Source organism: Liolophura sinensis, chromosome 1 (assembly GCF_032854445.1).
Source record: "Liolophura sinensis isolate JHLJ2023 chromosome 1, CUHK_Ljap_v2, whole genome shotgun sequence".
Lineage (NCBI taxonomy): Eukaryota > Metazoa > Mollusca > Polyplacophora > Chitonida > Chitonidae > Liolophura > Liolophura sinensis.
The window spans coordinates 4581820-4648141 of record NC_088295.1 but is presented as its reverse complement, the minus strand read 5'-3'; the positions used below and the strand labels follow the sequence as shown (position 1 = coordinate 4648141).

General features: G+C 39.9%; 4 protein-coding genes across 6 annotated transcripts; 2 read left to right on the top strand and 2 right to left on the bottom strand.

The window, feature by feature from the left end:
- The first annotated feature begins 6844 nt into the window (after positions 1-6844).
- Positions 6845-26534, top strand: LOC135461538 (ADP-ribosylation factor-binding protein GGA1-like). 2 transcript variants are annotated; one of them, XM_064738679.1, is made up of 17 exons: positions 6845-6885; positions 8178-8338; positions 8987-9085; positions 9359-9517; positions 12961-13026; positions 13976-14056; positions 15924-16058; positions 16853-16937; positions 18747-18839; positions 19256-19327; positions 20283-20401; positions 20853-20928; positions 21340-21505; positions 21840-22099; positions 22521-22684; positions 23322-23432; positions 24314-26534. In XM_064738679.1, exons 1-17 carry the CDS (start codon positions 6846-6848, stop codon positions 24404-24406), a joined length of 1980 nt encoding a protein of 659 aa, XP_064594749.1. In that variant the 5' UTR covers position 6845; the 3' UTR covers positions 24407-26534. The 2 variants fall into 2 exon arrangements, with proteins under 2 accessions (XP_064594749.1, XP_064594748.1); XM_064738678.1 differs by having other exon boundaries at positions 19256-19381.
- Positions 26535-26668: 134 nt separating this feature from the next.
- Positions 26669-43701, bottom strand: LOC135461537 (AP-5 complex subunit zeta-1-like). 2 transcript variants are annotated; one of them, XM_064738676.1, is made up of 19 exons: positions 43643-43701; positions 42631-42768; positions 41611-41809; positions 39914-39960; positions 39581-39678; positions 39194-39361; positions 38312-38515; positions 37421-37458; positions 36460-36622; positions 35781-35959; positions 34720-34803; positions 34362-34567; positions 34082-34168; positions 31265-31387; positions 30721-30853; positions 29169-29360; positions 28390-28541; positions 27738-27785; positions 26669-27556 (listed from the first exon to the last, which is right to left on the bottom strand). In XM_064738676.1, the coding sequence occupies exons 1-19, from the start codon at positions 43681-43683 to the stop codon at positions 27484-27486; spliced, it is 2373 nt and encodes a 790-aa protein (XP_064594746.1). In that variant the 5' UTR covers positions 43684-43701; the 3' UTR covers positions 26669-27483. The 2 variants fall into 2 exon arrangements, with proteins under 2 accessions (XP_064594746.1, XP_064594747.1); XM_064738677.1 differs by lacking the exon at positions 34720-34803.
- A 62-nt stretch (positions 43702-43763) lies between these two features.
- On the top strand, positions 43764-52301 carry LOC135478334 (dynein intermediate chain 3, ciliary-like). Its single transcript, XM_064758614.1, has 15 exons — positions 43764-43923; positions 45816-46070; positions 46245-46406; positions 46577-46695; positions 46810-46952; positions 47348-47461; positions 47581-47843; positions 48005-48184; positions 48464-48507; positions 48745-48880; positions 49068-49214; positions 49573-49668; positions 50860-51000; positions 51502-51564; positions 51739-52301. Exons 2-15 carry the CDS (start codon positions 45888-45890, stop codon positions 51760-51762), a joined length of 1815 nt encoding a protein of 604 aa, XP_064614684.1. The 5' UTR covers positions 43764-43923; positions 45816-45887; the 3' UTR covers positions 51763-52301.
- A 7340-nt stretch (positions 52302-59641) lies between these two features.
- On the bottom strand, positions 59642-61264 carry LOC135461855 (uncharacterized). Its single transcript, XM_064739116.1, has 2 exons — positions 60745-61264; positions 59642-60483 (listed from the first exon to the last, which is right to left on the bottom strand). The coding sequence occupies exons 1-2, from the start codon at positions 61262-61264 to the stop codon at positions 59642-59644; spliced, it is 1362 nt and encodes a 453-aa protein (XP_064595186.1).
- Between the last annotated feature and the right edge of the window lie 5058 nt (positions 61265-66322).

Genomic DNA, 66322 nt, shown 5'->3' with positions numbered 1-66322 from the left:
CAAGATGTGTATCCTGTGTGACTAGCACATGTGTATTCTGTGTGACAGTGTCACTACAACATGTGTATCCTGTGTGACAGTGTCACAGATCCAGAATTCTGTGTGAAAGTGTCAAAAATTCAGAATCCTGTGTGAGGGTGTCACAAAAAGATTAGGCATCAATTCTACAAAGCCAGATTTAACTGAAGTCAGACTTTAAATGTGATTTGGCCACTGATTTCATTAAACTAAGATTTTATCACAAGGAAGATTTATCACAATTTAAAAGCTGAGGGCCATAAGCTAAACCAGAGTGTTAGTGTTATTAGGGATTATATTTCTGGATATGTCACAGATTCTAATTATGGAAAACCACTCGGGGTTTTGAACCAGCAACCTCAGGCATGTGGCATTTAATCACCAGTAATAAATATCAACAATCTAGACTAATCAATAAACTGGCCTCCCACAAACACAGGGGAAAGCTGACCAGTGGACTTTACAGCACATATACAGTACAGATGATCAGGAATGACCCACCTGCCTCAACTGAAGACATCAGAATGGCAGATGTTAAGTGATAATGGCAGTATCATTATACAGATATATCATACATATATATTATACAGATTCATGTACCAACAATTGGTCTGTGATCACTGATGCCTATTGATAAACGTACATGTATCTGATAAATGTATCTGATCATGTTGGAGACTATTAATATAAAGTGGATGGTAGTTATTTTTGTTGAATTTATATTTTTTATCTGATGTTGATCATCTGATATGTGAATTGTCCATTTATTATTTAGCAAAATGTCCCAAAGATGCCAGATGGATTCCATTGTCTGTATATTCTTCATCCATTGTAGTCATATGGGCGATTTATTTATAAAATTTTCATTCTTAAATGGGTGGTTGATAAAGGGATATTTCCCTTTGACTTGGATATAAATTATTTATTGAGTATGATGAGGAGCAATGGTAGACAGGGGCAGTGGAAGAATCCACGAACAGATGGATTGTGAGTTCAACTCACACTCCAGAGACTGGCGTTATTTTAGCATCCTGTTAAGTTAGGCAATAGATATGCCAGCACTTAAAAAGGAATAGATTGAAGTATATGGTTAGTAATCTGTCTAAACTACAGCATTTCACGGAGCGGTTTGATGCTTCTTGTGGGACATTTCCAGATTATACCAGTTGGGCAACATATGCATGCTTAGAGATACACACCAAAGCAATCAGTAAAAGGGCATATTTATGGAATTCATTCTTAAGGTTTTAAATTCTTTTGTTAGTTAATGTTTAGTTATGTATGACGTCACTATTAGTATGTAATCATGTTTTATTGTGTAATTATTGTTTTTCAAATATTTTTGTGTTAGAGATGGAATTATATGGCTACCTTTACGTACTTATTTACCAGTCATAATTTTGCCTGTTCATTTTTTTCTTTAGTTTTGTATATAGGCAATGATCTTAAGGTTATTTGTTGGCTTTATTATGGAAAGTGATTTGTTCTGTTAGACTCTGCATGACGCAGTAGTAGTGTTAGTTGTATTTCCATGCATTTGTAGAAGAGAGGAATTTAGTAAGTCTCATTTCCTTGTAAAGATCAGTGTCTTCAGCATGATACTTCAGTGGCAGCAGCATTTGGCATCGACTTGCCCTGCCACAAGAAAACACTTTATATGTACACACACGTAATGATTTTCCATCGTGATATGACATGTAATATGGTTAAGTATGACGTAAAACCCCAAGCATTCATACATTCATTCCATATCTGAAAATACCTTTAAAAGATCAACATGACTCTTACTCATGTTCAACCAACACTTGTGGTGTTGTTATGATCTCTTTTAGAATTATCTTTAGGTGGGGAAAGTGACCTGGTTTTGTTCACACAGGTTAGGACATAGTTTTCATCATTTATTGGCATTGCTTTTTTAATTTCACTTTAAATCATAATAATCATATTAAAAGCTGATTTTCATGTATCCTTTAAACCCCAATGGCTTCTGTGTTTTTTGTACTTTTCTGACTTTTGATTAGGTCGACACTAATGTAGTATGTACACTTCTGACTTGTGGTTAGGCTGACACTAATGTAGTATGTACACTCCTGACTTGTGATTAGGCCGACGCTAATGTACTATGTACACTTCTGACTTGTGATTAGGCCGACGCTAATGTACTATGTACACTTCTGACTTTTGATTAGGCTGACACTAATGTACTATGTACACTTCTGACTTGTGATTAGGCCGACACTAATGTACTATGTGACTATTCGATACCATGCTTGTATATGAGAGTCTGGTAATGGACCAGATGCACTGGGTTTATATTAAACTATACACTTTTAAAGCCCAGCAGTAGCTTATTAACGTTGTTATCTTATTTCTTCCCGATCCGCACTTGACACATGTCGAGCTTCTGCTATAATGTTCTCGCTTTTATTTATTTATTTATTTATTTTGATTGTTGTTAAACACCAGACTGAAATCAGAGTGCCGCGGGGTAAACCACCACTGACCATTGCTGACGAGAATATGATCACGAAACTGACTCCTTGTACAGGTGACAGGTCTGTCGACGTGACTGTGTAGCCCTATACAGCCTGGCATCTATCAAGTTCATTCCTTACTTAATATTTCCTTCAGCAGAGGCCAACAGGAACTGACTTCAGTTGGATGGCTGATTGCACTGAACAATATATACTGAACAAAACTGAACAAATGCATACTTCGATCGGTGTCGCCATCAGATCCGTGTGTAACTATTAAAGTTGATTTGTAGAAAGCTAATTGTCTATACATGCGTGAGGGAACGTTATAAATTGCCAGCGCATAATTCACATTCTTTATTCCATTCCTTCTTGCATTCCTTAAAGGAGACAACTAAGGCTAAAAGCTTATGTGTGCACATGCTGTTTGGGATTCATACATAGGCCTCTAAATATCCACACATGATGAGAACGGGACCGACACGTGCCTTATAAAGTAGAGAAGACACCATAAATCCCAGCTCATCTCGACTTGTCCTCATACATAGGCCTATATGTACATATCCGGTGAAGGATTATAAAATATATGTCCTAAAACCCCTCGCATATAATGTTAAGAAGGCGACACGCTGTAGAAGATGTAACTGTACCTTACCAGCTTTCGATTTGGACTTTTTTTTTACATCACAGGTCCCGATTTGGACTTTTTTTTTACATCACAGGTCCCGATTTGGACTTTCTTTTTTACATCCACGTCCCGATTTGGACTTTCTTTTTTACATCACAGGTCCCGATTTGGACTTTCTTTTTTACATCCACGTCCCGATTTGGACTTTCTTTTTTACATCACAGGTCCCGATTTGGACTTTCTTTTTTACATCCACGTCCCGATTTGGACTTTCTTTTTTATATCCACGTCCCGATTTGGACTTTCTTTTTTACATCCACGTCCCGATTTGGACTTTCTTTTTTACATCACAGGTCCCGATTTGGACTTTCTTTTTTACATCCACGTCCCGATTTGGAATTTCTTTTTTACATCACAGGTCCCGATTTGGACTTTCTTTTTTACATCACAGGTCCCGATTTGGACTTTTTTTTTACATCACAGGTCCCGATTTTGACTTTTGTTTTACGTCCACGTCCCGATTCAAATTCATGGGATCCGTCGTCAGGTATCGACATATGTCGGATTGAGGAAAAGCTTAAGTGTGCCTAAAAATAGTTAACGACATGTTTATTAATATAATTTATTTGAATGGTGTTTATGCAAGAATATTTCACATATATGACAGCGACCTGAATGTTAATTGTGGTGGGAGGAAACAGAGTCCAGCCTTTAGGTAAGCTACAACATACAGATCCATGGGTTATTTAAGAGCAGTATAGCGAATAACCTATGCTTGTATGTGTATAGTGAGGAGAAGGGACACCTGTACTAGTTCATGCACAGATTTTCTCTCCAATACAGTGTAACGTACTTGACTGTTGTGTCACACCACACTCAAGAATTTTCCACTTTACGTGGCACCGGGTAAAACCACCAACCGGAGTGATATAAACCGGGTAAAGCCACCAACTTCAGGCAAGCAATATACATGTATAGGCCTGCTTCCCCACATGTATGTGTAGTGTAATGTACAAATATATATATATATATATTGATGGAAGGCAAGTGGTCTTCAACGAACGTTAGACTGCGTGCCGTAATGACATGCACGAGCGTTGTCGACTGATTACTTTCAGCAAGGGCACGAAACAGTGGCGAGCAGTAAGCGAAAGGGTCACAAAATCTCCTTCAATGGCCTGAATTGAATTCAGACCAATCATTAATAATTCACCTGTGTGATTGAACTTACAATGTGACTAACTCACCAATACCATTGCAGTTACAATGTGTCTAACTCACCTATACCATTCAAGTTACAATGTGTCTAATCCACTTGTGCGATTGAAGTCACAATGTGGCTAATGCACCTGTACGATTGACGTTACAATGTGTTTAATCCAACTGTACGATTGAAGTTAAAATGTGTCTAATCCACTTGTACGACTGAAGTTACAATGTATCTAATGCACCTATACCATTGAAGTAACAGTTTGTCTAATCCACCTGTACGATTTAAGTTATAATGTGCTTAATCCAACTGTACGCGACTAAAGTTACAATGTGTCTAATCCATCTGTACCATTGAAGTTACAATGTGTCCATTCCGCCTATCCTCGTCGGAAACATGTTACAATGTGTCTAAACTACCTATACATTTGAAGTTACATGTGTCTAGCCCACCTACGACTGGAGTTACAAATTCTGTGGTCTTACTGTAATCAGTTTGTTTCTTCAACGTAGTAATTAGCGTACGTTCACTGAAGCGTTAGACTGAAACTACAGACTGATCCTCAGAGTACAAATCCGTTCCAATTTCACTTCATTTCATCATATATCTCATAAACATTCGTTGTCGGACGCTCTGAAGGTAGTAGACGAAATTCGATTGTCTTTAGTGTAAATCCGCACGGTAGGATATGTTACAAATTTCGAATGGCACTTCCAGGCCTCCATACTCATATGTTCGGCTCAGTGTACCCTCCTTATGCAGACGGTTTGTAGTTGTACAACCGCGGTAGGTTAGTATTGTCTGTAATGGAAAGAGTAGTCTTAGTGCTCCTTTCTGGGATGACAACTCAGAGTAGGAATCAGGGAAAACAACTCGGTCAGTAGACGTTGATGTCATTGTCTGTGTACTAATAACATACAAGCTGTGTGGGTTCGAGATCAGATTATCATAAATGACACATACACTCATATTTGGGATTTATACCAGAAGATTTCATTTTCTTCCCTTGTTGCGCGATTTCTTCACTAACAAAAACAGTATTGTATTACGTGGAACATGAAACGATGTTAAGATACCTTTGACGGACCACGCACTAGGCCTAGGCCTATAGATCTTATATAAGCAGATTATATAATGATCGGAAGACTAAAATTCAAGGATCATATCCTATTTTTTATGATTAATTTTCTCTATCCTGTACATCAGTAAACATATATACTAAAATATTTATGTCCGAATACTTAACCTACATGCACCTGTGATAGCTTGCATACATTGTATGCATGATATAGGGCCCACTAGAAATATCTTATCGACTAGAGACAAACGAACGTTAGTTACTGCATACCGGTACAACGTAATCAAACAAATATGCAATTTTAATTAGGGCCTACCAGAATTTGAAAAAAAAAAAAACCCAGTGTAAATTCTACCGTGAATATGTAAGCATCCAGGTTCCTCGCAAGGACAAAGTAACATGGAGCTAAATGGGCGAAATACTGATTTTTATCGATTTCTACAGTTTAAAGAGTTACAGAACAATGGAACTACCATGTCTGTAGGCTAGGCACACTCAGATTACCGGTACCTTTCCAGAAAAAAATTCTGACCTAAAGCTATATTTTTCATTATTAATGCTAAAATCTTGTTCAAGACCCATCTCGCCTGCGTTAACTTCGGTGTGTTTAGTCACGTGACTAAAGTGTGCTGATGATTGGCTCAGTTATGGCATCACTTCAAAACTATGAATATGTAATACCTCAATCAAATAACTACAATAAACAAATGCCGGTAAATAATGATATTTGACTGAAATTATATGCAGCCTAAATAGGCCTACAGATCATCGTCAGTCAGCAATAATAGACAGGAGTCTGATCTGCGTTCCTGAATGCCCATGTCTGGATAAGGCTTGAAACTTAATGTAATTTTTTTGCTCCAGAACGTGAAGGGTAGGGGTTGGTAAATAGGCCTAACTGATCGACTCGACACTTGACAGCGCTAGGACTGTTCTGCTGCAAGTATAGTCACCACATAATGGAAATACATGTACCTGTGCTGCTGAAGAGGACGTTATGAAACAACAAAGAAGCAGTTGTTAAAATATTGTAATTTATTTTTAATATTACATGTATTACTATTGGGGGTATTGTAATTGTCATTTCAATTTATTTGAATTCGGGTTTTGTCTTTATTTTATTTTGCTTTTTTTAATTTTAATTATTTGTCTTCCCTTTCTCTTGTAATTTTTTTGTTTTGCCTTTTTATTTTATTTTTTGGGGGGTTTATTCTATTTATTTACTTTTTCCTTAAGATAAAACTAGCCAATGTTTATAATAACTGCACCCATGCCGTTCAATACTGTTGAAAGAGTATAATTAATATCGTGTATTTTGAATTTGACACAGACTATAATACATTTCCCTATTCTTCGTCGCAGGTATGGCTGAGTCCTAAAGAAGCGTGATTGACAGCGCTGTGCGGAGCTCGTCTGATCTCGTGATATGTGTCCAAAATGGCGGACGTTGGGGAGGAGAGCCTGGAATCTCTGCTAAGTATGTAAAAATACTCATATCTTCCCGTATGTATGTAGCTGACTCATCATTCATCGTTAAAATAACAGCTAAGACATAACAAAGGCTATGCCGTTCGCCATGTGTTATGGACTAGTTTAGAAACATCTTACTTCGCTATCACTGACACTTGCTGCCGGTTTCACGCCACACTTCATGACAATCAGTGATCTGATCAATTCTTCATCTCAACTGAAGCTGTATCATTTCAAAAGCCGGTTAACTGGTTTCAACCCTTGTAAAATTTGTGGTCGTATGCCTCTATGAGTTTGTTAAATGCGTATCATGTGCAATAATTAATACGATTAACGCATTTATGAAATAAACGGCTTTTTTTTTAAAAACACCCTACCCGAAAAATTCGCACACCAGAGTCAGAGTGAATGAGTTTCAACCTGGAGTACATCTGCGTTGCCCTCTTTAAAGTTACCACCTATTTTTATGTTCTGATTGCTAAAAGTATCTATTAAAGTAAAGTAGTCAGGTGTAACACCGAAGATTTCTGAAGAATATGCATATTATATGACAATAGACTAAGTGAGGGATAACTCATTTTGAGGAGAGTCATTTAATGTAGAGAACTACAAATTTATTACAAAACTGATGGAATGCATTCGGTTTAAAATAATAGACATTAAGCTTGCAGAAGTAGTAGACTGACTGTCAGAAGCAAATGTAATGTAACTTTTTAATAACCAGAATAGATACATGTATTCCAGGGCTTCTCCCATAGATTCGCAGTGATGCATTTGCAATTGATAGTTGCATGCGCACATCATTTTGTGAATTTGCACTTTAAAATGGTAATATATCTCACATATATTATTAAAGCACTTGCTTTCGGTCAGCCAATTGCACTGTAAAATAGTAGTGTAAATGGTGGGACCAGAAAATATTCATTGGGCTACATGTTTGTTCTCCATCAAGGCAAACAGGTCATTATAAATGTACTTGATCTGCACATCTACACTGCTACAGGTACTTGTATCTAGAGACATGGATCTACACATATATAGTATTCAATATTCTGTATTAAACCTACTGGTCAAATGGTGAGCAGTACACATGAGATAGCGATCAAGTGATGTACATGTATTTTGTAAGGGATACCAATAAGTTAACTCCACATGGTGAAGGGTGCTGATATCCCCTTACCAGCCTCCATTGTATTTCCTCCAGCCACAGACCTTCATCATATATGTGAGCTATTCATTAGTAGAGTAGAAATAGCTGGGTGATAGTTGATTATCTGTTTGTTGTTTTCTGTGGGACAGATAAAGCCACAAACCCTGCCAATCGGGAGGAAGACTGGGAGTTCATCATCAGTTTCTGTGACCAGGTCAACAAAGAGCTGGAAGGACCACAGATAGCCATCCGTTTACTGGCTCACAAAATCCAGTCCCCTCAGGAGCGAGAGGCTCTGTATGCCCTATCAGTGAGTCTCCTTTAACTTGAGTTTAATGATGTAAATTTCTGCAGCAAAATTGAACATATTTCCAGTAGAATATCATTCTACATTACCTCCAGAAAACCCCAAACTGTGAATTGAATAGAACTCTCCTCATCAGACCAAATGAGGAACTTAGTGGTGAATGACAATTTAGGTCATTTACAGCATATATGTTCTGTAGAGCATCGGCCAGCTAATGTAAGAATAGGCCACGCTCACTAGCTGAGTGATCTGCACTAGGGAACATTGGCCAGGGAGTACTGGGCATCCAGGACTGCTGTGTTCGTAGATTATTTGTGAAGACTGGGTGTATAGGCTGGGAAGAGGAAAGGTCTCGAAGATCTTCCAGTCCATTCATGTAAATATCTGAAAATAATCTGAGTATGAAACATGGCCATAGCTAAAGACATCCTTCAATTGTCTTGTTTAAATAGCAACAATCAGAAGATTCCCTATTTCAGTTCTGAATTGCTAGATATGATGTACTTTAAACAGGTTTTTGACAGTTTTCTGCTTCTGCTCAGCCTTTGATATTCTTTATGTAGGTGTTGTCCATTGTTTTACAAACTTTGATGTGCTGTGAGTGACTAGATTTTTGCCCATGCTTTCACAGTTTTTCTGTGTCTGTTTTAGACAGTAGAATCATGTGTGAAGAATTGTGGTCGTAGATTTCATCAGGAAGTTGGGAAGTTCAGATTTCTAAATGAAATGATCAAAGTTGTATCACCAAAGGTAAGTTAATGTTTATACATATCTGTATGTAAGCAGCTGTTTTAAATCAGCTGGTTGGTAAGGTTCTTGGCAAAGGGCAGTGCTTTTCTGCAGCCTCCGCCTGATTTCCTTCACTCTTAAACTATAAACAGATGACTGTTGTATAAATGGCCTACAACCCCACAAAAAATAAAGAAATACATAAAACATGATGGTGTTGGAAAATGTTTACTATGATAAGATATGTATACTTTTATACCATTTACAGAGTTGACATCATTTGTCTATGTTTAGTATTTAGCTGACCGAACAACAGAAAAGGTGAAGAAGAGATGCATAGAATTAATTTACAGCTGGACAAAAGGTTTGCCGCATGAAACCAAGATACTGGAGGCATACCAGATGTTGAAGAACCAGGGAATTGTCAAGGTGGACCCTACACATGTAGACAAGGTATGGCGGCTCGCAGGGTAGGTGTGAGAATGGGAGGGGCTTGAAGTGAGTCTGTGCAGGAAAGTTGGGTGTTGGTACATGTGATTGTCACTTGAGGAAACAAAGCCTCTCTCTGTCTGAGATGTTAAGTTCATTTACTACCTCAACAAAATTTGTTAAAAGTCACGTGGTTGTATGATTACCAGTTCTTGATAAGGTACATAGTTGTACTTGAAAGTAAATGGGCTGTTAACAAGTATTGAAATATTAAGCTAATATATTGTGCCGAATGAAAATATGGTAGTTGTGTGATACTATAGGTCAGTGCATTGATTGTTGAGAACGTTAAATTTCATTTGCACTATTTTTGTTCCCTTTTCTGCACTTTGGGCCACAGTACTTCCAGGTAAAGCTTTGCATAAATGGATATATCTTTATTGGTTTTGCATGCTGTTATGTTCATTAACTTATTGTTTTGAGCACTTGTTCTTTCCTGCTTGTACATGTCTACTGTCATCACTTTTATAGTGAATATTTGACATACAAGGCAGTACGTGTACATGTCTAGTGTGTCAACACTTTTATAGAGAAGGTTTGCTGTACTCGGTAGTACATGTTTAGTGTGTCTACACTTTTATAGGAAATATGCCTATAATACCAGAGATTTGTCAATGCTTATAGGGAAAATTTGTCTCACCAGGTTTTACATGTTGTCAACAGTTGTAGAGAAGATTTGTCTTACCCGAGTAAAAGTGTACTACCATATGTCAACACTGGGGAGGGTTTGTCTTTGCACTAGCTACATTTGTAGTAAATGGAATGTTTTAGTACTTTTATAGAGAAGATCTGTCTTACAAAGGTAGCAATGTGCTGGGTCACCTAAATCTGGCATGAACTTGGAATCTAGGTTAATACTGCTCTGTCTGTTTACATGTTCTTAGAGTAAAATGCATGCACATGTACTTTCACAACAATGATCGTAAACTTCTTCCTGATGATTTGTTATCATTCACCTCATTCTGCAGTTTAATTGAATTATGGATGTGACTGATGTTTATGGATGTGACTGATGTTTATGGGTGTGACTGATGTTTATGGGTGTGAATGTGTTTCATTGTCTGTTGTTTTATGTTACATGTCGGTCGCTGTGAGTTCAAGTCCAGCTCATGCTGGCTTCCTCTCCAGCCGTAAGTAGGAAGGTCTGGCAGCAACCTACGGACGGTTGTGGGTTTCCCCCGGGCTCTGCCCGGTTTCCACCCACTATATACGCCGTCGTATAAGTGAAATATTCTCAAGTACGGCGTAAAACACCAATCAAATAAATAAATAAATAAATAAATAAATAAATGTTACATGTAATTTAAGCCAGTACAAACATGTTTTATGTATGGAATGGTAAAAATCTCATTTTGCATGCCATGTACAAATGTACTACTCTAACTTCTCAACCTTTTCACATATGAAAGAGCATCTTTTCTGTTCAATTGATGCATTAAATTACATTGGGTGGAGTTGCCAGTTTCAGGGTTTCACAGAAAGTATAGTTTTATCAGTGTACACAGAATAATGCTTTCAGAATATGCTTGAATAAACACCTTGCAAACATGCAAACAGGTTGACAGGGTGCAAACAGTCCATGAAATTCCTTGAAAGTGCTTGAAAAATACAATTTCATTTACAAATACTTGAAAGTCCTTAAGAAAGACAAATACTCCTGGAAACTCCTTGAAAATTGTAGTTTGTCCTGAACTTAAATATTGTCTGCAGACCACCCAGTCTGTATATTGGGGGCTCGCAGATAATTTTCCCATAATCAGGGCTTCCGCTGGCACTTGCCATTGTCGCAAATTTAGAACAATTTTTTGAAATGGAGATAAAATTTGAAAAAATGCGAATGTTTGTGGCGACAAATTTATTTACTCAAGAAAAAATGCAAAAATTTTACAAAATCTACCATGGGAGTTTTCTGGGGTTTATAGCAGATTTCGCAATTTTTCTAATTAAAATAATCCACTTACTTTCATTTCAAACGGCCTCATCTCAGCAAAACAACAACAACACAGTCATATAGCGATTACTTGACAGAAATCTACAAAGGGGGTTCAGCATTGTTGCAAGTTGACTTACATTAAATAACACTTGAAATCATTTTTGTTATATAACGAATGAGAATCATGGCATTTTGGGGGATGCCTTTCAGCGCCAATTGTAAAAAAAAAAAAAAAAAAAATTCAATGGAAATAAATCAGGGTAAAGTTACACCTGTAAATGAAGTTACCTCCCATGAAAAATTTAAACTTTTCCACTCAATAAACTATTTTTTTTGGATCCGAAGTAAATTAAATGTTCCAGAATATGTGCCGTCATATAAATGTGTATGCTGCCTGGTTTTCTCCTGTCAGACTGTGTTACTCCAATGTATTGATCATATTGTTGCATTTAAATATCTGAATTTACAAATTTTTTAACAAATTTTTCTGATAGAGGAAATTACATTTTACTAGGATCTTACAAATAGGTTGAAAAAAAGGATTGATTTTTTTTTTTTTAAATAAAAACATGCTGCCAAGCATTGGTCTATTATTTTGAGGGCAGTTGTTCTAAATGTAACGTTTCATAAACTCCAGGTATAGCTGGAAGAGACCAAACTGATTCTAGCAGCTACACCAAGGCAGATAAAAACAAATTACAGAAGGAGACCTACAAAAGTCATGGCCGCTAAGGAAGTATGGCTAAAGAAAATTAGTGTTTACTACAAAATCTGATGAGTGGCTAAAGTGACTGGCTAAAAAAATACTCACCCAGAGGAAGTCCTGCATAATGATATATGGTGTTCATTTTTTGACTGAGCCAAGGCAGAGAAGGTGTCGCATTACAGAAGTGAAGGGCAGATATCTCTTGCAAAAGCAAGCGTACTATTCAATATACATGCATGCAAATTAAAGCATCTATAATTCAGACTTAAAATATAGTCTATAATTTGCACCTTGGTATGTTTAAACTAGCCTTGAAAATCACAAAAAACTCCTGGAAAACTCCTTGAAACTCATTGAATTTCATTTCATATACCTGTATGAACCCTGGTTGAAGAATAGCAGCATGTATGTATAGTGTATTCTATCTGTTTTGGAAGCAATTAAGGAGAGGGTACATGTAATCTGTTCCACCCTGTCTCTGCTATGTGTGTTGAAATGTTTAGATGCACATGTGACAATTCCAAAACTAACATTAAGGAATGTTTGTCCTAGACCTGCATTATTATATCTCTGCAACCCTGATCTTCAAATTTAAAAGTACTGTTGTCCAGTTGAGCTTTTCTTGATTTTTTCTGTTGGATATACTCTCATGATTTTTTTCGGTTGGATATACTCTCATGATTTTTTCTGTTGGATATACTCTCATTGGAAGTCAACAAATAAACAGAATATTCCCATGTGTAAGTATTACAGTGTTGGCTGTTTCAGACAATAGATCCACCTCCACCCCCAAGGCCCAGGAATGCTCTTTTTGAGGATGAGGAAAAATCAAAGGTGAGACAACTCTTCCTGTTCCACTGACTGTTTATGCAAGACACTCACTTACACTGGATCTACAATTGGAATTGGATCTACAAGTTCCTTCCAGATACAGTGATATAGAGATAGCTGAGATCTTGATTGGCCAGTGGAAATGACCGCACAATCTATTGGCAGTAGGCGATAAGAGATTGTTGTTTTATCAGCTGTGCCAGTGCCTGCTAGTACACTCATTTCTTTGATTTTGGGCACACAAAAGTATCTCATCTATGAAGAATGTGATGTAAACATGTAGTCTTTAATATGTGTAGATCTGTCTGATCCTGAATATCGCACTAAATTTCTCAACTAAAATGTGAGCTTTCGTGCAGATATGTTTTCATTGGCACCTAGCTTCTGTGTTACTCATGAATATTAATGAAGATATAGCACCCCCCCCCCCCCCCCAAACAAGTGCGCTCTTTTACTGTAATGGCCTCCGTGGCTCAGTTGGTTAACGCTTGTGCAACGTAATAACCCAGAAGCCTCTGACCAATGCGGTCGCTGTGAGTTCAAGTCCAACTCATGCTGCCTTCAGGTCTGGCAGCAACCTGTGAATGGTTGTGGGTTTCGTCCCACCATGATGCTGGCTGCCGTCGTATATGTGAAATATTCTTGAGATCGGTGTAAAACACCAATCAAATAAGTAAATAAATCTTTTAGTATAAAGCTTTTAGGTTTACTCCTGCAGAAGTGACACATTTGGGGCGACCAGTGTCGTGTCAAGGTCATGAGATCTGTGTGTTTTGCAATGTTATGAAAGGGAATACAGACCTCATGTGTGAGGAAATCTGGTTATAGGTGACTATATTTAACTTGGTAAAATGTATATGTCAGATATATTCCAACTGGGGCAGTGCATTTCTTCTTCACTGCATTTTGTGTTTGTTGATATTAACCCAGATTGTTTTTGACTTGTTGGCAGTTGCTGGCCAGGCTGTTGAAGAGTAAGCACCCTGAAGACTTGCAAGCAGCAAACAGGCTAATAAAAAACATGGTGAAACAGGTAACTGTACCCCCCATTTCCATTCCCTTAGTGCATATATGTATTGGTGTAGAACTTCCTGTGATGGTCAGCTGTGATTTGATCTGATGAATACATCTCTGCACATTAAACAGAAACTCTGATACATGTACACACCTCCGTTCTACAAATATAGCATTTTATTACAGGCTGTTCAAAGAGGTTCTGGTCTAGGATATGTTGGTTGTATGAAAGTGTGACATGTTAATCAGACCAGTGTTGTTCACCTTGGGAATGTTGGTTGTATGAATGTGTGACATGTTAATCACATCAGGGTTGTTCATGTTGGGAGTGTTGGTTGTATAAATGTGTGACTTGTTAATCTGATCAGTGTTGTTCACTTTGGGATTGTTAGTCGTGTGAATGTGTGATTTGATAATCAGATCAGGGTTATTCACCTTGGGAATGTTGGTTGTATAAATGTGGGACATGTTAATCTGACCGATGTTGTCACCTTGGGAATGTTGTCTGTATAAATGTGTGACATGTTTATCCGACCAGTGTTGTTCACCTTGGGAGTGTGGGTTGTATGAATCAGACCATTGTTGTTTACCTTGGGAATGTGGGTTGTATGAATGTGTGACATGTTTATCTGACCAGTATTGTTCACCTTGGGAATGTGGGTTGCATGAATCAGACCAGTGTTGTTCACCTTGGGAATGTGCGTTGTATGAATGTAGGTTGTATGAATGTAGGTTGTATGAATGTGCGACATGTTAATCAGACCAGGGTTGTTCACCTTGAGAATGTGGGCTGTATGAATGTGTGACATGTTTATTTTATTCAGTGTTGTTCACCTTGGGAATGTGGGTTGTATGAATCAGACCAGTTGTTCACCTTGGGAATGTTGGTTGTATGAATGTGGGACATGGTAATCAGACCAGGAGATTGTTCACTTTGGGAATGTGGGTGGTATGAATGTGTGACATGTTTATCTGACCAGTGTTGTTCACTTGGGAATGTGAGCTGTATGAATCAGACCACTGAATGTTGGTTATGTGAATGTGTGACTTGTTTATCTGACCAGTGCTGTTCACTTTGGGAATGTGGGCTGTATGAGTCAGACCACTGTTGTTCACCTTGGAAATGTTGGTCGTATGAATGTGTGACATGATAATCAGAGCAGGGTTTTTCATCTTGGAAATGTTGGTTGTATGAATATGTGACATGTTTATCTGACCAGTGTTGTTCATCTTGGGAATGTGGGCTGTATGAATCAGATCAGTGTTTTCATCTTGGGAATGTTGGTCGTATGAATGTGTGACATGATAATCAGAGCAGGGTTGTTCACATTGGAAATGTTGGTTGTGTGAATGTGTGACATGTTTGTCTGACCAGTGTTGTTCACTTGGGAATGTGAGCTGTATGAATCAGACCACTGAATGTTGGTTATGTGAATGTGTGACTTGTTTATCTGACCATTGTTGTTCATCTTGGGAATGTGGGCTGTATGAGTCAGACCACTGTTGTTCACCTTGGAAATGTTGGTCGTATGAATGTGTGACATGATAATCAGAGCAGGGTTTTTCATCTTGGAAATGTTGGTTGTATGAATATGTGACATGTTTATCTGACCAGTGTTGTTCATCTTGGGAATGTGGGCTGTATGAATCAGAACAGTGTTTTCATCTTGGGAATGTTGGTCGTATGAATGTGTGACATGATAATCAGAGCAGGGTTGTTCACATTGGAAATGTTGGTTGTGTGAATGTGTGACACGTTTTTCTGACCGGTGTTGTTCACTTGGGAATGTGGGCTGTATGAATCAGACCACTGTTGTTCACTTTGGGAATGTTGGTCCTGTGAATGTGTGACATGTTAAGCTGACCAGGGTTCTTTTCCTTTTCAGGATGCAGAGAAAATGGAAAAAGCCGCAAAGAGAATCAACGAGTTAGAAACAATAAATAACAACGTGAAGGTGTTAGAAGACATGCTGAAGGTGTATAATGCTGAGACATCTCAATCAGACAAGGATATGATGAAGGTTGGTATCTGGTAGGCTACCAGATGTTGACTAAAGTATGTATTATCAAACTGAGGGGATGTTCACAAGAGCACAAGGCTGCCAAAATGTTGATTATAGTAAAAACCAACAGGTGCATAGCTAGTGAGTTGTTCTAACAACAATGTCTGTACCCATGGTTGTTGTAGGCACCACAAGTTGGTGTTCTGCCGACATTAGATCTAAAGCGTTTGATGCCAGTTCTATGCCATGTACAGTTCACCTGCACACTTCTGACCTCAAATTGATAGAAGTTCCCATCCAAGAAATGGCCTTGATGGAAATTGCCATCTGAGGTATTTGTCCTCTGACCTTGATGGAAGTTGCCATCTCAGATATTTGTTCTCTGACCTTGATCGAAGTTGCCATCTCAGATATTTGTCCTCTTACTTTGATGGAAGCTACCATCTCAGATATTTGTTCTCTGACCTTGATGGAAGTTGCCGTCTCAGATATTTGTCCTCTTACTTTGATGGAAGTTACCATCTCAGATATTTGTTCTCTGACCTTGATGGAAGTTGCCGTCTCAGATATTTGTCCTCTGACCTTGATCGAAGTTACCATCTCAGATATTTGTTCTCTGACCTTGATGGAAGTTGCCATCTCAGATATTTGTCCTCTTACTTTGATGGAAGTTACCATCTCAGATATTTGTCCTCTGACCTTGATGAAAGTTACCATCTCAGATATTTGTCCTCTGACCTTGATGGAAGTTACCATCTCAGATATTTTGCGGAGGATTCTTCTCATTTTCTTTATCTTATTCTTTTTGTCAGGAACTTTACGATACTCTGGAGAAACACAGACCAAATTTATTTCGTTTGGCGAGTGATGCAGATGAAAAGGATAGTGGTGGAATCAGTAAGTAGATCTTCAGCCAGATCTTAAGCTGAATTAGTGGTGGAATCAGTAAATAAATCTTCAGCCAGATCTTAAGCTGAATTAGTGGTGGAATCAGTAAGTAGATCTTCAGCCAGATCTTAAGCTGAATTAGTGGTGGAATCAGTAAATAAATCTTCAGCCAGATCTTAAGCTGAATTAGTGGTGGAATCAGTAAATAAATCTTCAGCCAGATCTTAAGCTGAATTAGTGGTGGAATCAGTAAGTAGATCTTCAGCCAGATCTTAAGCTGAATTAGTGGTGGAATCAGTAAGTAGATCTTCAGCCAGATCTTAAGCTGAATAGTGCTGTTATTCTCGTACATTTGGACAAAGTCAAGAGCTTTCCATTTTCTTTTACAACAAAAACATTTAATTTTAAAAATTGTTGTGTTACACAGAACCTCTAATTATGTTCAAGTATTTAGCTACTTTCATTTTGTGTGCCTTCTTGGAGTTTTAATTCAATAAGACAAAGTCCGTTTGTTTTAAGTCATTATTCGTCTTTTATTATTTCCTTTTAACAGACATCATATTAAGATGTTCTCCTATCATAATCAGGGTCTATTTATATCCTCTTTTATTGTACAACTGGGTGTGAGCGGTTTGAGACATGATGTCGGTACTTTACTTGTGACAACTATCTGGCTGGAAATTATCTTGGTGATAGGAATGGAAGACTGACTGCAAGATTAAAACAAACAAAATCAGAAACCAAATCATATGCATTAGTCGGTATACGTTTAAAGGGACACAACTCTTCCTGGAATGTTGTTCTCGATGTACATGCATTACATACATATGAGCGAATGCAATTGCACTCTTAATACCTATGTGTATGATAGAACGAGCCTTATAGCTGTAAAACTTACACAAAAAAGACTTCTGATATGACAAACAACACAGTTCTAAAAAGTCTTGTTACCCATATGCATATGTACAGGGGTCTACAGATAACACAGATTGCTTCACAGTGAGTTTACTACGCAAACAACAACAACATGTTCAGTTTATTTCAATCCAGATTAGCTGATAAGCCAAATTACAGCTGTATTTAATGTGACCACATGATTCTACATAAATGTACCATTTTGTAGGGCTCATTATTTCTTCATGACAATTTAAGTTGTGTGATTCTTGGACAGGAAAATTTAGAGATGAATTATGCATCACCCGTGCTCTTCTTGTCAAAATGTGTTGCGTGTCAAAAACTTCAATGGTATCATGATAAGCGACACACAGACTTTCATTACAATAAATAATATACAAACAAAAATAAAGCTCACAACTAAACACAAAAATATTTACAAGACCTTTACATTCTGGAAATCTGGAAATGATGAGAAAATAGCTCAGGTGAATGGAGTTTGAAGCCATCATTTCAGTATGTTGTCTCCCAGTTAACATAAAAACTTACAAGTATATCTGGTCGGAGTAGAGTTTATTAAAATTAATAAACTGAAAATGGATTTCTTATGTTACAATGCACAAAATAATGAATTATCACTTTTCAATGAAACACTTTTTGTATGAGAGCTGTAGTTTCCATAAGATTCGCCCACTAAGTGTTTTACAAATGAAATAAGCCAATGTATGATGTACACTATAAATGATATAGTACACTATATATGGTAAAAATACATTGCTTACCTTGTCATTTCTTCACAAGGAGCCTTCACTGTGGCCATTTTGTTCTGTCTATCAAATTAGATTTTTATTTCAAAGATATATGTTTTTTTTTTTAATTCTTGTTTATTACTGAAATACAAAAATAAATTTTGCATTTGTTCAGGTGATATATTGAAGTCTAATGACAATGTGATGAAGGTGATGGGCCAGTACAAGCGTCAGGTTGAAGGACTTCCCGCTGAGAATGGAGCTAATGGTATGAGGCACGTCCACATGTTCTCTCCACATGCAGGTCTGCTAGCAGCTAATTATGGTTTGTCTATGGGAACTTTCCATGTAACATGTTACATCTGCCATACTCAGACTCTAAGCTTCTAAACACTTTAATACATGTAAACATAAAATATCTCGGAGCCTCTGAAGCCAGCATTGTCACAGTGAAGTTTGATTTGGTTTAGTTTCTTAGATCATCCCTGCAAATGGACATGTCAACCTTTTCTGAGATCAGTGGTGTGGTATTGGTGTTCTTTTAGTATGGCAAGGTTACTGTCATATGCTAAAGCCTGCTAAAGAGCACCTATAGTTTGTCAGCTGAAAGGTATATACATGGCTGTAATGAACAATTCTGCATTTTAGTAATTTGTTTTGTAATGGTGATTTTAATCTGAGCAGATTCAGCAGCTGACACTTTGCTGGACCTTACCTTTGACCCCTCATCTCCCAGAAAATCTAACCAATCAGAAGGTAACATGAGTGATACTAGTAGTGCCATCTTGAGTCAACAGCTGACTGCAATGGGTAGGTCCCCCAGCCCCTTAGCACCATACACTGCTGGGGAATCATACATGTTCTGTACACCAATCAACTGTTTGACTATCATTGCTCTGTTTTGTGCTAATTTGCTCTGTTATGTACTAATCCATCTACATTGTTTTATGTCCTGAAGATTTACATGTATACATTTTCTTTCCGCACGTGGTAATGGGGTAATGGCTGCCGTTGTGTTGGAATGGGCACCTGCAAATTGCATGTTGTTGTTGCACTCACTCTTGGTATGTTTTCATCTTTCCTTTCTGCCTACAGTATTAACATGATCAGTGTTGAATATGTGCGTACTGTAGCAGTTTTGTTTCTTTCCGAACAAATACAGCCTCAAATTTCTGCCCTTTACTGTCCTTTATATCCCTTTTATTATGATTTCATGTGTTTTCCTGGTCCCCCAAAATCTCTACCATTTGCCCATCAGAAGTGGAACCATCCGATTTTCCTTACCATGAAATATCGTAATGTATGTTAGTGGAAAAGTTTGAAATCACTTTTGTGTCCAAACTGTTAACTGTATGCTACTCCAGTTTATACTCACATATTAATACTGATAACCTGACGAGTTCATATCAGTTGTGTGTGTAACCTTTCCACTGATACATGTATCAGCACTGCTGACAGACACTACTGCATGTATGTTTATAGGCAAAGAAAACACTAATATTCCTCATTCCACTTGTAAAAATTGAATTTTTAAAAATTTTACAATTATTTTAACAGTTATCATGTGTTTTGTTTGTCAGAATATTGTTGATAAAATGTCAGATTGTAACTCTTCTATCAGATATAAATGTTACCTGATCTCCAGATCTCCTTTCTTACATGTCTGATATTTGTAAGTGTACATGATAGTGTACTGTGTTTGATGTTGCAGGTTTAGATAGTACCTCTGGGGCCTCTGCTAGTGCACCAGTAACAACGAACAACCAGAAAAACACTCTGACAGAGTTGTCAGATTTGTTCGGGGGAGGAATGCCCGGCCCAGCACAAGGTGTACGTATAACATAGATGATAGAGTCAGTTAAATTATACTTGTATGAATGACAAGATATTTGTCAGTAGACCCAAGTAAATAAAAAGATACATGAAATAAACTAAAAGTATTAAAAAACCTTTCATGTGCAATATTTGATGTATTTTGTATGATGTAACTTATAGTGGAAGACATTGTTGTCTTGAATATATTGTATGTGTGGTTTCACAAGTGTTCTTAAAAATGGGATAATCTTTCAGGCATGAAAAATTATTTTAATATATATATGTACATATATGAGAAAATTTTGTTATGTTCCTCTGAATCCTAAATGAGTTCAGACAAAGTTCATCATAAATATTGAGACAAATATGCACAAGAACATTCCCTCTGTGTATTCACTGATTTTTGAACCGCATCGTTTATAAGAGTGGACTAATGATTTGAGCCAGCATGTTGTTGTTGTTACAGAGCCAGTCTATGGCCCAAGGAGGTATGGCACCTCAGGTTCCTGGTCCATTCTCCCACCATCCGCAGATCAGTGCTGGTATGTGTGACAGGTTACCCCCAGCAATATTTTTCTTATAAAACAATATTGTTTTCATCACTACTAGCTTCATGTCTAGTCTGTACATGTAGATGCCATACTGAGACAGGGGACACCTTTTGTGACATACATGTATATGGTAGATCAATTTTCTTTAGTTCACAAATGAGGTATGCCATAGACCCCACCAAACATGTTGCTTAATGCTCAGCTCGTACAGCTTGGAACCCAGATGGATCAGTGTGTTGTCATGGTGCTGTGACTGGGCAGGATGTCATGTCTCGGGTGATGCGGTTGGATGTCATGTTCAGTGAGGCAGTACTATGCCAACTTGTATGACTAGAGTAGAGTATGAGTATTATCTCATTGTACTATTCCCCTAGTACTCACACCAGTTGTTCTCTGTTCTAGGCTTGTTCAGCCAGGCAGCTGTTCCCTCAGTATTACCCCAGCCTGGTTCCACCCTGGGGGCTGCAGCAGCAGCTCCTCTGCAGAGGAGACCCATGGAAGACCTGGATGTTTTAGGGCAGGCTCTCTTGCAGCAGAACCTTCCCAAAGAACCACCCATAATCTCTTGGTAATTATTACTCCCACGGTTTACAAGATTTGAAATGATTTAATGGAGTTTTGAAATGGAGTATATATGGTTATATATAGTTAGTAGACTAACTGAAGTCCTTTAAATCGGTAAGAGCTGATTGATTTGAAACTTAGAAATACCTGTGCATGTCAGATTTTCTGGTGTTTAAATGTTAGGCTCGTGTCTTTTGATTTGGGATTTGTTATAGTGTGTCATGTGGTCTAAATTGAATAATTCATAAAATTCGATACGAATACATCTGTCAGTTAGGAACCTTTTCAACTGACTGTATGTGGGTGCTCCACAACAATAAGTTTTACCCTTGTTTCAGCCCCGCCCCGCAGAAGTTAACACTAAATCAGATCCAAGCAAAATCTCAGGGGCAGCCCCAGCAGGCATCACCATGGGGAGTGCCATTAGCTGCTCAGCCGACAAACCCCATGGGTCACAACCCTTCTGCCCCAGCCCCAGCCCCTTTACCATTCCAGCAAACAAACGCCACATCAGGCAGTCCTAGTCACACAGTAAACTCAAGACCAGAGGTGGCTCCATTAACCGACATCATGGTGCCTCTAGAAACCATACAACCAAGTGAGTTCACACTGATCAGCTACAGCTTTGTATGTGGGTTGTATACACTGTTTAGCACGAGTCAACTATTGTCATTTGTTAAGTGAAGACAGGCAAAGTGAGATCTTGTTTTAAGTTGTTTGTTTTGTTTTGGGTATAAAGGTTATTTAGATTGATGTTAAATTGTGTTGAAATGTTAAGTATTGTGAATGTGATACACTCGTGGGTTTTAATCTGGTAATGTTCATAGAGACAGATGAGATTAAACTGTCTTCAGTTGTAAACTATGAAATTCTTAAACTTAAATATTTTCATTTGTTTCTGGTAGGAAATTGTTCTATTTTTCTTTCTTTTTTTTTTGTTATTCAAGAACTTGGTTATAACAGTGAAACGATTGCAATATTGTATTTGTTTTCTACATGTATATCCATTTTATTTTCAGGTGAGGTCCCCTCTCTAAATGCATATGATAAAAATGGCATAAAAATAGTGTTTCACTTTGCAAAAGGTCGTCCGCGTGAGGATGTGACTGTTGTAGTTGTGTCTGTCATGAGCACGGCAGCAAGCCCCATCAAAACATTGACCTTCCAGGCAGCTGTGCCTAAGGTAAGACAGCAAGTCCTATCAAAACATTGACCTTCCAGGCAACTGTCCCCAAGGTAAGGCAGCAAGCCCCATAAAAACATTGGCCTTGGAGGCAGGTGTGCCAAAAAATAAGACAGCAAGCCAAATATGACTTCTAACCTTCCAGACAGCTAGACAGCAAGCCCCATCAAAACATTGACCTTCCAGGTAGCTGTACCAAAGGTAAGACAGCAAGCCCCATCAAAACATTGGCATTCCAGGCAGCTGCACCCAAGGTAAGACAGCAAGCCCCATCAAAACTGAAACCTTCCAGGCAGTTGTGCCCAAGGTAAGACAGCAAGCCCCATCAAAATTGACTCCCACCAATGTGGTCGTTGTGAGTTTAAGTCTAGCTCATGCTGGCTTCCTCTCAAGATATACATGGGAAGGTCTGGCAGCAACCTGCATATGGTAGTGGGTTTCCCTCCGGACTCGGCCTGGTTTCTTTCCACAGTAATGTTGGTCGCCGTCATATAAGTGAAATTTTCTTGAGTATGGCGTAAAACACCAATCAAATAAATAAGTAAATGTATTGATTCTAATCTAATGCTAGTAACTTTGAAGCGACATTTACCTCAAGCAAACAAAGAAAATGTAGTGGCATGATTTGTTGTTACAGACGATGAAGGTGAAGCTGCAGCCCCCCTCAGCCACGGACCTCCCAGCATACAACCCCATTCTCCCGCCTGCAGCCATCACACAAGTCATGCTGTTAGCCAACCCACAAAAGGTAAGGTCTCCCACAAGGTGCATGTACCTATACTCACATTTATTATAAAGCCTTAATATTCATTGTTACAAGTACAAAACTGGATGATTAAAAATACTGGTAAGAAAAACCTGCATAGAAATTCCTCAGTCTCCATTGTGCGAATGCATATTGTGCAGCTGTATTTAAAAGAAAAGACAACACCAGACCAAATGTATACATGCATCGATAAAGTATTAAACATGAAGTTTAAAATCCAACTCTTTTTTTATTGTTTATTTTCATGATGTTGCGTAATCAAGATAATAAGACCATTGTCCACATCTAGGAAATTGAAAGTGCTGCCATGTTACTTAACCAATCAGGCTTGAGATATTTCAATAACCCGAGATGGAAGCTGTTTATACTGACATGGCCCCTCTAACAATATGACTCGGGGGTGGGGGGGTATGGGGGGTGTACACGCAATGCAATGTTAGAATTTGTAAGAATTCCCCATTAAAAGTTGATTCATACAGTAACCACGCACATCAGAAAACAAAAACGTGGCCATTGCATCTGTTTAAGCCCATCCTCTGAAATAATTAAGGTAAAATTGTTTGTTGTCTCTCAGTATGTGATTGGCAGGATTGTGCAACATTGTAACTGTGACTGCTGTTTTTCTGGTGTTTTTCACATGACATTTCAGGAAGACAGCACTATACGTGTACATGGAAATGTATTTGCCTTTGAACCTGCTACAAGACATCACCATCTTGATGTGGCTGTAAAAATGTTGAAGACAATGCCCAACCGCAAACAAACAGCTGAATGTTAGTAAACTCAAAGTTTAAGAACTAGTTAGAAATTTGACAGCCTTTATTTTTACCCTAACAACTTGCTTCTTGTTTTATTGTTAACAGGAAAAAGTGCGATTAAAATTCAAGCTGACCTATTCTCAGAATGATGAGAATCTATCAGATATAGGTGATGTAGAAAATTTCCCAACTCTGTGAACAGATATTTACTAGAGCATCTGTGATGGAAGGCCTGAGCTTGATGGAAGGCCTGAGCTTGATGGATTACTCATCTCATCAACGTGATATGTGAACAGTGACAAGACCTTTTTGTTTCATGTGTGAACAGGGACAATACTTTCTTGTTTCATGTGGGAAGGGGACAAACATCGTTGTCATTGCTGTGATGTATGAACGGCAAGGTTTTCTGGTATTAACATCATTTCATCACCACAATGTGTGAATGATAAGACTTCATTGTATGAACCATACTGGGTGAATGTTACGTTTGGAATCTTTGAACAAGGACAAAAACTGTGAACATATGGTCTGTACAATTACAAGTATTTGTAATGGGAACATGATGGCAATGATGTGTGATTGAAAGGCTTTTTTGTACAAACATCAGCATGATGTGTATACAGTGACAAGACCTTGCTGAGCAAACATAAGATTTTAGAATGTTTGAACAATGACAAATAGTTTGTTTCACGCTCGGAGACCATGGTTTGTGAACGTGAATACATTGTGGAAACATGGGAGAACAAGGTTTGAACTTATCATGGACTGTGGGCATATTCTAGTGCTTGTGTGAGATGTAATAAGCTAGCTGTCAATTCTTTTTATACGAGTGTAAGAGAGATTGATACAGTATGGATGTTGCCTCGTTGCTTTGTGAGTGTGGGGCATTTTTTTTGTTCTCCCATTATTTTCTTCCACTAATCTATTTAAACCAAATGAATTAGAAAATGCTCTAAGTGATAGCTCCTGACCAGTTGTTATGGGAGTTATTTGTTGGCTTGGTTTTGGCACAGTGGGGCTAATTTTTGGCACAATCAATACTCAAAGTGGAACAGGATGCTTGATGAAGCCGTGAATGTGGAGGGATGGTGAAAAGGAGCTGTGTGGTGTACAATCTGATAACATTCAGAGGCATGCTGACAATATGTAGTTATGTTCTTCAGTGGGATAAATTCCTCACCCGGTCACTTGGAAAGCTTTGTCTGCTTACTGACCCCTAATATTGCCATATACTGTCAATGTTTAACAAACACCTAATTTTGTGCCTGTGGTAAATAGCCCTGTATTTATACACATTCGGCGAATCTCTGTTAGTGACACGATTATATGTGTATATCTGTACCTCTGGGTAACTGGTCATTGATCATTTAATGTATTTGTTACACCTGTCCATCGGGTGACGACAGTATATCTACATCCACGGTACCTCCGTAACTACTCACTGATCATTCAGTGAATTTGTCACCCCTGTCCGTCGGGTGACGACAGTACGTGTACTTCCATACTGGTCACTGATCATTTAGTGTATTTGTCACACCTGTCCTTCAGGTGACGACAGTACATGTACCTCCATACTGGTCACTGATCATTCAGTGTATTTGTCACACCTGTCCGTCAGGTGACGACAGTACATGTACCTCCATACCGGTCACTGATCATTCAGTGTATTTGTCACACCTTGTCCATCAGGTGACGACAGTACATGTACCTCCATACCGGTCACTGATCATTCAGTGTATTTGTCACACCTTGTCCATCAGGTGACGACAGTACATGTACCTCCATGGTTCTCAGTGTCTCAGATGTACGCTGACACATGTAATGCATGGAGCTACAAGTACATGTAAGACCACCATCTCTCCTGCTGCATTTACCCACAACTATGTGACCTTCGGGCCATGAAGACGACTACCTTAGCGTAGATATCAGACTTGTCCAGGGAACGGCCTGTAATCTGGAGGCCTGAAATCCTATCCCACATGTACCTGTATTTCAGTATGTGTACTATGTATTGCCCAGAGGTTTCCTTCCCCCGTATGATTCTATGATACTCATTTGCTGAAAGGAGAAATGTCATACTGCTCCACATTCTTGTCACACAGTATACTTAAATAATAAACTGAGACAGTGATAAAGTCTTCTTCTGTACAGTTCTACTGTAAAATAGGTATTTATACCTGATTAGAGAGAAGTTGAAAGTAGTCATAATTCTTGATGATCTGTGTACGTAGCTGTAAATATACAGGGATGTATAACTGACAGAATCTAATGTTATTAAAGGTACAGTAGTGCTGTTCTGATTGGTAATAAATGTTGATGTAAATACTGTATTGTGTACTATTCATTCTGTTAAATTCCTGATAGTCATACTTAAATTAAATACCTTGATACAAATGCGTCACAAATCAAGGAACATACATAGGTTGAGCTCTATATGACATTGTTCCACAAAGGAATGTCTATTTATTGTAACCACTATGGTTGAAGACTTGCTGTCGTGGTAGTTACAATCAGCTTAGCCGTTCAACTTGTTGCTTCCATAAAAACAATTTCCGCTTGCGCTAACTAACAGTGATAGCCTTAGGACAGAAAGGCAGCACAGATTTAACATGTCTTAAACGATATGGCACCGACTCCCCCAATCATATCCTATCCATTAGGGAAGTCGTATAGATAAATGGGATGTAACAGTAAAACTGGAGAACAGTCTCTGAGAGGTGAATTTACAAACTGCATTTTGGGAGACCAGATTGGCATATGTACATTAAAAACTAATGCGTCTGGTATCTTGAAGGCCACACTTTCTTACAAATACCATAAATAGCACCATTTTCAGAATACACTGAATTGAATACATTTAGCTGGAAATCTGACAGCGCTAGGTCAGAACACAAAGGTTCATGAAACAAGCTGGATGTGTGTTCTACATGAAAGAAATATCTCCTGTTTCGTTATCTATGCTGTATTTGAGCATGATCAGGAGCAGATGATGTTCTCTTTCCATACCGCGGAATATGAAGTCCTCCCTTGTGGATCCCAACCACAGATAACATGTCGGAGCTCTGATCCAAGAATCCTCTGCAGTCCTCAAGCTTACTGACTCGGAGGTGTGTGATCTCCATTAGATGTCAGAAAATCCTGTGTGTTATCAAGCATTATGATCACACAATCAGAAGTGTGATCTCTGTCAAAAGTCAGAGATGTCTCTGTCAAATGTTAGACTCAGAAAGATCAGATGGCAGATCTCTGTCAATGTCACTCAGAAAGATCAGGTGTCACAGATCTGGTCTGAGAATCCTGTGGGTGGTCCTCAAAATGACAGCCTCAGAGGTGTGATCTTTATGTGAACTGTCAACAGAAAAAAACCCATTTCTTAACTTGTTTGGATAATATTGATCTTTAATCACTACAACACAACAATATTTGCAGCATTTGAAACTTTTTGGGTGTTAATACATGTACACATTGCAAAACAATGACCAAAAAGTGTTTGTGGAATTTGGTTATTCTGGTAAAGCATGTTACTAACCTGCCAGATTCAATGTCTGCCGAGGGATTCAGTATTACCGATGCAAAGCTGGAAAGTAAGAAAACAGATTTAAGTAGTTCATCCTTGGTTTCATATTATTTTTATAAATAGAAAACCAGACTTTGCAAGTTTCAAAATGTACTCAGACTAACCTATAAAGCTTTAGTAGGTTGTCCATTAATTGGGAAGTCTGATCAGGCTGTTCAGACCTATTTGAGAAGTTTTAGCAGGTTTTCCAGACTGACTTGGCAAGTTTTAGCAGCTTTCCCAACTTGGGAAGTTTTAGCAGGTTGTCTAGACTTTCTTGAGAAGATTTATCAGGTTGTCCAGACCTTATCGAGAAGTTTTAGCAGGTTTTCCCAACCTCAGAAGTTTGAGCAGGTTGACCAGACATACTTGGGAAGTTTAAGCAGGTAGTCCAGACTTTCTTGAGAGGATTTAGCAGGTTGTCCATACTTACTTGGGAAGTTTGCGCAGGTTGACCAGACATACTTGGGAAGTTTAAGCAGGTTGTCCAGACTTTCTTGAGAGGATTTAGCAGGTTGTCCATACTTACTTGGGAAGTTTGCGCAGGTCGACCAGACTTACTTGGGAAGTTTGAGCAGGTCGACCAGACTTACTTGGGAAGTTTGAGCAGGTCGACCAGACTTACTTGGGAAGTTTGAGCAGGTTGATGAGCTCCTGGGCTCTGTCCACCAGGCTCTCCTTGGTTTCAGGCTCCAGGTTACTGTTCAGTTGTTGTTGGCTGACCTTTGTCAGACAGAGGATGACCCGGGGAATCAAGTCCTGACATCTTGTGGCCAGCTACAAAACAATTCATTTTACTTTCACGTGCACAGTGCATGTCATTATGGATGGAGGTAACCAGAGTGTCTGGAGTACACCACTGCCATTTGGCCTCCTGACTTACAGCCATAGCTGAACCAGCAAGAACTGAATTCCAGACTGTCATCTCTGTGTACAGTGCAAGTCATTATGGATGGAGGAAACCAGAGTGCTCGGAGTACACCACTGCCCTGAGCCTCCTGACTTAAAGCCACAGCTGAACCAGCAAGAACTGGATTCCAGACTGTCATCTCTGTGTACAGTGATTTTTTGCAGGTTGCTGGTAAATGATGGAAGCACTAAAACAACAACTGAGAAATTATGGAAGCTTTATAATGTTTGTTATCATGCCTCAAGATATCAAATGACCATCTGGGGAAAAATCGGTGGCTTTACATTCAATGGAATCATAAGATTGTGTAGCTGGCTGGGAAGACATAAAGGCTTTACACAGATTAATTGTTACATATACTTAGTTCAGCGAAATTACACATGCACTGCAGAAGCCTGACTAATGAGTAATGCAAATCATTAGAGAATTTAATTCCAATAACTTTGTCCAGAAATTTAAAGTTGAGCTGTTCAAAAATAACATTATATACATACCTTAGCCAGTGCTGATAACAAGATGGTGACGAGTCTGGGTGAGAAAGAGCTGAGCTCCTCGCTGGGTGCTGACTGAACCATCCCTGAAATCTCGTATGTCAGTGCCTCCAGAGCCTCGTAATACTTGCAAATCATCTCAGGGGTACATCTCTTATCATGGCTGTTAGAGCAGTATTCACCTATACCCCACACCTGTCCAAACAGAGAGGCATGCACAGGTGTAAACCATTGACTCGGGTGTAACAGATCATCTCAGGGGTACATCTCTTATCATGGCTGTTAGAGCTGTATTCACCTATACCCCACACCTGTCCAAACAGAGAGGCATACACAGGTGTAAACCATTGACACAGGTATATACAGATCATCTCAGGGGTATATCTCTTATTGTGACTGTTAGAACAGTATTCACCTATACCCCACACATGTCCAAACACAGGTATATACAGATCATCTCAGGGATACATCTCGCATCATGGATGTTGGATCAGTATTCACCTATACCCCACACCTGTCCAAACAGAGAGGCATACACAGGTGTAAACCACTGACACAGGTATATACAGATCATCTCAGGGTCACATCTCTTATCATGGCTGTTAGAGCAGTATTCACCTATACCCCACATCTGTCCAAACAGAGAGGCATACACAGGTGTAAACCATTGACACAGGTATATACAGATCATCTCAGAGGTACATCTCTTATCATGGCTGTTAGAACAGTATTCACCTATACCCCACACATGTCCAAACAGAGAGGCATACACAGGTGTAAACCACTGACACAGGTATATACAGATCATCTCAGGGGAACATCTCTTATTATGGCTGTTAGAGCAGTATTCACCTATACCCCACACCTGTCCAAACAGAGAGGCAAACACAGGTGTAAACCATTGACACAGGTATGTACAGATCATCTCAGGGTCACATCTCTTATCATGGCTGTTGGAGCAGTATTCACCTATACCCCACACCTGTCCAAACACAGGTATATACAGATCATCTCAGAGGTACATCTCTTATCATGGCTGTTAGAACAGTATTCACCTATACCCCACACATGTCCAAACAGAGAGGCATACACAGGTGTAAACCACTGACACAGGTATATACAGATCATCTCAGGGGTACATCTCTTATCATGGCTGTTAGAGCAGTATTCACCTATACCTCACACCTGTCCAAACAGAGAGGCAAACACAGGTGTAAACCATTGACACAGGTATGTACAGATCATCTCAGGGTCACATCTCTTATCATGGCTGTTGGAGCAGTATTCACCTATACCCCACACCTGTCCAAACAGAGAGGCATACACAGGTGTAAACCATTGACACAGGTATATAGAGATCATCTCAGGGGAACATCTCTTATCATGGCATACCCCTCTTGTGAGTGGGTGTGTGTAATTCTACCTGTGCTGAGTCATGTATTTACCAGGTGAGAGAAGAGACGCTCCTTGTGTGTGATGTTCCTTGTACTCCATGATCTCTGTACTCTTGTGTGTGGGTGTTTGTAATTCTACCTGTGCCGAGTCATGTATTTACCAGGTGAGAGAAGAGACGCTCCTTGTGTGTGATGTTCCTCGTAGACATGATATACTCCATGATCTCGGTGTACTGGTCAACCACCAGACTAGGGTAGGCTCTGAACAGTTGATACACACTTTCAGCCAAGAGTCTGAAAACCACACCAACAAAAACAGAGTTTGAATCAGAAATCTGACATCAATCCGAAATCCACACTGCATTTGCAAACAAAGTAAGACGTCATTATACATATTCTTACATGTATATACACCAAAAGAGGTTGGCTCATATTGCTGTGTACCCACAATGTATACGGTACTCCTATTCCTACCGAAACAGTAATGTATATCAGGAACAAAACATACTTTTACCTGTCTGTACAAACAAGTTTATACTCTGCAATATACATGTTTTACTATGCATACAGTATATCACTTTGAAACTGACACTAAATATGATACCTTCTCTTTAATGTATTTTACAGAAGCACAAGTGTTCAATATAGTCTTGTTCAAGATAATGCATGGCAGATAAGTGGAGATGGAAGACAGTGCAGTTTTACCTTCTGACATCTATCTGGTACTCTGGAATCTCGTACAACAGTCCTGTTCTCTCCAGTATCACAGGGAACATCTGATTGGCTAATTTCTCATCCCCCTCCTCACCAATAACTGTGAAAAATACCCTGGTGAAAACAAGAACAAACAGCAAAAACATCATAAGCAGTGAGCAAACCATGAACAGATTAGAATAAGCAAAGAGTATTAAATCTGAAGTTGAGATATCTTTTCTGGATGTAAACACAAAACCACAAGAGGGCTGCAACACCTGTCACACAGGATGTCATGTAAGTTCACACCTTAGCAATACAAGAACCACCTGTCCACAAACAACCACACGTGGGCTGTTACACCTGTCACACAGGATGTCATGTAAGTTCACACCTTAGCAATACAAGAACCACCTGTCCACAAACAACCACACGTGGGCTGTTACACCTGTCACACAGGATGTCATGTAAGTAGTCACCTGAGCAGTTCAGGAACTACAGGTCCTGTCAAAACCACACAGAGGCTGTTACACCTGTCATAAAGAATGTCATGTACACATAAGTCCTCACCTGAGCAGTACAGGAACTACCTGTTCATACATAACCACACAGAGGCTGTTACACCTGTCACACAGGATGTCATGTACACATAAGTCCTCACCTGAGCAGCACAGGAACTACCTGTCCACACACAACTACACAGAGTCTGTTACACCTGTCACACAGGATGTCATGTACATGTAAGTCCTCACCTGAGCAGTACGGGAACTACCTGTCCACACACAACCACACAGAGTCTGTTACACCTGTCATGAAGAATGTCATGTAAGTCCTCACTTGAGCAGTACGGGAACCACCTGTCCACACACAACCACACAGAGTCTGTTACACCTGTCATGAAGAATGTCATGTTAGTCCTCACCATGAGCAGTACGGGAACCACCTGTCCACACACAACCACACAGAGTCTGTTACACTTGTCATGAAGAATGTCATGTAAGTCCTCACTTGAGCAGCACAGGAACTACCTGTCCACACACAACCACACAGAGTCTGTTACACCTGTCATGAAGAATGTCATGTTAGTCCTCACCTGAGCAGTACGGGAACCACCTGTCCACACACAACCACACAGAGTCTGTTACACTTGTCATGAAGAATGTCATGTAAGTCCTCACTTGAGCAGTACGGGAACCACCTGTCCACACACAACCACACAGAGTCTGTTACACCTGTCATGAAGAATGTCATGTAAGTCCTCACCTGAGCAGTACGGGAACCACCTGTCCACACACAATCACACAGAGTCTGTTACACCTGTCATGAAGAATGTCATGTAAGTCCTCACTTGAGCAGCACAGGAACTACCTGTCCACACACAACCACACAGAGTGTGTTACACCTGTCATGAAGAATGTCATGTAAGTCCTCACTTGAGCAGTACAGGAACCACCTGTCCACACACAACCACACAGAGTCTGTTACACCTGTCATGAAGAATGTCATGTAAGTCCTCACTTGAGCTGTACGGGAACCACCTGTCCACACACAACCACACAGAGTCTGTTACACCTGTCATGAAGAATGTCATGTAAGTCCTCACTTGAGCAGCACAGGAACTACTTGTCCACACACAACCACACAGATTCTGTTACACCTGTCATGAAGAATGTCATGTAAGTCCTCACCTGAGCAGTACGGGAACTACCTGTCCACACACAATCATGCAGAGTCTGTTACACCTGTCACACAGGATGTCATGTAAGTCCTCACCTGAGCAGCACAGGAACCACCTGTCCACACACAACCACACAGAGTCTGTTACACCTGTCACACAGGATGTCATGTACATGTAAGTCCTCACCTGAGCAGTACGGGAACCACCTGTCCACACACAACCACACAGAGGCTGTTACACCTGTCACACAGGATGTCATGTACATGTAAGTCCTCACCTGAGCAGTACAAGAACCACCTGTCCACACACAACCACACAGAGGCTGTTACACCTGTCACACAGGATGTCATGTACATGTAAGTCCTCACTTGAGCAGTACAGGAACTACCTGTCCACACACAACCACACAGAGGCTGTTACACCTGTCACACAGGATGTCATGTACATGTAAGTCCTCACCTGAGCAGTACGGGAACCACCTGTCCACACACAACCACACGTGGGCTGTTACACCTGTCACACAGAATGTCATGTAAGTCCTCACTTGAGCTGTACGGGAACCACCTGTCCACACACAATCACACAGAGTCTGTTACACCTGTCATGAAGAATGTCATGTAAGTCCTCACTTGAGCAGCACAGGAACTACCTGTCCACACACAACCACACCGAGTCTGTTACACCTGTCATGAAGAATGTCATGTAAGTCCTCACCTGAGCAGTACGGGAACCACCTGTCCACACACAACCTCACAGAGTCTGTTACACCTGTCACACAGGATGTCATGTACATGTAAGTCCTCACCTGAGCAGTACGGGAACCACCTGTCCACACACAACCACACAGAGTGTGTTACACCTGTCACACAGAATGTCATGTACACGTAAGTCCTCACCTGAGCAGTACGGGAACCACCTGTCCACACACAACCACACAGAGTCTGTTACACCTGTCACACAGGATGTCATGTAAGTCCTCACCTGAGCAGCACAGGAACTACCTGTCCACACACAACCACACAGAGTCTGTTACACCTGTCACACAGGATGTCATGTAAGTCCTCACCTGAGCAGCACAGGAACTACCTGTCCACACACAACCACACAGAGTCTGTTACACCTGTCACACAGGATGTCATGTAAGTCCTCACCTGAGCAGCACAGGAACTACCTGTCCACACACAACCACACGTGGGCTGTTACACATGTCATGAAGGATGTCATGTAAGTCCTTCAACCTGCAATAATAATTGAAACACAACAGTCAGTTGGCATTATAACCTGGGAAAATAATATAGGGATATATATTATGAATGTAGGGTGTTAGTGTTAACTCAATGGCTGTAAACGTATGTAAACCAATTGACAGTCATGATGATAAATGGCAATTGAGCACAAAGATTTTGTTCATTAATAACATAATGTTTCCACCTGCTGATTGTATCCCCACAACCACCTTCCACCCTCATCACGAACTTGAACATCAAATTGTAGAGGGGGTCTCTGTATGCTTCCAATGAGGTCAGCTCACCACCTTGCGCTGGAGTCTGAGCTGGAGTGCTCTCCCCTTTCAGAGCTCTCTCAGATACCTCCAAGGCAGCGCAGATACATGGCAGATCCAGCAAAGCATGAAACACCTGGAAATGAACAAATTTGACGGTGATCTGTTCCTTTTAGCCACTCTCCAGTGTATTTTAGCGCATACTGTACATGCAGTTTGGCATAAAAGTATTGAATGGTAAAGAAAAGTACTTTCTGAAGTTTATCATAATTGTAATACAGACTTTACCTCAATAGTTGATGCCGGTGACATGACAGCTGGTAAAATCTCCATCATCTCACAGATGAAAGACCGTGGATTCCAAGCTAGGATCTTGAAGATACATATACATGATATATAACAACAAGCCAACAGCACAAGGTCAGTGTGTATCCAAGACAAGGTCAATGTGTATCCAAGACAAGGTCAGAGTGTATCTGAGACAAGTCACAGGCTCACAACACAAGGTCAGTGTGTATCCTAGACAAGGTCAGTGTGTATCCAAAACAAGGTCAGAGTGTATCCGAGACAAGTCACAGGCTAACAACACAAGGTCATTGTGTATCCAAGACAAGGTCAGTGTGTATCCAAGACAAGGTCAGGGTGTATCCAAGACAAGTCACAGGCTAACAACACAAGGTCAGTGTGTATCCAAAACAAGGTCAGTGTGCATCCAAGACAAGGTCAGTGTGTTTCCAAGACAAGGTCAGTGTGCATCCAAGACAAGGTCAGTGTGTTTCCAAGACAAGGTCAGTGTGTATCCAAGACAAGGTCAGCGTGTATCCAAGACAAGTTAGTCTTACAAGAAATGTCACAGGCTAACAACACAAGGTCAGTGTGTATCCAAGACAAGTCAGTCTAACAAGAAAGGTCACAAGCTAATAAGACAAGGTCAGTGTGTATTCAAGACAAATCAGTCTAACAAGAAAGGTCACAGGTTAACAAGACAAGGTCACAGGCTAACAAGACAAGGTCAGAGGATAAGAAGAAAACTGACAGGAGAAGACTAGAAAATAACAATAAATAACTAAACAATAGCAAGATTAAATCAAATGTCATGAAGTCACATGTCAGACTTTGTGCTAACACCTTGAGTGATGTCTGTTTTTTGTTTCTACCTGCATATCAAAAACAATGGGATAGCAACTAGTAAGGCATGTTATTACAAAAGAATACCCACCATGGAAATACCTAACCACAACACAAGATTATACAGAAATCATGTGAGCTGTCTTTCTACTTTTCCGTGAAAATTTGACGCATGAAATAAATAATACCAGAGAGTAACAGATTTCTGCAGCAACACTCACCTTAAATATATTGGGAAAGTATTTGCTAAGGACATTTGTCTTATAACACAGAGTTTCCAAGTTATCTGTTATAAACTGTAGAGTTTCATAGGCCACAGACGCGTTCCCACAATGTAGTGAAATTAGGTGACCGAAGTACATGTCATAGGCCTGCTGAGGGTCATAGACAACTTCTTCACCTGTAAAAGACAGGGGCAACAAGGGAGGAAAGAATAAACATCATCATGAACAGACTCTGTGATATCACCAATGTCATCATGGACAGGCCATTCAAAGCTAACTACATGTCCTGAAGATACTCTGTGATATCACCAATGTCATCATGGACAGACCATACAAAGCCAATAACATGTCCTGAACATACTCTGCAATATCACCAGTGTCATCAAGGACAGGCCATACAAAGCTAATTACATGTCCTGAACAGACTACATGATATCACCACTGTCATCATGGACAGACAATACAAAGCTAAGTACATGTCCTGAGCAGACTACGTGATATCGTGACATGGCCATGCCTTGAGGTCATATTTCATTCTTAAATTTTTGTCCATGACAAAGTTTCACACTTGCCTGATTCTTAGAGTTTTGATGATCTTAAAAAGATGTTACGAGGTTTGTTTGCTAGGTAAAATGATATCCCTCTGGAAAAACATTGTCACAGAAGTAGAACTTACTGTGGTTTAAGAAGAACTGAAGAATCTGCAGCAGTATGCGTGGAGGAGTGTCCTTCTGTGTCAGTCGGGAAAACAAGCGTTTGATTTCCTGGAACACCTTAGACAGCTGTCCATGATCAATCTTACAGACAAGGTCCAAAATTTTCACCACTTCCAACAGACACTGTCAACAACATACAGACAAGGATCAAAATCTTCACCACTGGAAATAGACACTGAAAACAAACAAGGATCAGCATATTCACACTTCCAGAGATAATGTCCACAAACATACAAACATACAAACAAGGATAGACAAGTGTTCACCACTTCCACCACACACTGTCAACAACATACAGACAAGGATTAAAATCTTCACCACTGGAAATAGACACTGAAAACAAACAAATATCAACATATTCACACTTCCAGAGATAATGTCCACAAACATACAAACATACAAACAAGGATAGACAAGTGTTCACCACTTCCACCACACACTGTCAACAACATACAGACAAGGATTAAAATCTTCACCACTGGAAATAGACACTGAAAACAAACAAATATCAACATATTCACACTTCCAGAGATAATGTCCACAAACATACAAACAAGGACAAACAAGTCTTCACCACTTCCACCACACACTGTCAACAGATATACAGACAAGGGTCACAGTCTTCACCACTTTAACAGACATTCAGACAAGGATAAATTCTTAACCACTTCCAACACAAATTGTCAACAGACATTCAGACAAGGAATAAAATCTTCACCACTTTCAACACACAGTGTCAACAGATTTACAGACAAAGATCAAAATCAAAACATTACACGCTTTAGACAATTTGAACAGGTACAAAATACTTGGTGTAGCTTTGGCAGTGACCCTATATTGTGTATTTGCACAAGACAGGTAGATTTATATGTGTGTGTGTGTGTGCTACTTTACTACTTGTGTGTGTGTAACTTCACTTACTGCATCCTGAAGATCACAATCCTGTGGTACTTTAGGTTCTGAAAAGACAAAAGTCAAATCATTATTTATGAAATGGAATATGAATCTACTCTTATTCCACACCAACTAACTTACTCACAGAGTTCAACTAGATTTATAGTTTCCACAATCAACTAACTTACCCAGAGAGTTAAACTAGATTTACAGTATCCACAACCAACTAACTTACCCACAGAGTTAAACTAGATTTATAGTTTCCACAACCAACTAACTTACTCACAGAGTTAAACTAGATTTATAGTTTCCACAATCAACTAACTTACCCACAGAGTTAAACTAGATTTATACTTTCCACAATCAACTAACTTACCCTAACAGTTAAACTAGATTTATAGTTTTCACAACCAACTAACTTACCCAGAGAGTTTAACTAGATTTATACTTTCCACAATCAACTAACTTACCCTAACAGTTAAACTAGATTTATAGTTTTCACAACCAACTAACTTACCCACAGAGTTAAACTAGATTTATACTTTCCACAATCAACTAAATTACCCTAACAGTTAAACTAGATTTATAGTTTTCACAACCAACTAACTTACCCACAGAGTTAAACTAGATTTATAGTTTCCACAATCAACTAACTTACCCACAGAGTTAAACTAGATTTATACTTTCCACAATCAACTAAATTACCCTAACAGTTAAACTAGATTTATAGTTTCCACAATCAACTAACTTACCCACAGAGTTAAACTAGATTTATAGTTTCCACAACCACTGTCTTCGTCAGATATCTGACAAGGAGTGGCAGTTTCCCCAGACTTTAGCCTAAATAGGCCTGAATAACCAATTAAATGAATAAATAATTCCTTTAGCCCAAAAGTGACAAAATCCTCAGTGACTTACTCCTTTCACACTGGTCCAGAATTCGAAAGCAGTAATCCACTGTTTTGGGCACCAAGGTGGTGAAGATAGTGGAAGTGTGGGTTGTCTCCCCTGTTGGGGTTACAGTCCGGGACTGCTGTTTGCCAGTGTTTGGATGACTTAGCCACTTGTACAGCAGTGAAAAGGTGAAGATATTTAATACTTGATCCTCGGTGTAATACTGGCCTGTCAAAATATGATTAAACAGAAATAAGAGTTCTAAACGTTTTCAACTGTAAGCTAATAAAACTAAAGCAAAACATTCATGTGATTGTCGAGCCTAGAGATTTCAAGACCACTCCCATCCATCTTTATATGTAACTACAAGTAGATATGTAGCCTAGAGATTTCAAGACCACTCCCATCCATCTTTATATGTAACTACAAGTAGATATGTAGCCTAGAGGTTTCAAGACCACTCCCATCCATCTTTATATGTAACTACAAGTAGATATGTAGCCTAGAGCTTTCAAGACCAACCCCATCCATCTTTATATGTAACTACAAGTAGATATGTAGCCTAGAGCTTTCAAGACCACTCCCATCCATCTTTATATGTAACTACAAGTAGATATGTAGCCTAGAGGTTTCAAGACCACTCCCATCCATCTTTATATGTAACTACAAGTAGATATGTAGCCTAGAGCTTTCAAGACCACTGCCATCCATCTTTATATGTAACTACAAGTAGATATGTAGCCTAGAGATTTCAAGACCACTCCCATCCATCTTTATATGTAACTACAAGTAGATATGTAGTTTAAGATGTAGCTTTAGAAAGCGTTACTTATAATAATCATAAAATATCATTACAGTAGATTACTTTTAGTCTAATCATTTAACAATATCTAGTTGACAACTCACCGACGTTAAGAACAGAGAAGAAGTTTCTAGAAGGAGTACCATCAATTTCATTCACCGGCAGACTATGATCTTTCTTGAATGGGTTATATGTGTAGGGGTTCGGGGCTTGGTACAAACTAGCATTCATTAACCAATCAGATGCTTTCTTACTGATGCTTGTGACATCAACTGGAATAAAGGAGAACTATTATGTATACCATTTTGTGTTAATTTACCTACTAAAAATGAAGTGTTTTTATTCTCTTAGTCTACATTCTTCATGATTGATAAACCCTGGAAGGTGGTTATGTCACCATGCAGGTATCAACATCCAACTGAAATACGTAAATACATAAATCTGATTCTCACCTTTTTTCAAAAGTTAAATTGAGGTGCAAGTAAACATACCTTCTGACAGCATATGTCTGTGTAGAGTTTCCACACCAACCAGAAAAGTGAACAATTTTTTCTGTACATCACAATCCAGCTTTTCCTCAGTCAACCATCTAAAATTATTAATTAAAATTAACTGATAAGTAATTATTACTTGTGTAAATGGGATACCCTGTGAGTCCTAAAGCAGTAGAATAAAGTTTTCTGAAAACAATAAGTTAAAATCAAATAATTTGTTTAAGTTATTTTCTGAATCTTCTCAAAATTGCAATTTTTTGGAAATCATGTTTTTCTTGCTTAAAAGGAAAATATATTTCAGAGCTACATGTGAATGGCTGTCTGACTTACCGTAAAGCAAAAGGAACTATCTTGTCAAGGCAACCCTCAGCATGACCCTGTAAACCCAACAAGGCACACTGGTTACACACTGTAAGTTCAACAAACTACTTCTCACAAGAAATACATATAGCATTATCATGGAAACTTACTCAGCACTCTATCTTACGTAAATGCCATGTTGTGATTTTATGAATTTAGTTCTGCTTGCACTCGTTGATTTGAGGTGGATTTTTGTGCAAGTATCGAGAACCAACAGTTAATCATGATCCTCTATGACATCTGCAGACAGGTAAATGTGAATGGCTAACATCAGTACAATTTACGTGACAGTGACAACAACCGGTATGATGTGTAGTGATGTAACAGTGACAAATGCCTGTATGATGTACACTGATGCGACAGTGACAGTTACCTGTATCATAAACACTGATGCAACAGTGACAGTTACCTGTACGATGTACACTGATGCAACAGTGACAGTTACCTGTATGATGTACACTGATGCAACAGTGACACTTACCTGTATGATATACAGTGATGTGACAGTGACAGTTACCTGTATGATGTACACTGATGCAACAGTGACAGTTACCTGTATGATGTACACTGATGCGACAGTGACAGTAACCTGTATGATATACACTGATGTGACAGTGACAGTTACCTGTATGATGTACACTGATGCGACAGTGACACTTACCTGTATGATATACAGTGATGCAACAGTGACAGTTACCTGTATGATGTGAAGTGATGTAACAGTGACAGTTACCTGTATGATGTACACTGATGAGACAGTGACAGTTACCTGTATGATGTACACTGATGTGGATGTTACCTGTATGATGTACAATGTTGTGACAGTTACCTGTATGATGTACAGTGTGGTGACAGTTACCTGTATGATGTACAGTGTTGTGACAGTTACGTGTATGGTGTACAGTGTGGTGACAGTAAGCCGTACGATATAGAGACAGGTACTCCACACTTTTGTCCAAGGTGAGATGTGCTTGAGCATCATGTAGGGATAGCTCATCTGTTACCTGTGACAGTTACCTGTATGATGTAGAATGTTGTGATTGTTACCTGTATGATGCAGAGTGTGCTGACAGTTACCTGTATGATGTATGATGTAGAGTGTGCTGACAGTTACCTGTACGGTGTACAGTGTGCTGACAGTTACCTGTATGATGCAGAGTGTGCTGACAGTTACCTGTATGATGTATGATGTAGAGTGTGCTGACAGTTACCTGTATGGTGTACAGTGTGCTGACAGTTACCTGTATGATGTAGAGTGTGCTGACAGTTACCTGTATGATGTAGAGTGTGCTGACAGTTACCTGTATGATGTAGAGTGTGCTGACAGTTACCTGTATGATGTAGAGTGTGCTGACAGTTACCTGTATGGTGTACAGTGTGTTGACAGTTACCTGTATGATGTATGATGTAGAGTGTGCTGACAGTTACAGTGTGTTGACAGTAACCTATACGATATACAGAGACAGGTACTCCACACTTTTGTTCGAGGTGAGAGGGATAGCTCATCTGTTACCTGTGACAGTTACCTGTATGGTGTACAGTGTGTTGACAGTAACCTATACGATATACAGAGACAGGTACTCCACACTTTTGTTCGAGGTGAGAGGGATAGCTCATCTGTTACCTGTGACAGTTACCTGTATTATGCACAGTGTGGTGACAGTTACCTGTATGATATACAGAGGCAAGTACTCCACACTTTTGTTCGGGGTGAGAGGTGCTTGACCATCCTGTAGAGATAGCTCATCCGAAGGGAGCACTTCCCGCAGGAGGTCAGAACACAACACACACTGCTTCCTCTTGCTCACGCCTGACCTCCCGGACCCCAGGGACTGCAGCATTAAGCCAATTAGCTTCTTAGGAAGGCTGTCAAAACAAACACCTATACCATGTAAGTATTGGCTGAATTTTAGCCATATCATGTATGTCTTACATGTGCTACACCTCATATAGAAAGTTGGGGCCTCCATGGCTCAGTTGGTTAGCGCACTAGCTCAGCGTAATGACCCAGGAGCCTCAGACCAATGCGGTCGCTGTGAGTTCAAGTCCAGCTCATGCTGGCTTCCTCTCCGGCTGTACGTGGGAAGGTCTGGCAGCAACCTGCGGATGGTCGTGGGTTTCCCCCAGGCTCTGCCTGGTTTCCTCCCACCATAATGATGGCCGTCGTCGCATAAGTGAAATATTCTTGAGTACGGTGTAAAACACCAATCAAATAAATAAATAAATCATATAGACAGTCTTTATGACAGACTTTTAACATTCCAAACTGAACAAAAGTAGATTTTCAGTTCTTACATTAGCCATGCACATAATGAGATTTTTCAATTACCAGGTAGATGATAGGGTGCTGGTCTTAGAACAAAAACATTTATTCACATTACAGAGTGGCCTAGAAAGTAAACATTTTGATCACAAAAAAGGTGTTGGGAGCAGACAGGTGCTGTGACCAAATAGGTATCTGAGAAGAGACTGAATCTGGGCATGTCTTGGGAGAGGTTAAGGTTTGGGCATAGTACACAATTTTTCATTGTTTACTTCAACATGTTTAACACAATCAAATTTAAGCCTGCAAAAATTGTAGCGTGCAAAATGCCTTAAGTATGTGAGACAGTTGTTACAGTTGGGAAAAGCATATGTAGCTAATTGGGCCATGTACATATATATTCTAGCACTCCACCTATACAGACCTTGGTTCTGTGGTTGAAGCTTGCAGAATAAATACTAACTGTCTCAGTGCAAAGCTACAATCTGCTGATTTATCAGACTGATGGAAGGTGTCAAAGGCAACATTACACAACTTGTCAATCTCATCTTGTGGCATAGACCTGGAAAAAAATATATATATATATATAGCCTACATGCACAGTAATTCATAGGTATCAAGTCTTTTGCCTATTCAACCATCTCTGATTGTTACTTATCTGACTGGTGTCTCACGCTGTAATCAAGAATATTGCACTTATATGACCGTGGCCTGGATTGTGGAGGGAGGAAACCGGGATAAGTTCGGGGGAAACTCACGAACATTTGCAGCTTGCAGCAGACCTTCCCACAGATGGCCAGATCTCTGATTGTTAAAATGTATAAATAAATTTTACCAAAACCTACATATGCACTTCCTTCCTTTCAGTTTCTCTGTGACTGTTATACTGTTGATCTTGCATTAATTCCGCCACATACATGCATAACATTTATTCATTATTTCTTCCTCTTAAACTTTAATACATCCATCGATCTTTAGGCAAGGCATATTAATTAGCTTCCTATATATTTTGTGCCCTTTCAGTCATGTTTAAATTTTTTTAGTATGACTTCAGTCGTTAGTGAATGAATTAATAAGAACCATTTTGATACACATCAAATTACTGCTTCCCTAACAATAACATGTACCGGTACCGGAACTGATTTCTCGTCAGAATTAAACTCGATATGTGTAAAGAACGCCTTTGTCAAAAAGAAATCTGTACAGAGGGAATAAGCATTCTTTACGCTGAAAATAAAACCGAATTAAATTCATCCTCATAAGCACCATAAGGATGGAGGAAGTGGGCGTAAACTTATAAATGATTGTGATAAACATAGGCCGAGTAACTTTAGTGTCAAATGTCATTGTTTTGGTTTCGCAAATTTTCTGTTTATTCCTTTCTGTCCCTCACTCTTAGTGAATCGTAATACCACGTCCAAGCGTGCTGAAGTCACCTTGCTTGAAGAATTAAATGCTCAATCGTCGACAAAGCCATGCTTGTTCTTTCGTTGGGCTGTTGACAACCGGAAGGAAGTTCTAAATGCGCATGCTCAAACAGCTGTTTCTATTGACAACGGGAAAGCCATAGTTTACCGGGCACTGCTCAACGAGATCAAACCATCCAACATTCTTCTACTTTGTTACTCGTTTTCTTACGTTCACACATTAGAGGCTTCATTACGTGACCCGCACTATGTATTTTGGCAGTTTGTTGTGAATATTGGAAGTCAAACAGGTATGTAGTGGAGGTTGCAAAGTGTTCAGACGTCATGTTCTTGTACTTTGAGAGACGCCGCTCGCTGTTAGCTTTCTGTTTTCCTCATATCAGCTATTGTAACAGCGGCATTATGGCTAAGAATCCCCCCATCCTACCACCTTGGCCTCTCAAGGAAGTAATTAATGGGTTTTTTTTTATAAAGCACCGCTGAAGTTGTATGTTTCTTTACGTAAGTTGATTTGCTTTTAGGGACATTATCACATACATCGTGACTAACGAGGGCAAGCGCCTTTACATGTTCCAGTGTTACGAGTCAACACTAAAAGTGTGCACCACATGATCTGACACATCGCAAGGCTATAGTCGTTATTATTGAAATTATAATTACGATTATAATTATGACTATAATTTGATAATAATTTAATTATAAATAACGTGCAAACATTACTGTCTACCATAAAGAAAATCAATTCATTGTTGTAATTTACATGGAACATTTTGGAGGGATGTGAATTTACAATGAGGAGATCCTGTGCAAGTTTAAGGTCATGTAAATACTAATGTCGTACATGTATGTAGCGGTATTTAGTTTTGATATACGAATTAAGATCACATATGAATATGATTGGTATCTGGTCGTTTCGTACCTAAACCAGTTTGTACTTTGTCATAATTTATATCCCAGTTATTTTGTACAAATGGTTTAGATCATAAAACTTCAAGTTTGTGAGAGACTTTATTGTTGCCATCTGAAAGTAAATTAAAACAGAAACTGTAAATTTAAAAATTTTTAGTGTAAATTTATTCATCTGTGGCGCTGTATTTGGACATTAAAACATATCTCCATGTTTTGATTTTTCTTGAAACTTTAAACATGGATTGAAGCAATCCAACTAAGTGCAATTGCATTTGTGATTCCTCGACACAAATGTTACAGTGTTTCTTGGCCTGTGTATTGACCTCTACTCCTGAATCTACCCCAGCAAAAAATCCCCATCCAAAGCGATAAAATTGGGACATTTTTCTGCTCTGCATTAATGCATGCTTTAAACAATTCCCCTTTCACAAGAACAATCAGATGAGTTATCGCAAACAAAATCATAATATGTATATACAAAGTTCTTGAATCTGGTTAAATGAGCAGAATGACAGTTTAAAATGTCTTGCTTTACATAGATCAGACTAGTGAAATACAAAGTCTGCCATCTTTTATCGAACCATTTACCCTGATGTGGAGATTTCAATGTACCGTCTGATGTTAAGTCTTTATGAACTTTCTGTTTGAAAACAGTATTAAGTACATCATGTATAAAGATCATTGGTACAAAATTACAAAACATTTTGCCATAAAATGACTAGAAACCACACGTGAATTGTAAGTTAAAGGGTAATGCTTAAAGATGCTCAAATCTTTACCAGATGACAAAAGTTTTTCTTTTGCTTTTTTTTTTCTCGTAAGGCCACACCAATTTGAATTTTTGTTTTATGGACAGAATGAATATTTTTTCATGTCAGAGGAGGATGTAAAAGTACAACCAAAAAATACATCTGTTTGTGGGAAATTAATAATGTCTCAGTAATTGTTTCTCTTAAAGACCTATTTACGTGATCGGAAAGCCTTAAAACAGTAAAGTGATAAAAAAAATCATCAAGGCCAGACAAACTAAAAATTTGGATTTTTAATTTTATTTTCATTACATTCTTGGATTTTTTTTGGTGTGGGCTCATCCATAAAGTACAACATAAAATTGATGTCACCTAAGATAGTGTTTTTAATATTTTTATCACACCTCAAGGTTTCTTAATTAAGTGTAATGAAATTAATTTTTATGATTATTTCATGATTTAATCATGCATACTGTATTTATTATAGTTTATGTTTCTGCATTCCTATCCATCTGATTTTGTAGAATTAGAGCACACTCTCAAGAAAAGTGACAAGCCATAGATCTTGGAATAACTGATTCCTAAATCTTTCCAAGATGGAGATTGTCTACGTGTACACAAAGAAGAGGTCAGAGTTTGGCCGTCAGTGTAACTTCTCTGACAGACAGGCTGAGCTTCATGTGGATATTATCCCTGACCCTAGCCTGGCAGAGAACTTCATTGTGAGGAACCCAGTTGACACAGGCATACAATGTGTCCAGGAGATGTCAGAACATGAGGTAATCTACATTAATTAGTCTTATTACTTGTGTCCTTCATTGGTACTGTTCACCTGGAAAACAAATGCCTGAAAAATCAAAAAAAACATGAGAAACCATTTTGAATGTATAATATTATAAATTTTTGTTTATCCAATGCCATTTGATGTATTTGTTTTCCCTCGCAAACAACAGGTGAACACCGAGAGATTTGAGACAGATTCCAGAGGGATAAATCACACAGAAGGTGGCTGGCCTAAAGACATCAATCCTCAGGAAGTGGAACAGGTGATGAGGTTCAGGAAGAAGGTGGAGAAAGATGAGATGTACATCAACACTATTCAGCAGCTGGGCACAGTAAGTTTAGTAGAAATACATGCATCAACACTTTTGAAGATTTAGGCAATTACCATGACACAACTGTACAAATAACCTCTAGCATATTTCCATTACTAATATTTATTTTTTATTGATTTACTTACATTTTCCATGGATACTTCAGAAGTGTATGTAATTTTCCTGTTTAGGTGATGGAGCACTGCATCAGACAGAACAATGCCATTGACATCTATGAGGAGTATTTTGAGGATGTAGAAATAGACCAGGTGGATGAAGTGCCTTCAGCCAAAACTATCAATGTCTTCAGGTGAGTTATATAAAAGATTAAGTTACTGAAACAACACATAAACGTTATGAGAGCATATTTTGTGCAGGAGAAAGTTATTCATGTTATGAACTGCCATTGATGAATGTGTTGTAGAGACCCTAATGAGATCAAGAGGACAGCAACACACATCTCCTGGTTCCCTGATGGTCCCCGCAAACTGGCTGTGGCTTACTGTAACCTGGAGTTCCAGGGTTCCTCCCCTGACACAAGCATGGACTCCTACATCTGGGATATCGGTTAGTCCTCATATCTCACTGCTACATACCTTAAACACATGTTCACATCTGAGATAAGTATGTCGATACTCGGAGTCAGATCACTGATTAGAATTACTGTTTTACTGAGCAACATTCCTTGTAGGAATATGCAGTTTACTATCTTTCCACTGTTGTCATTCATTATCTTTACATTCTTCACTGAAATATTTTTGAGTACAGCATAAAACACCAATCAAATAAATAAGTCAAATTAATACATCCTTTGTTACCTGGTGCATATTTTCCTTTTTGAGCATGATTGTCATCATATATGCCACTGAGAAGACACTATATTTAGTTATTTTATCAACCCTCAATAAATAAATGGCATTGTATAACAATGTCTGATTGAAGTTGTGGTGTTTTTATTGCAGAAAATCCCAACAAGCCTGAAATGGTGATGAAGCCTGTCTCCCCTTTGGTTTGCCTGGAGTATAACCCAAAAGATGCTCATGTCTTGCTCGGTGGTTGTTATAACGGACAAATTGGTAGGTCACAAAGAATGTATTTATGTTCCATTTATAAGTTTGCAAACAATCAGTATTCCTCCCTGAAGGGCTTTGACAAGCTGTTTATAACATGAGGTGCTGTTTTTAAATGCCTACAGCGTATTGGGACACAAGAAAAGGCTCACAGCCAGTGGAGGTGTCACCTATAGAGCACAGTCACAGAGACCCAGCATACAAGGTCATTTGGATCCAATCTAAGACTGGTACGGAGTGTTTCTCAGCATCCACAGATGGTCAGGTCTTGTGGTGGGACATTCGTAAGATGGGAGAGCCAACAGAGAAGCTCATTCTTGACCCCACAAAGAAACAGGATATAACAAAAGCTGAAGGAGCTATGTGCTTGGAGTATGAACCAACCATTGTAAGTCTGTTATTACTAATGTTGTGGAAATAGATCAGAATTTAATAAGAATCTAATCTTTGCACCACTGCAATAAAAGTTACAAAGACATATTTAAGAAACTCTGGTACTGTTTAAGTGTACTTTTACATTTCACTACTTTGCTATATGTTTATTTACAGCCAACAAAATTCATGGTAGGATTAGAGCAAGGAGGAATTATGTCCTGTAACAGAAAAGCCAAGACCCCTGCAGAAAAAATTGTAGCCATTTACAAAAACCACCATGGGCCAGTTTACTCATTACAGAGAAATCCCTTCTTCCCTAAAAACTTCCTCAGTGTTGGTGACTGGACAGCCAGGGTAAGTAATGAAAAGAACTTCAAAGACCTTCATGATCTCCAACTATGTCTGCTACTGAAGCTGCAGAATCTGATTGTTTCTTGGTTTTAAAAAGACAGTAAATCTTAAAAAGTAGACAACCAAATATAGTTAAACCCAAAACAAAAAAATGTACATGCTAACATCCCAAGTATGTAAAGCATGTTTAACAGGAATATGTCTTATACAGCTTATCTCCCATCAAAATAGTCAAACTTGCCAACCTTTTTTTTTAACTTGGTTTGTTCTTTGTATGGACAGATTTGGTCAGAAGACATCAGGGAATCATCTATCATGTGGACAAAGTAAGTACAGCAAGTATTGAGATTCTGAATTAGGTGGCATTTTAAAGGCTACCTATTGTCATGCTGCATGAATTCTCACAGGAAAATAGGATTCTCCAATTAGTGTGACTAAATTATCTCCCCTTATTGTGACTAAATTATCTCCCCTTAATAGAATTGCTAGCCTCTTCCACTATCAGTTAGCTTAGATGTTCTTGAGGAGGGATAGTGAGATTGTTTTTTGTATTTGTCTTTTAGATACCATACCTCCTACCTGACAGATGGATGCTGGAGTCCCATCAGACCCTCAGTATTTTACACGACCAAGATGGATGGTACTCTGGACATCTGGGACTTCATCTTTAAGCAGAATGACCCAACACTCAGTTTACAGGTCAGTATGAATGTCTATGATGTAATGGACAGCAGCAAAGTAAGACACCATGAAGCAATGCTCAATACAATAGATGTGAAGAGCAAAAGTTATTTATGTGGTAAAAGCTTGATTCATACTTGGAAGAGTGCCTCAGAAAAGATTACTGTATAATGTATTTATGTATATACATATATATTTGCAACAGGTTTGTGATGATGCCCTCCACAGTATCCGTGTCCAGGAACAGGGCAGACTAGTGGCCTGTGGATCAGAACTGGGTACCACCACCCTCTTGGAGCTCTCAGACAGTCTCTGTACTCTACAGCGCAATGAGAAAGCCCTCGTCACAGCTGTAAGTTGCACACAACAAGAGTAAGAAAGTACCTACCTCATTTGAAAGAAAATCAGAAATGAACTTCACTACTATAGAGACCACTATAGAAACCCAGGATGTAAACATCATTGCATAGAAATCCACGCCAATATAATATTAATATGAGATGAACTGACAGTGCGTAAACATATGTTAAAAACGCATTACTCTATAAGAATCTTAATTTCATTTATCAGTCTCCATGTTTAATGCATTACCTTCCTCCGAGGTGTTGTTTACTAGGCCTTTTCTTTTACTTCTAAAATTGATGTTTTAAAGATTGAAATCCACATTTAAAGACTGTAAATGCACATTCAAAGTGCTGAAATTTTTGCAGATGTTTGAGCGAGAGACGCGACGAGAGAAGATTCTTGATGCCCGTCACAGAGAGATGAAACTGAAAGAGAGAGTGAAGAGCTCGCAAGCAGGCCAGGTGAGGATCATGACTGATAGCTTGTCTCTTTGAGAAAAAAATGTTGTGAGTAAAAAGGGTTAAAACACAGTGATACCTATGTAAGATCTATGTTTTATTATGGATTGATTCTTTTGACTTTAATGTAGTTACAGCCAACCAAGTATCCCAAGCCGTCGAGACCAAGAAAGGTGAAATGCTTGTAGCCATGTGCCATAGCCAAGGATATGCCTACCATGTAGTAGAAGTAGTAACTGTTTCAGATAGCATAATATGGAAACATGCTGTTCTGACTTTAATACAGTATATTTCATTTACAGGCCATCTGATTTACCAGTCAAGAATTTGTATTTAAACAGTTGTTAAAGCAGTTCAGTTTCAACAACATATTATTGTTAACATGCTTTTATAGTTGACAAGTAGATAAAAAAAAACATACATTTACATGTTAATATCATATAGAAAACTAATCATTTAAACATAAAGTATGTTGTTATCGAGTACTGGTTATATGGGTATTAAAAACTTACAAAAACAATATCACATTTCTGATATAAATGTAGTTATACCAGTTTTTGATATACCATGAGAAAGTTGAGCTGAGCTGTACAAAGTAATCCTTTAGTTTTTTGCGCGTGGATAGGCTTCTGGGCTTTTTGCTTTGATTTTGCTTTGATGCTGTTGACCATTATACCTTAGTTTTAGGTAATTTAATATTTTAGTGATTTTTTTTTTTTTTCAAATCAGTTCATTCTATTTGCTCTAGAGTCAAGGAATACATAAACTTTGATGTAATGACTAGTAAAAATAGTAAAGTGAAATTTGGAGTCATCGGTAGTTGAGATAGTTCCCAGTGAACATGACCTAGTATGCAAGCTCCGATAAAAGGTAGCATGCGTGCAGCACAGTGTGTTTTAATAGTTTGGGTTGTTTGATTCTTTTTTCAAGAAACTGGTTTAAAAATATGCTTGAAATGGAAATTGCAATGGAGGGTTTTACAGCTTCTATATTTTATAACTAATCACTATATTTTATAACTATGCACTCTATGTACAGTTAATCAGTGGGACATTCGAAGAGCTATGTTTTAAAGTTACTCTTTGATTGAATGTGGCTAATATTTATTCACGCAACATACACTGAGCATACTGCTGGCAGTAGCATAGATTGACAAATTTCTCCTCTTACTGTTCATATGGTCATGTTACACAGCAAGAGGAAGAGCAGCCAGAGGCTGACCCTGATGATGAGGATCTGGTGGAGAAAGCAGAGAAGGAATTCTGGGATATCATTGAGAATGAAAAGGCGCAGAGAGAAAAGAAGGCAGCTCAGCTTGCTCAGCTGGAAGGACAGGTCAGCTAATTAGATCTCTGATTTGATGAAGGATTCTATGCTATCAATTATGCATGTGGAGTATCATATTATTTAGCTTGGCAACCTGGTAATATGCACCTTATTAAAAGCAATTATCCTTCTTAGATATGTATAATTTTTGGGCTGAAAATGAACAGTGATTCAGTACGTATTGGGAATCCCATTTAGTAACATCAAGGTTAGGTAATTGAAAAGTTTCAGACCTTTGAAAAACTCATGTCATTTATGCAAAAATTGTTGTAAAGACATACAGAATCAACGCTGATTGTCTGACAGTGGAGATAGGGTTTTCTGGGTAAAAATCTTGCAGCTGTGGTCACGCATGACTAAATGTACCATACCTAAAACTAAAATTAGGCTTAGGCAAGGCATAGCCTGGACTTGCCTATCCCTCACACCAGCCAGTCAGAATTGACTATGTATACCTTTAAGGCCTGTGCATTTGTAAATAATTATTTATATAAACTTGTGTTTACCCAGAATGCTGTGAACGGTGAGAAGGGAGATCAAGAGGCTGAGGGAGAAAAGAGCAACGGGACACCGGTGAGTGGAGCTTTTCATGCTGTTACTGGACAAAACACCTTCACATACTGAAGGAAAGATAAAAGTCAAATATTTGATTGTATTAACGACATTGATTTCTGGCTTCTTCATGGAGATAACCTGTTGCCAGTTTCTGCTTCAGTTTACTGATGTGATCTGTTCCCTCTTTTGCAGGAGGATACCCAGAAAGCAGATTAAACACACAAAGCCCTTCATCCATAGCTCACCTTAAAATCCCTTCATTATGGCTGTGACACAGTTTCTGTGGCAGTTTGGTACAGTGAATGCTACTGACTATCAGGGAGACCAGTCAACAAGTTTTCATATTCCAAAAGCTTAGCTGAACCTCTTGTCTGTGATAAACTGGATATTCAGAGATGTACATTTTAAGCAGCTAAGCAGACATTTGCAGATGTCAAACTGTTCATTAGATGTCACAGTTTTTAAGTACTAAAACACCTTTTATTGAACCCACACATGGTATATAATCTGGTCTTGTCATTTCAGTTGAAAATGACATGATTACAAATTACTCAGTGTGGTTCATTGGTGGCTTTTCTAGGTTCACATGTTAATAACTGAGTGTGCATCCACTGCAGTAAAAAATAAAGTATACTGTGTTTTGTTCCATTCATATTAATAGTTACTTGTTCTTTTCTTTTGTACATATTTTATGTTGACTATATATGCTATTGTTTCAAAGACTTCATGAATTTAAATAAATTATCAATATATTTACCATTATTGCTCATCAAAGTTTGTTCTGTTTAAAAAATTACAGATTGTTCAGTGGTGATTCTTAAGACTGAGTTGCTTTCAGTATCACAACCAGAATCAGGTAATCAAACTCAGGATGAAAAAATTAGGATGAGGGACCAAGATCAGACAATCATAATAAGCCAATTAAAATCAAGGTTTTTGTATCATGGACAGCCAAACAGCTTCTGCCAATTAAGACATGGTCATCAGAATCGTAATGGAATGGTGAATATCAGACAATCTGAAGTAGGCTCGTGTAATCGAGTGTAGAAATCAGGATCTAAAAAAAGAAAGGAGGATCAAACAGTCAAGACCAGGTAATCCTATGGATGGAGAATCTGAAGTTGGTTCATACAGTCAGGTGTCACAATGAGGATCCAGAATGAAGACCAAACAATCAGGATCATGCAGTCATTTGGTCTGAGAATCTGAAGTAGGTTGATACAGTCAGGTGTAGCAATGAGGACCAAACAATCAGGATCAGGCAGCCCTATGGTCACACAGTCTGAAGTAGGTTGATACAGTCAGGTGTAGCAATGAGGACCAAACAATCAGGATCAGGCAGCCCTATGGTCACACAGCCTGAAGTAGGATGATACAGTCAGGTGTAGCAACGAGAATCCAGAATGAGGATCAAACAATCAGGATTAGGCATCCCGATGCTCACACAATCTGAATAGGTTGATACAGTCAGGTGTAGCAATGAGGACCAAACAATCAGGATCATGCAGTCATTTGGTCTGAGAATCTGAAGTAGGTTGATACAGTCAGGTGTAGCAATGAGGACCAAACAATCAGGATCAGGCAGCCCTATGGTCACACAGCCTGAAGTAGGATGATACAGTCAGGTGTAGCAACGAGAATCCAGAATGAGGATCAAACAATCAGGATTAGGCATCCCGATGCTCACACAATCTGAATAGGTTGATACAGTCAGGTGTAGCAATGAGGATCAAACAATCAGGATCATGCAGTCATTTGGTCTGAGAATCTGAAGTAGGTTGATACAGTCAGGTGTAGCAATGAGGATCAAACAATCAGGATCATGCAGTCATTTGGTCTGAGAATCTGAAGTAGGTTGATACAGTCAGGTGTAGCAATGAGGACCAAACAATTGGAATCAGGCAGCCCTATGGTCACACAGCCTGAAGTAGGATGATACAGTCAGGTATAGCAATGAGGTCCAGAATGAGGATCAAACAATCAGGATTAGGCATCCCGATGCTCACACAATCTGGAGTAGGTTGATACAGTCAGGTGTAGCAATGAGGATCAAACAATCAGGATCATGCAGTCATTTGGTCTGAGAATCTGAAGTAGGTTGATACAGTCAGGTGTAGCAATGAGGACCAAACAATTGGAATCAGGCAGCCCTATGGTCACACAGCCTGAAGTAGGATGATACAGTCAGGTATAGCAATGAGGTCCAGAATGAGGATCAAACAATCAGGATTAGGCATCCCGATGCTCACACAATCTGGAGTAGGTTGATACAGTCAGGTGTAGCAACAAAGATCCAGAATGTGGGTCAAACAATCAGGATCAGGCAGTTTCCAAAAGGTGTACATAACTGGATGACCGATTGGTATTTACTGTAGGTAATGGACACAACCAGTAAGTTGTCGCTGTGGCAGTGTGCAGTACGTAACGGCAGCGCCCTCTCGCTGCATGGCCGCTGTGGTAAGTGTGCTATACGTAACTGCAGCGCCCACTAACTGCATGGCCGCTTTGGTAGTTTGCTATACGTGACGGCAGCGCCCACTCACTACGTGACAGCTGTGGTAGCCTGCTGTACACAACGGCAGCACCCACTAACTGCATGGCCGCTGTGGTGGTATGCTATACGTAATGGCAGCGCCCAATAACTACATGACCGCCGTGGTAGTTTGCTATACGTTACGGCAGCGCCCACTCACTACATGACTGCTGTGGTAGTCTGCTGTACACAACGGCAGCACCCACTAACTGCATGGCCGCTGTGGTGGTATGCTATAGGTAATGGCAGCGCCCACTCACTACATGGCCGCTGTGGTAGTTTGCTGTGCGTAACGACAGCGGTCACTGGCTACATGGCCGCTGTACGTGGTAGTTTCCATTGTGTAACCCAGTATGCGCTTTGAAAAGGGTTTCTCCGATGTTGTTAAACTGTAAACATTTATGTTCTTAATTTTGTAGAAACAACACACACACACACACAAAAAAACAGCGTACGTGTATAAGTTAGATTACTGGCTTGGGCCGCCATAATTTAAGGTGAGTTAAACTTGGCTTTCAGTGACGGGTGATTGTATGATGTTGATCTGAGAAAGGCAGCTGCAAAACTTTTGGAAAGGTGTATAAGAATAACAATTATTTTAACATTTTAACTTAATTATTTTTAAGTCAAGCGCACGTTCCATGGTGACATATCTCTTCACTCTATGTTGTCATGGACGTCTGGTGAAATTTGCGAATTCTTCGTAAAAGGGACCCAGGCCATTCAGATGAGGACTGGAAGCGTGACATATTCGTCTAGAGTGCATATACAGAGCTGCATATCATGGCACATATTTAATGTATTATATATTTCACTCATTCATGTGGCATCCAATAGGCGTACTGGAGACCATGCGTATAGATACCTTGTTTGGTGTTCATCTATGATTAACTTAGTAACTTTGTAACCATCTTAGTAAGTACTCCAAAACAGTGTTAGACAGTATACCAGTATATAATTGTATACAATTCGGACAAGTATCAGATACCGGTGGCTTAAGACTCTTATTTATGTCCAAGTGAATGAAAGCTGTCCACGATATACTTGTTCGGCTAACCTCGTGTGTATGATGTCAGTGATATCCACAAGGTGTGTTTTTCCAATAGAAGAATAGGTTTGTATTCGTTCAAATTGAATGCAAAATTCCAAATTAAAGATATTGTTAGCAGCTCATTAATCCGTATAATGTGTGTTTAGACTGGTTAGCCATTAAGTATAGCTCCAGATTAGAATGAAAACTATTTCACATGTATTTTAAGTCAATCATTAGTATGCAAGATGTAGTGTTTCTAGTCTAGATCACATATAACAGTAAATGATGCATCAAGTGCATATAATTTCAAACATAGTTCGAAGTTACAACTTTGTATATGGAATATGCATGTTTAAAGCCTGTAAATTTACGCTGGAAAGTGTTATTGTTAGCAGTTCTTGTTGTAAAATTGCACTATTATTTTTGACAACATCGTTTTTTCAATTTCATTGAAATATCACCGATCAATTCAGATGAACGTTGTAGTCATGTTCACAAGTAGCTCTGTCCGGCTGTAATTATGTAGAAACATAAGCATATCCCTGTATAGAGCTAGTGCACAAGTAGCTCCATGGGGCTGTGATGATGTATAAACATAGCCTGGCATAGAGCTAGTGCACAAACAGTTCCATGGGGCTGTGATGATGTAGAAACATAAACATAGCCTGGCATAGAGCTAGTGCACAAGTAGCTCCATGGGGCTGTGATGATGTAGAAACATAAACATAGCCTGGCATAGAGCTAGTGCACAAGTAGCTCCATGGGGCTGTGATGATGTAGAAACATAAACATAGCCTGGCATAGAGCTAGTGCACAAATCGCTCCATGGGGCTGTGATGATGAAGAAACCTAAACATGACCTCATACAGAGCTAGTGCACAAGTTGAACATGAGGACTGTCAGCAAACCATGGCATCTGTGTAGAAGGACTAGTTTTGAAGAAACAGGATACAAATTCCAGAGAACCACAGCTATTTGAAATGTAGGAATCGTGTCTTGACAACCTCACTGACACAAAGCCTCTGGCCATTGGGCCTACAAAATCTTAAAACTACCGAGCCAAAAACGAGCTAATGCTCATGTACGAGGTACATATACTTATTTGGATTAATAAAGACCGGGATTAATTCTCAGTGAATCAGGGGTAGGCCTATACATATTTAAAGGTGTGGGAATAAACAAACGTAGACCATCTGATACGGCTGTTATGGTTTATCTGTAATTGGTGGACGGAGGTTATGTACAGAGGTGAGGTAGAAACCGCAAGAAGGACAAAAAAAACCCAAGAGAGCCACAGCATCCCATTCAGTAAAGCAGCTACTGATGCAGCGCCTGGCAGTTCAGATTAACAATGATCTTAAATAGTAGAAGACGAAAATTACGAAACATGATCTGTTTGATCATCTGCGACCTGTACGATTGCAAATTAAGAAGGCTGGTGACCTCGATTGATCACATGTAGTGTGCGTCTTAATTACATCTTTGAGAGGCATTTAGAAGTTGAGTTGGGTAACATAACGAGATATATGGATAACAACTTGTTTATTTGGAAGCGACGTTTCGATATAAGGCAAAAGATTAAGGATTGCAGTAGAAAAAAGAACAATGATAAATGTGGGCTGAAGATCAAAGGTAGAAGCGAGCGGAAGATTAGTGAGTGGCTCGATCTGTCACTTCTGAGATCAGTTCACAGCAGGTGGTGGAGAGGCCACGGTCACGGTGGATCTGTGGATTTAATCTTTGAATGTGAAAAGCTTTCATTAGCTTCCTTGTAGTATTGGTAATGTTCGTCTCCAGTGTTCTGACATTTGACCAGTCAATTTTGTGTTGAGATTAGATATGATGTGGTCGGAGATGGCGGATTTGGAATCAAGAAATCTCAAGAGTTATGATGTTCTTTGGTTCTCCGGGGCAATGGTCGTGAGGTCTCTCCAATAAAGTGTTGGTTGCAGGAGCACTGAATTTGGTAAATGCAGGCTTTTGGTGGGCGGGGGGTTGAGGGAGGGCGTTTCCCGAAGCTGGTAGGTGCTGGAGAAGTCTGTATCAATGTTAACCATTTCTAAAAGGCGTTTGACTTGGTAACTGGTTTTACCAGTATAGGGAATGGTAATTCTGATCGGTGCTGGGTCTCTGATCGGGCGTTGCTGTGTGCTGGATGATTTTAGGGTTTGTGAAATGATTTCGTTGCTTAGTTCTGTGGAGTAGTCGTTACGATCAGTGAAGACAGATTTGAGGTGAGTTATCTCCGCTTCGAGGCTTGGCTGGGTGGAAGACAGATTTTTAGCTCTACGGACTAGTGTTGAGATGATATCAGTTTTTATTTCACTGTGATGGTTGGGTTTGAAGTTGACGTACTGGTCGATGTGTGTAGCATGTTTGAAGTTTACCATTGTCACTGTCTTTGGTAACTAGGACGTCTAGGAAGGGCAACCTCTGGTTCTGTTCTTTTTCCATGGTGAATTTTAAGTAGAGTTGCTATGGTTATTCGTTATACTTGTATTATTAACAGTATTAGTATCTATACCGAAACTTCGCTTCCAAATAAGCAGAAGTTGTTAACCATATATTTCGTTATGTTGTTTTAATTACACATACAAAAACAAATCTTTCAATATATATTGACTTCGGACAATGAATGAGGGTTATCCAAAATAACAATTACAAAAAACAATGATAGCTAATGAACTTTGGTGGGCTAATCAGCCCCGAACAGTCACGGAGATCTCCGAACACGCACGAACATGCCAGTCACCGACCATGACCTAATTGCTGGGTTCACCTCTTACACTTATGATCTACTATTTCCACTTCAATTGGTCCCTGAGTTCTGGTTTCCTCCCCTGTTTCGCCAGAGGCATAACTCCTTGATAGAGGTGGGTCCCAAATGATGAATGTAGTACTTTCAGGTAAGTCATCCTGATCAACACACAGTTCAAGTATTACTGAAGTTGAGATATCTTTGTCACTGGCACATTCGGAGGATGCCGGAACTCTATATCCGCTACAAGGTTCTGGAACCCAAGAGTTCCTTTCTGTGCAAGGCTCTCTCACCATCTTGTTCTAAAGGACACACTGCATAGACATTGTTCTCCCACCTCTTAGTGACTCTGTGGGGCTCTGGGGCCAGACATCCTGTATTTTGTGCCGACCACTCGGCTGATTTCGTAGGAACACCCTGGCCCTCTTTGTAGATCTCTGTCATTCGTGTGCTGGTTGAGCCTCTAACACCTCCCTCTGGCCTCATTTTCTTTCACAAACCTGACTGAAGGCCGTCGTAAGACGCCGCTGGTGTTCTGCAGCCCAGTCAGTTTCCATATCGCAGTCGGTTTCGAATGGATTGCCAATGACCATGGTCACGAGAAGCATCCCTTCCGAAGGCCAAGTAAAAGGGTGAGTATCCAGGATACTACTGTATGCATAGATTAACTCTGGCAGTAGTTCCGGCCACTTGCGCTTTTGGTGAGGAGGAAGCGTTCGGAGCATGTTGTGAAGAGTCCTACTGAAATGCTTCTTGCATTACCTTCCGGGTGGTATGGCGTTGTTCTTGATTTCCGTAACCCATATATCTTGCACAGTCCTTGAACGACTTTTCCCTCGAAGCATTTGCCTTGGGCACTAAGTAATCTACGCTTGCTAAACCATCCCATAACAACAGTCTTGGCTATTGTGCGTGCAGTCTGATCTCTGATTGCAAAGGCTTGTGTGAACTTCGTGTAGGCATCAGTGACAACCAACACATGTTCCAATCCACCTATACCCTTTTCTAATACTGCAATGTCCATACCACTACTTCCAAAGGTTTCTTTGCGACCAGGGAAGAGAATGATGGCTTGCTATTCGGTCCATGCTTTCCAAGCATGCAGCCGTCACATCTAGAGCAGTAGTTTTCAATATCCTTTATCATTCCAGACCAGAAACATCTTCTCCTAAGCACGGGTCGCTCTGAGCCAGGATGTCCAATATTATCGTGACTACTCTTAACCGTAGAGCTTGAGGAAATACTGTCTGCTTAATGATTTTACCTCTGTCTGTGATTTTTCCCAACAGAGTACCTTCATGCATGACAGCATTTTCCCAATAGCTTCTTATAAATATTTTTACTGCCGGATGCTCTTTTCTAAGTGACCGATAGAATGGGCGTTAAGGAATTTGGAAATGTGAGGGCCTGCTGACTGTAAGGCAGCGGTTTCCTGAGGAGAGGCTGATGGAATGTGGATTGTTGGTAGCGAGGGTTGTCTGATGGGCTCAGCAGTTAATGTTTCCATCCTCACACACTGAGCGTCAGTTTATATTGTCAACTTCAAGGTTGGTGGAAAAGTTAAACTTTCCTACCAGACCGATGCTTTATAGTAAGATCAAACAGCGAGATTTCTCCTATCCATCTGGTTTCGGTCGCTCAGAGTTTCACTGTAGTCTTGACGAAACATAGGGGGCCATTGTCCTAACAGTAAATCTCGGAACTTTTCTGTCACAGCCAATTTCAAAGAACAAGTTCTAGTTGGAAACTACTGTAATTTTCTATGTTGAGTTCAGCTGGTCAAAGAGAACGACTGGCATATGCAAGAACCACTTTTATGTCCGTCCTGATCCAGTGATAGAACAGCACCAAGTCCTAGGTTACTCGCATCGACTTCAAGGATGTAAGGTTTGGTGAAATCTGGATGGCCTAGAATGGGAGCGGAGGATATCTTCTTCTTCAGTTCATTAAAGGCCTTATTGCAACTTTCATCCCAGTCTTTTATGCCTTTCACCCTGAGTTTGTCCTCTTTGCTCTTTACACCATGCAGCATTGAGTGAAGGGGTGCAGCAATGGCAGCGAATCCCAGAACAAACTTCCGGTAATACCCGGCTATTCCCAAGAATCCTCTAAGTTGAGTTTCAGTTCTGGGTTTCTGCCAGTCAGTGATAGCACGGAATTTCTCTGGGTCTGGTGCAATGCCAGATTCAGAGATAAAATGGCCGAGGTACCTAAAACGTTTTTTGAAAAGCTGACATTTCTCAGGCTTCAATTTCAGATTATACTTGGCAAGACGACCAAATACCATGTCCAACCTTTCAAGAGTCTCTTCAGAGCTGGAACCAAAGAGAAGAATGTCATCTAGGTAGACTGACAGAGTCTGAAAGTTTTCATCGGATATCGGATTCATCAACCGCATGAAAGAGCCTGGTGCGTTTGTAAGGCCGAAGGGCATGCGCAGGTATTCGTAGAGTCCGCCAGTGGCTATTCGAAAAGCTTCTTTCGAATAAGCGTCCGCACGGGTCTTATTATTCAAAGCACTGTATTCGCAGCAAACTTTCCTTTCCGAACCAACACAAGCGGGGAAGCATAGGGACCGGATGACTCTCTGAAGATATCCTTTTCCATTCACTTCTGCAGGTAGTCACGAACTTCCTTGCATTGATACGGTGGTATTCGTCGGTGCGGTAGCCTAACAGGTGCATCGTCCGTGGTCATGATGCGGTGTTTAACGGCGTCACAAAATCCTATGTCATTATCGTCTTTGCTGCAGGCTGACACTTGTTTCTCTAAAACATCCCTAAGCCTTTGTGAATCTCCTTCCAGAGCTGGACTAACATCCATACGTGCAAGCAGAGGGCCTACAATGTCACTGGCGTTGCATGGTGGGCAAACCCGCACAAACTTGAACTTCAAAGTTGTTGACTTCCGCAATAATTACAGGGGAATCTACTTCAGCACGGCTAAGAGTGCCAATTGCTGTTCTCAGTCGTAAGTAAACATCAGAGTTTCTGAAGTTGGCAACCTGGAAAGGAACAGTGCCGCGGTCATCTACTGAAACAACGGATGGGCCAAGGACAACACCTCTTCGAAGTGGTACAGTGTTTTCCTCTATAATAGCAGTGTATGGCACGCTGGTTGGTTGAACACTGCCTTCCAGGACTTGCAAGGAACGTGCTGGTACCAAGACTGGTCGCTTACTGACTTTCAAATCCTGTTTCACGCTGGCTGGAATCTCCTCGTAAAGAGCCAAAAAGCTTCTGATTTCAGGATGTATGGGCAAATGGTGTTGGTCCACAGCTTTCTTAACATCACGGAGGGCATTTGATCCCAGAACTCCAGAAACAGCTTGCTTTGGCCTCCATATTGCAGTATCATCTGGATCTTTTACAACTAGAAATCCTATTCCATTCATCTTTTGTCCAAAAAGGCTGATGTCCAAAGCAACGAATCCTAAATAGGGGACGTCGAATCCATTGGCAGTAGTAATCCGAATCAAGTCTACAAACTCCAGTTATGCGTTTAGAGTTTCAGACACCTCGGACAGGTAACCCGTAGATGAGTCCTGTCGCCACAGTTCCAACAGGATTTCACTTTAGGTTTGTTAGACGTATTCTAACCGCTTCACAGTGTCCAACAAATCATCTGTCTGTTGTTGTTGCATTGTAACAAGGGCCTCCTGCCTTACAAAAATCTTCCAAATCAACACAGTATTCGGCCGAATAGACTTTCTTCTCCCGGATCTTGGTGGTTTCGGTTCGAACAGAGTCTCCCACACACTCTATCACCCTGTCTCTTATCTCAGAAAGTCCATCTGGGGACGTTCTTGATTCAGCCGCCTGATTTCCCGGGAATGAACTGGCAGAAGCCACAGCAAGTTGACCCTTCAAAGGAAGATTTTTCATGGTGGCAAAGGTGCTATCAATCTCAAACACATTATTGTAAAGTTCAATCAGTTGTAAAGAACAACTAACTAGGTCTTTACCTGGGATCTGACGATAAGAATAAAACTTTTGCTGATCAGCAGGCAAATCTCCTCCATCCCCAAAAACTTTTCTCATTGTTTTAATGATGAGATAATGTTCACTGCCTCACTCCGAGCTGAGCTTTTCTTGACGCGCCCGCCTCCCCCTAAATGTTCGCAAAGGAGGACCGCAAAGTCTGAGTCTTTGAGCTTTCGAGTTTCAGCTATCCACTCTTCTAAGGAAACGTCAAAGTTTTTCTCTGGCCGGTCACTATAACGAGACAGCTGTCGCCCAGTGGCAACAATTTTCACTTTTACTCAATCTCTTCGCTGAGAGATTCCACTCTGGCGCGATGCGGTCGTTGTTTTTTCATCACCACCCTGATGGCATCCATCGTGGGTGCGGCCAGAGTTTTAACGAACATCCATTTCCTGCTGAACACCACCGGTAGCCATTGCAGATCTGGATCCAGGGTCAGGTCAAGGTCATATCACCAAGTCATCCCAGGGGCTTTTCTCCACTCACCACGTCCACTCATCTGGCACCAAATGTAAAGGTGTGGGAATAAACACAGGTAGACCTTCTGATACAACTGTTATGGTTTATTAGGAGTTGGTTAACCCCAAGAGTGCTACAGCATCCCATTCAGTAAAGCAGCTACTGATGCAGCGCCTGACAGTTCAGATTAACAATGATCTTCGATGGTAGAAGACGAAAATTACGAAACATGATCTGTCTGATCGTCTGCGACTAGCACGATTGCAAATTAAGATAGCGGGTGACTTCGATCGGTCACATGTATTGCGCGTCTTCATTATACATACAAAAACAAATCTTTCAATATCTATTGACTTCGGACAATGAATGAGGATTATCCAAAATAACGATTAAAAAAAAAACAATGATAGCTAATGAACTTTGGTGGGCTAATCAGCCCCGAACAGTCACGGAGATCTCCGAACACGCACGAACATGACAGTAACCGACAATGACCCCAACAGGGTAGGTGCATGCCAGAACTACATCAACCTGTACCATCCGTTCATGATGAAACATTAATGTGCACATGGTAAACGCCCAGCTGACTTCCATTTAATTTCTTTCCCTTGTCTTCCTACCTATGCATGGTCAGCTGTTTTTCTGTGCTTACATGTAGAATGACATTTCGCTTGACTTCATTCCGTGCTACTATATGTTATGCTCAGTAATCACATCACAACGTTCCGGTTGACGACAGTACAATACATATGCATACCTGACTGCAACTTTTCAGACACGCTTTAGCTTGTTTGTGTTTGGTGAAAGCGTTGCGTGCATGAGAACGCCGTTCATGTTATTGGCGAATACTATACTTGTCCGTACTGCCGTTGACAAATTGGCGCTTATTGCGAATGAATCGCTGCAAGGTACTGCTTAGTTGTTAAGCAACTAACGAATCCTATTGCTTTCAACGTGCATGGGATGGGGGGGCTCTGTGGTCGAGGAATTTGCGTGCTGGTGCGGCTCAGGGTGAGAGGCCCACCCATGCGGTCGCTTAGCGTTCAAGCTTATGTCATGATAGCCTCCTCTCCAACCATATATGGGTAAGGTTTGCCAACAAGCTGCGGATGGTCGTGTGTCTCTTGCGAGCGGTGTTTGTTGTGTTGCCCGATACCGCTGAACCTTGTTTCCTACCGAGTCAAATCCCGAGAACGCGCAGCATTTGAGGGATTTGACGAGGTTACACCACACCGAGACGAAGGTGTTACAGTCTATTCTACCCCTCAAAACGAAGAAAATGTGGCAAAAACTACATATTTCATGCTGACATTCTGTGTTACTCCCATATGAGGTCATGCATTTTACATGCTTAGGCCACAGCAGATTAGATACGTCAAAGCTGTGTATGAGCCGCTGAGCTCAGGCTAGAACGTCTTGAAACAAATGATCGTTTTTCAACGTCATGGCGTCTGGGTGTAAAAGATACAAAAAATGTGAAAACAAAAGAGATAGGCACTATCTATAAACTGTTTGAAATAATACTTTTTTCACTGAAGGGAATTCTGATAGTTCACCTTTATATAAATCAGAAAGCAGATGTAACACGTAAACAAACTCAAATTCTTTTATTTGTAGACATAAACAGTGTGAAATAGTATTACTCTGTTAGGTAAACCTATCGGCCGGTGTGTTGCGTGACACACTCGATGTTGTTTGAAAGGTCATCTCTGTTTAATTTGTGTATTTGCACACTGTCAGTAACACTGTCAGTAGAATTAGGCTTATATACGTTACAAGCTAGGGTGCTAAAACAAGCGTGCGGAGCCCTGGGCCGGACACCAATGAAGGCGTCCTGATCTTTTCGATCAGAAGGCCCGAACCGGACATCTATAAAGCCTGGTATTCCGATCCTCTGAATCTACCAGTTGCAGTTACAAGTCAGAAGGCCTGAACAAGACACCGATAAAGGCTTGTATCAGAGGATCGGTCAGTGGCAATTATACAAGTCAGAAGGCCTGAACTGGCCACGTATATAATGCAGACTGCCGTCTCGTTCTTTTAGATCGGCCAGCTACATGCAATTACATGTCACAAGAGCTGAACAACTTACGGATGGTCGTGAATTTCCCCTAGGTTCTGCCCGGTTTCCTCCCACCATAATGCTGGCCGCCGATGTATAAGTGATGTCCCCACTGAAGTATCATGCCGATGACACCAGAAATGACACCCCACCTGGTCATACTGACACCGGGCCAACCATCCTGTTTCCTTGCTCTAACCGCTCAGCGCTGAGTCTTAAAGTCTTTAGGGTGTCCCGATCTGAGTTGATACGAGGTTTCCTCACTTGGAGGCGCATTACGGCACGGTCGGCTTCTCGTTATTCTGGGTGGGCAAGTAGGTAAACATACATGTCCGTTGTCGGTGATGGAAGCAAACCACCGCAGTGTTATATGGTGCTTTCCTCTTCCGACTTCTGAGTTACCGAACTCCCTTATACATAGGGCATTTTGAAACATCTTTTCAAAAAGACAATAGTCGGGAGACCCGGGAGCAAACCTGGGTCGCGTCATACCAAAGAAGTGTGATTTGTTACTGCCTCGCTCTGCGCTCAGCACTGGGAGGTTAGAGCAAGGAAACAGGACTGATTGGCCCAGTGTCAGTATAATGCGACTGGGTGGGGTGTCATGTCTGGTGTCTTCAGCATGATACTTCAGTGGCGGCAACACACTGGCGGCATGGACATCCCTGCCCCCAAAAACATAGCATATGTACACACCTTATGACTCCTCGTCGCCATATTACTAAGAAATTGTTAAGTATCAGCACGACGTTATAAACATTAACCATCCATTCATTCATCCATTCCAAAAGATAGTTTATATATATCGAATATGAAAATAAACAGACATGTGGGGATAATCTTTTTAAAATGTATTATAATGTATAGCCCTTACTACCAAACCATCTTTGCGAAATGTACACACCCTACAGTTATACGCTCTGGAGATCATGTACATGTATATACAAGTCACTGTTCAAAGCGGAAATCTTTTCCTGCTGAATAGATTCAAACCCTTCCTCTATACCCTATATAGCCTATAACGCAGTCTACATAGTATTATACATATTTATTAACACCGAAATATAATTCAAAAGGTGATGTCGTCAGAACCTTTGTCATACAAGGCTCATTCTGAGGTTCACATTACATACAAGGTGATGTCGTCAGAACCTTTGTCATACAAGCCTCATTCTGAGGTTCACATTACATACCGATATACATGTATAATATATGTATTCAGCAATTTACCTGTGTTTAACCTGCTTGGGATAGACTTGTAGGCCTATTATGAACTATGTCCAAGATTTAAAACAATACATGCAAGCTTATACCGTATGCTATTGCACCATGCGTCTACACAGAACTACAGTATGTACACGTATCGTTGCCTAAATACAGAGCATATATAGCTAACCAACCACATGGATATCCGAGATCACATGCATTCACACTATAGTAAATGCAATCATCTACGCAAGAAGCTTATACAGGTATAATACATCTTCAATTTGGTCTATATTTACGGCATCTCTATAGGGCCTAAATCCTGGGTCGAGTAACACCTAAGACTTTAAAAGAGGTACTTGTAACTTCCTCGCTCGGCGTTCAGCATGAAGGGGATAGTGCAACGTCTGGTTGACCTGTATCAGTATAATGGCTCGGGCGGGGCCGTTTACTTGCCTTCGGTAAGTCGTCTCAGTGAAGCAGCACTAAACAAAACAGAAATCTGTCCTGCGACAAGGAAGCACATTACATACACCCTAAGGATTCCTTCGTCGTCATATGACTGAAAAATTGTTAAGTACCTCGTTAAACCCCAAGCACTCAATCACTCTATAGGGCCTATACGTAAGCCTATTTATAAATCACACAAACGTCAATCAGCAGGTCATTTCACCCTGTCAGAGGCCTACAGAAACCTCTTATCATATCACTCTACACTCTTCACTCGCATGTCATAGCCAAT

Excerpts from the sequence above, each read along its gene's own strand:
- LOC135461538 (XM_064738678.1), top strand. The coding sequence starts at position 6,846 with ATGGCGGACGTTGGGGAGGAGAGCCTGGAATCTCTGCTAA. Across the intron at positions 13,027-13,975 it reads AGGATGAGGAAAAATCAAAG|TTGCTGGCCAGGCTGTTGAA; the intron begins GTGAGACAACTC and ends ACTTGTTGGCAG. Across the intron at positions 14,057-15,923 it reads TAAAAAACATGGTGAAACAG|GATGCAGAGAAAATGGAAAA; the intron begins GTAACTGTACCC and ends TTTCCTTTTCAG.
- LOC135461537 (XM_064738676.1), bottom strand. The coding sequence starts at position 43,683 with ATGGCTTTGTCGACGATTGAGCATTTAATTCTTCAAGCAAG. Across the intron at positions 34,804-35,780 it reads ACTTTCCCAATATATTTAAG|ATCCTAGCTTGGAATCCACG; the intron begins GTGAGTGTTGCT and ends TGTATCTTCAAG. Across the intron at positions 31,388-34,081 it reads GTAGTTCCTGTGCTGCTCAG|GGTATTTTTCACAGTTATTG; the intron begins GTGAGGACTTAC and ends TGTTTTCACCAG.
- LOC135478334 (XM_064758614.1), top strand. The coding sequence starts at position 45,888 with ATGGAGATTGTCTACGTGTACACAAAGAAGAGGTCAGAGTTTGGCCGT. Across the intron at positions 48,185-48,463 it reads TTGGTGACTGGACAGCCAGG|ATTTGGTCAGAAGACATCAG; the intron begins GTAAGTAATGAA and ends TTGTATGGACAG. Across the intron at positions 49,669-50,859 it reads AGAGCTCGCAAGCAGGCCAG|CAAGAGGAAGAGCAGCCAGA; the intron begins GTGAGGATCATG and ends CATGTTACACAG.
- LOC135461855 (XM_064739116.1), bottom strand. The coding sequence starts at position 61,264 with ATGAATGGAATAGGATTTCTAGTTGTAAAAGATCCAGATGATACTGCA. Across the intron at positions 60,484-60,744 it reads TGAAGTTCAAGTTTGTGCGG|AAGTGAATGGAAAAGGATAT; the intron begins GTTTGCCCACCA and ends GACTACCTGCAG.